Here is a 72089-nt window from a genome sequence, read left to right on the forward strand (position 1 = left end):
ATCTGATGTTGAAAATCAATTAGAAAATTTTAATTTCAATCATTAAAATCAAACTTATTTACAGGTAACAGAATGTAATTTAGAGAAATAATCGAATCTGTTTGTTTTACTGTTATATTTATCATAATCATGTGTGTGTTGTTTGTGAAGTGTAAACATGATATTCATTGTCCCAAAGTTTAAAGAATTTGTCTTTATAGAAACATTGTTTGCATGTAAAATGAAAATAAACAGCTTTTTGATCTCAGATATGTTTCACTGTGGGCCAGCATAGAAATGTTGTTTCTGTTTATTCTGCACATTCAGTTTGATTTATCATTATAGAGTGAAGTGGTTGAGACTCCACATTTAAGGAACTGCTCCCTGATCTTGGGCTCAGGAGTAACTACAATATATTAACATAAAAATCATTAAGACAGCAATATTCATGCATTTCTAAAAATATATTAGTTATTATTTGATGTGTGACATTGTAGCTGGAATATTGCTGATAAAATACTGTAGAAGAAATAGGTGCTTTACCTCTATTAAATATATTTTCTATCTCTTCTCTACAGAAATCCTCCAGTTTCTCTCTCAGATGAGACACAGATTTTCCTACATCATCAAAAGAGATGAGAGAGCTGACAGTGATGCTGAGTGAGTCTGAAGATCCAGGAGGAACAGAGAGAGACTGAAAACTCTACACAAACACAAAGACAAACAACACAAACATAAACTGATGACACTGAAACATTTCATAGAAAATATAATCTCGGTAAAACATGCTCTTCACTTCTTAAAGATCACTGTTGTGTTTTTCAGATCTCTGTTACCTGGAGGAAATGGATGTGATCATCTGTGTGTGAAAGCTGCTCCAGCTCAGCGTCTCTCCTCCTCAGATCATCAATCTCCTGCTCCAGTCGCTTCAAGAGTCCTTCAGCTTCACTCACTGCAGTCTTTTCCTGATCTCTGATCAGCTGTATCACCTCAGATCGTCTTCTCTCAATGGATGTGATCAGTTGAGTAAAGATCCTCTCAGTGTCGTCCACTGCTGTCTGTGCAGAGCGCTGTTAGGACACACAGAGAGAGGAGCATTAGAATCAGCAGCATTCATTCAGCTCTTACTGGTACATCACACAGTCTGTTACACACAGTGAACTTCAGTGAAAGTCATCCAGCACTGAACTCCTCACTGACTGATTGGATGAGAGTCTTAACTGAGTCTGAAACAGATCTGAAACAGCAGACAGCAGTTGTTCTTCTGATCAAAACTCACCTTATGAGTCTCAACAGCATCTCTCAGATCCTGAAGCTTCTTCTGACTCTCATGCATTATCTGCTGGTATTTCATCTGCATCTCCTTCAGTTCTTTCTGTTGAATGTGGAAAACAGACAAAATGTACAACAGAGTGATTTTTTACCAGTTAAACTAGTGTAAATCCAACCCTGGATGACGTCTTCACAATGTTGTTTACTTCTTAAATCAAATGAATATGATTTTTGTGTTACATTAGATATAAAGATCTTTAATTATGTAGCTATATCGAGTGATCATAATGAAACAATTATTTTAGAGCAGAACAAATCACATTAACACATCACTCAGTGTTTTCATCTCTCACCTGTTTCTCAGTCCTCGCTGCTACAGCTGATACAGTCTTATGTTCATTGTGTTCATCCACCATACACAGATAACATATACAGAGCTGATCAGTACGACAGTAAATCTCTAAAAGTTTCTCATGTTGAGGGCAGATCATCTGCTGAAGTCGTCCAGTGGCGTCTATCAGGTTGTGCTTCTTGCCTTTGAAGAATTTCTCATGTTGTTCAAGATGATTTTGACAGTAAGAGTTCAGACACACCAGACAGGACTTGACAGCTTTGTGTTTTCTCTCAGTACAGACGTCACACTTCACATCTCCAGGTTCAGTATAGCAGTGTTCAGGACGAGCAGCTTGTAGTTTTGTCTTCTTCAGTTTCTCCACCACTTCAGCCAGCATGGTGTTTTTACCTAAAACAGGTCTTGTATTGAAGGTCTGTCTGCATTGAGGGCAGCTGTAGTCTCTCTTCTGATCATCTTGATCCCAGCAGTCTGTAATACAGCTCATACAGTAACTGTGTCCACAGGGAATGGTCACAGGATCCTTCAGTAGATCCAGACAGATTGAACAGATGAACTGATCATGAGCCAAAGAAACATTACTTTCTGCCATTTCACTTTACACGCAGACAGAAATTGAGACGTACAACAGTCTGACAGTTTAGTTTCAGTTTTATTGAATTCAAGAATTTCCTGGTTGTGTTTATGAAACGTGTGCAAACAGGTGTGTCAATGATTTAATAAATAAGTCCACTAGATGTCAGCACAGAAACTCACAAAGACAGTCTGAATAGAACAAGTGAACACACAGGGGTGATAATGCTCTGCCTTGTTGTATGAATGGAGGGACATGATGACACAATTTTCATTTTGAGATGAACTAGCTCTTTAAAAGAGTCATATTATGATATTTTTTAGATGTAAAATAAGTCTTTGGTGTCCCCAGATGGCATATTTTAAGTTTTGCCTAAAATACCGTACAGATAATTTATTATAGCATATCAATCACTCTGATGAGTTTTTTCTTCTGGTCGTGCTGTATTTTTCCTTTACTGTTAAGTTTCAGAATGCTTTAAGAAACCCATGAGGTAAAAATAAATATAATCAAATAAAAAACAACTGTGATACAACAGGCAAAACACAACATTACAAACACTAACAAAGCAACACAGACAGTTTCATCAACAATATCAATCCTTTAGGCAGGATAAAAGCTGATGGAGTTTGTGTATGTGTGAGAGAGAAAGTGTTTAACATACAATACTTTACTTAAAGCTCAGTCCCTGTGATTTTACACAAAAACCTTTGCACAGTCAATATACAAAGTGGTTCATCATCTGACCCAGTGAGAAGATTTGTTTAGTAAATCACGTGTGTGGATGCTGGAATAGGTGAGCACTTGTATGTGTTCTGACAGAAGTTTAGAAGTTAAGATGTAACTCTGCAAGCAATTTTAGGTTTCAGACAGAGATGGCGATAGAGAGGCGAAGATTAACATTCTGTAAGGTGGAGTCATATATAAACTCAACAGTGTTTATTTACCTTGGGGATTATACTGTATTCATCTATTGCATTTAATAGTTTGGCTTTCTTCATGATTTTAGTATTACTTTCTCCAGAAAAAGATTTATCAAAATCAGAACAGCCTACATCTAAACCTAAGTTAAGAACATAACTCAAATGCAATTTTAGGTTTTAAACAGAGATGGTGACAGAGATGATACAGTAACAGATTGCAGCTTTTAATTTAAATTAATTCTGCTTCATACTTATTAACACTTTGTAAGATGGGGACAATATATACACCCAGCAGTGTTCATTTAACTCTTGGACTTTTGCTGTCTATATTTCAAAATTTGTTTCAGTGGCAACAAATACATTTCTAATTTTACGACCCATACTGCAAAAAATCTTTCCAGGCCAAAACATAAGTTTGTATGAAGTGTATAAAGTATAATTAAAATATTAAATTATAATTTTAACCTTTTCAAACATGAACACAAAGTTTTTTTAAACAATTTGAATATAAATGCTTTAAAATATATTTATTTATAAAACATATTTCAAAATATTTCAGCACATATATTTTTTGGCCATTTTTCCTATATTTTGAAATGCTCTATACCACTTGAGGTTCATTACTGATTTAATCAATTTGTCTTGATGTTACGCTTGCACAGAGCACTGAAAAAAAGATTCATTGAATCTAATCAAGTCTTTTTTAAGGTAAGTGGCTGCAATCAATCCATTCAAGCTACATTTAAACAAAAAAGATTAGTAAAGTAAAATAAAATATAAAACTTTTGTTTAAATGTAGCTTAAATAAATTTATTGCAACCACTTACCTTAAAAAAATTGATTAAATTCAATGAATAGTTTTTTTCAGTGCTCTGTGCAAGCGTAACATCAAGACACTCAAAAATTTGAGCGCGTTGATAGTAAACATTTACTACCAGTACAGTATGTATCTCCAAGGTACTTCTATAAACTTTTTAGGTGCAAAGGTGTACTTTTTAAAAGGGTATCGGCCCAGTGACAGCTAGAGACCGTTTTTTCTGACAGTAACATTGATGTTTAATATACAGTATTTCACCAGATGTAGCAGTCCTGCTATGAAACACTAGAAATTAATGTCAGATATTAATGTAAACCAACCAAAACAGGCACACATCACATTGATTTATTTGGCATACAGCAAATTACAGTGCATTCAAGCTATACAGTTTATCAGCATGTGTGTTTACTGGGACATTTCTAACTATAATATTACATTATAAAAATATATCTATTAAATATTATTTCTTAACTGGATTATGTTGGGCACTATTCAATAACTGCAGTGGTGATTTAATGGGGGGTTGTATAGTAGCTGCCTCCATTCTTTGACATGAAATAACACTTGCTATAATAAAAATGGGAAGACTGTGTTTGTGTGTGAGTCTTCAGGTTTACTGTTGGGAAGTGATTTTAGTGATTGTGTATGTTAGTGGGGATGTAAAGACCCTCACCATTGGAGCACTGCATTTCCAAACTTGTTTCTCCACAGCATCCCCACTCCTTGCTGTGGCCACACTGGCTGTGGAGGGTCGGTCCCAAACAGCAGATCAAACAGCAGTCCTCCAGCTTCCCACGACTCTGGAGCTCCACACTGACCAGCCTGCCAGACACCTCAGCCTCGAAACCCACCACAACCTCCTTCTCCCCCAGAGGATACACAAACACACCTGAGCAGGTATGAAGGACAGAAAGACATACTGGGGTCAGTGTATAACAATATGGACTGTGTGTAAAAGTGTTTGCAAACTGTGTCAAATGGCAAACCTTAACATGCTTCACAGCAAATGCTATATATCATGAAAAAGAACATATTTCATAGTCATAAAGTAGCCACAACTGGGAAACTGTTGGACTTTTATTTCTAGTCTGGCATGTTCTTTTGAATGAGGAGATCAGACACGTAACTCAAATCAAATTATTTTTAATAAGTATCTCAAATGAAGTATTACAGAGCTCTGGGTCAAAACTGTCCCTGTCCTTACACAACACCAATGCAGAAACAGGTCCCCCGAGGAGCGGTTGATCTGATCTGCCTCTCCCTCTGACCCAAAAATATATATGTGTAGTTGGGTGGGGGCCTGTTCGATGGAAAGTTTTACTTCTTTCTTAAAAGTTCACCAGACCCGTTCGACGGAAAGTTTTACTTCTGTCTTAGAAGTTCATGCTGCTATAAGCAACTATGACCTTTAGTTCACCCTGTCGCCCCGACATCCTGTTTCTCGTTTCCCCAGGTGGCTCTGCAAAGTAAAAGTTAAAAAAACACACATACATACATACATACCACACACAACTGCAAGCCTCCAAAATCTGCAGACATGACCTTTTAGAGTCAAATGCAATGGATTCATATATAAGCTTTGATCATGCACAACAAATAAGACCAATCATAAACATAACTAATTTCAATACTATGTGATAAACTGCTAAATATTAATACTCATAACTGCTTTATAATATTAGAAGCAATGCAATTATTAATAATAAAAGGATATACTGATGTGGGAAATGTTCTCATTTTCCTTCAAAACCCATGCAAATTATTTCTAGTATTCTCTTAATGCATATGCATTTTTGTTTATTTAGAGGTTGTGCAGTGAACAAAATCAACAGTTTTGCAGAGTCATGATTTGATCATGGTAAGGCTAAAATTCATTTATTTTATTTTGCAGTTACTTTCTAAATAATTTCATATAGGTTTACAAGCAGGGCCGGTTTTTGCTATGGGCAATGTAGGCGAACGCCCAGGGCGCAATCTATGTGAGGGCGCACGAGCGCCCTAAAAAAAAAATAAAAATAAAATCAAAACCGCTCATTTCTATGTCAAGTTAGTGCTGAGAAACACAGTTGTGTGCGTCTCAGAAAAGGCACGGGTGAGGGGGGCGGGGAATCAACTTGCGACTGCAAGTCCCTCGCTCGCCTTAAGGGGGGCGAGTGAGGGATTGACTGATCCCAGGCCAGAGGCCACACAACGCAAACTGCTGCGTCTGCTTCCAAATAAATTGTATTTTTCATTCCTAAAATTAACATAGACATATACCTACGAACATGTAATTAATTGGGTTATGTGAAAAAAATTCTGTAGAGTCATCTAACTTACGTGACTCACGTCACGTGACTCCGGTTGATTGACGGGTAAAACGGACGTTGTTGTTGGCAAAATGTAATGCAAAGTTAATGATGTCGAGTCTTCATCTTCATCATCATGGATCAAATTAAAAGACCAAAGTAGCCATCTCAGTTGCCCGGTTCAGGAAAAGAAGATGAGGAGAAACGGGCAAAAGATAAATGCCGATTTCTATGAGTGACAGAGTGACGTGACAGTAGGAAATAGGCTATTTATATTAGCCTCGCACTCTTGCTAATGTGTTGCTATTAGCCACAGAATACGATTGTATTTGGTTTTAGTTTTGCTGAACTAGCAACTATTAGAATTGAGGCATCATGCCATGCAACTATGTTTATGTTATTTAAAAAACATATTTATGTTAATAAAAAACAATGTTATTTGTAATATAACTATGGCAATACAAATGGTTAACAATCTGCCAAAAAACATTACTATAATAAAACCAGTGTTCATTTTCTTATGAGACAGAATTATAATCTCACTATAATGTTTTAAATTTAAAGACATGTTTATTTTTAAATGTCAAAAGTTTTTACGGAAAGCATTCTTCAAATAAAAACTCTTTAATCGAATTCAATTTTTCACTTTAAACTTCAGCCCCCTCTAGAGGCAAAATACAAAATGCTTAAATAATACATTTATGCTGACAAGAACACATAAATGTTCAGAAATATGTACATGTAAATTAAAATCTAGAAACTTGCAGAGGGAAACTCAATAATAATAAATTGACTAGAAATATACTTGACACTTCATGGTTGTTCATTCATCATTAATTTTAAACTTCTATGACAATCTCTGTATCATCTATATTGTTAGATCACACAGTTTCACTGATCCAGGACAAACGTAAAACCCAGGATAGAGAGGTTTAGTGAATGTGGTGTTGACTCTGTGGATGAGGGTCATTGTGTCAGAGACGCTGTAGAAGGACAGAGATCCTGCACTGTGATCCACATAAACTCCTATTCTAGAAGATCTGGACACTACAGGGAGTTTAGTTTGATTGTTATTGTGCCAGAATGAACAACTGGAGTTACTGCACCACAAACTCCAGGACTGATCAGTACGTCCAAACACACAGTCATTACCCCATCCCTTCCTCTTGATGCTCTTATATGACACTGATATACACACATCACCACTCAGCTCAACCTCCCAGTAACAGCGTCCACTCACACTCTCATTACACAACACCTGAAGATAATCATCAAATCTGTCTGGATGATCAGGATACGGCTGCTCTGTGTCAGTGTAAGTAATCACTCTGTTCCCCTCAGACAGACAGAGACGTTTATGTGCTGTGTTTAGATCCAGATTGAACTGATGATAATCTGATGGAGGAAAATCAAGAAAATTTAAATTTCAATCATTAAAGTGAAACTTATTTACAGGTAACAGAATGTATATAATTTAGAGAAATAATCTAATCTGTTTATCTCACTGTTATATTCATCATAATAATCATGTGTGTTGTTTGAAAAGTGTAAACATGATATTCATTGTCAAAGTCCCAAAAATTAGAATTTGTGTTTATAGAAACATTGTTTGCATGTAAAATGAAAATAAACAGCTTTTTGATCTCAGATATGTTTCACTGTGGGCAAGCATAGAAATGTTGTTTCTGTTTATTCTGCACATTCAGTTTGATTTATCATTATAGAGTGAAGTGGTTGAGACTCACATTTAAGAAACTGCTCCCTGGTCTTGGGCTCAGGAGTAACTACATTATACCAACAAAAAATCATAAAGACAGCAATATTTTGCATTTCTAAAGAATATAATATTGTTACTATATGATGTGTGACTTTGTAGCTGGATTATTGCTGATAAAATACTGTAGAAGAAATAGGTGCTTTACCTCTAATAAATATCGTTTCTATCTGTTCTCCAAAGAAATCTTCCAGTTTTTCTCTCAGATGAGACACAGATTTTCCTACATCATTAAAAGAGATGAGAGAGCTGACAGTGATGCTGAGTGAGTCTGAAGATCCAGGAGGAACAGAGAGAGACTGAAAACTCTACACAAACACAAAGACAAACAACACAAACATAAACTCATGACACTGAAACATTTCATAGAAAATATAATCTCAGTAAAACTTCCTAAAGATCACTGTTGTGTTTTTCAGATCTCTGTTACCTGGAGGAAATGGATGTGATCATCTGTGTGTGAAAGCTGCTCCAGCTCAGCGTCTCTCCTCCTCAGATCATCAATCTCCTGCTCCAGTCGCTTCAAGAGTCCTTCAGCTTCACTCACTGCAGTCTTTTCCTGATCTCTGATCAGCTGTGTCACCTCAGATCGTCTTCTCTCAATGGTTTGGATCAGTTGAGTAAAGATCCTCTCAGTGTCATCCACTGCTGTCTGTGCAGAGCGCTGTTAGGACACACAGAGAGAGGAGCATTAGAATCAGCAGCATTCATTCAGCTCTTACTAGTACATCACACAGTCTGTTACACACAGTGAACTTCAGTGAAAGTCATCCAGCACTGAACTCCTCACTGACTGATTGGATGAGAGTCTTAACTGAGTCTGAAACAGACCTGAAACAGCAGACAGCAGTTGTTCATCTGATCAAAACTCACCTTATGAGTCTCCACAACATCTCTCAGCTCCTGAAGCTTCTTCTGACTCTCCTGGATTCTCTGCTGGTATTTTCTCTGCGTCTCCTTCAGTTCTTTCTGTTGAATGTGGAAAACAGACAAAATGTACAACAGAGTGATTTTTTTTACCAGTTAAACTTTGCAAATCCAACATTGGGTGATGGGTCAAAAATGACGTCTTCTCAATGTTGTTTACTTTTTAAATCAAATGAATATGATTTTTGTGTAACATTAGATATAAAGATCTTTAATTATATCGAGTGATCATAATGAAACAATTATTTTAGAGCAGAACAAATCACATTAAACATCACTCAGTGTTTTCATCTCTCACCTGTTTCTCAGTCCTCTCTGCTGCAGCTGATACAGTCTTATGTTCATTGTGTTCATCCACCATACACAGATAACATATACAGAGCTGATCAGTTTTACAGTAAATCTCTAAAAGTTTCTCATGTTGAGGGCAGATCATCTGCTGAAGTCGTCCAGTGGCGTCTATCAGGTTGTGTCTCTTGCCTTTGAAGAATTTCTCATGTTGTTCAAGATGATTTTGACAGTAAGAGTTTAGACACACCAGACAAGACTTGACAGCTTTGTGTTTTCTCTCAGTACAGACGTCACACTCCACATCTCCAGCTTCAGCATAACAGTGATCAGGACGAGCAGCTTGTTGTTTAGTCTTCTTCAGTTTCTCCACCACTTCAGTCAGCATGGTGTTTTTATTTAAAACAGGTCTTGTAGTGAAGGTCTGTCTGCATTGAGGGCAGCTGTAGTTTCTCTTCTGATCATCTTGATCCCAGCAGTCTGTAATACAGCTCATACAGTAACTGTGTCCACAGGGAATGGTCACAGGATCCTTCAGTAGATCCAGACAGATTGAACAGATGAACTGATCCTGAGACAAAGAAACATTACTTTCTGCCATTTCACTTTACACGCAGACAGAAATTAAGACGTAAGACAGTCTGACATTTTAGTTTCAGTTTCATTGAATTCAAGAATTTCCTGGTTGTGTTTATGAAACGTGTGCAAACAGTTATGTCACTGATTTTATAAACAAGTCCACTAGATGTCAGCACAGAAACTCACAAAGACAGTCTGAATAGAACAAGTGAACACACAGGGGTGATAATGCTCTGCCTTGTTGTATGAATGGAGGGACATGATGACACAATTTTCATTTTGAGATGAACAAGCTCTTTAAAAGAGTCATATTATGATATTTTTTAGATGTAAAATAAGTCTTTGGTGTCCCCAGATGGCATATTTAAAGTTTTGCCTAAAATCCCGTACAGATAATTTATTATAGCATATCAATCACTCTGATGAGTTTTTTCTTCTGGTCGTGCTGTATTTTTCCTTTACTGTTAAGTTTCAGAATGCTTCAAGAAACCAATGAGTTAAAAATAAATATAATCAAATAAAAAACAACTGTGATACAACAGGCAAAACACAACATTACAAACACTAATAGATTAACATTCTGTAAGGTGGAGTCATATATAAACTCAACAGTGTTTATTTACCTTGAGGATTATACTGTATTCATCTATTGCATTTAATAGTTTGGCTTTCTTCGTGATTTTAGTATTACTTTCTCCAGAAAAGAGTTATCAAAATCAGAACAGCCTACATCTAAGTAAAGAACATAACTCAAATGCAATTTTAGGTTTTTAACAGAGATGGTGACAGAGATGATACAGTAAGCTTTTAATTTAAATTAATTCTGCTTCATACTTATTAACACTTTGTAAGATGGGGACAATATATACACCCAGCAGTGTTCATTTAACTCTTTGACTTTTGCTGTCTATATTTCAAAATTTGTTTCAGTGGCAACAAATACATTTCTAATTTTACAACCCATACTGCAAAAAATCTTTCCAGGCCAAAACATAAGTTTGTATGAAGTGTATAAAGTATAATTAAAATATTAAATTATAATTGTAACCTTTTCAAACATGAACACAAAGTTTTTTTAAACAATTTGAATATAAATGCTTTAAAATATATTTATTTATAAAACATATTTCAAAATATTTCAGCACGTATATTTTTGGCTATTTTTCGTATATTTTGAAATGCTCTATACCACTTGAGGTTCATTAATGAGATTCAGATGGAGACATGCTGTTTAAGTCTCTGTGCAAGAGTAACATCAAGACACTCAAAAATATTTAAACTGTATAAAAACTGTAACTGGGGCAAGATCCTTTGAAAAGATATGTACCATTTATACATTTACTAACCATACAGTATGTATCTCCAAGGTACTTATATAAACTTTTTAGGTGCAAAGGTGTACTTTTTAAAAGGGTATCGGCTCAGTGACAGCTAGAGACCATTTTTTCTGACAGTAACATTGATGTTTAATATACAGTATTTCTCCAGATGTAGCAGTCCTGCTATAAAACTCTGGAAATTAATGTCAGATATTAACGTAAACCAACCAAAACAGGCACACAGTCAAAACAGCTGTCTGAAATAATGAACGCTGCATGGTTCAAGGTGGGCAAGCACAAAGCATCATAAAGAGACATACAAGATTTATGAGGAAATACATTTCTGTGTGCTTGTGAACAGTGACAACATCCTGTGATAATACAAAACAAATGTAGGGGTCTGTATAGATAGTATTAACATACAGAAGCATTACATTACATTTATTTATTTGGCATAGACTTTTATCCAAAGCAAATTACAGTGCATTCAAGCTATACAGTTTATCAGCATGTGTGTTTACTTGGATTTCTAACTATAATATATATTATAAAAATATATCTATTAAATATTATTTCTTAACTGGATTATGTTGGGTACTATTCAATAACTGCCGTGGTGATTTAATGGGGGGTTGTACAGCTGCCTTCATTCTTTGACATGAAATAACACTTGCTATAATAAAATGGGAACACTGTGTTTGAGTGTGAGTCTTCAGGTTTGCTGTTGGGAAGTGATTTTAGTGATTGTGTATGTTAAAGGGGATGTAAAGACCCTCACCATTGGAGCACTGCATTTCCAAACTTGTTCCTCCACAGCATCCCCACTCCTTGCTGTGACCACATTGGCCATGGAGGGTCGGTCCCGGGCAGCAGATTAAACAGCAGTCCTCCAGCTTCCCACGACTCTGGAGCTCCACACTGACCAGCCTGCCGGACACCTCAGCCTCGAAACCCACCACGACCTCCTTCTCCCCCAGAGGATACACAAACACACCTGTGCAGGTATGGAGGATAGAAAGACATACTGGGGTCAGAGTATAACAATGGGGACTGTTTACATGGTCCAAGTGTTTGTAAACTGTGTAAACTCGCTTAACAGCAAATGTATATAATAAAAAAGAGCATATTTCAAAGTCATATAAAGTAGTCATAGTTTTCATGTGATAGAAAAATATATGTGTACTCAAGATGTCTAACCATCAACTGGTTCAGGATCAGTAATCACGTATGTTAGAAGAGCGGTGATGCCAAGAGAGCAGCCATTGGCACAGGAAGTAATGTGGGATGTCTTCAACAGTAGCGGTGCACATGTGATGCGATTTATCAAACCAGGCATTTTCCTTAGGAGAACATAAGTTTACACTTTTAATCAGTCTCAGAATGTCTCTTCTATAATTATATCGTTGTGTTTCCTTTCATGAGTGAGCACATATTTTGTATTTTCATATTTAAAAAATATATTTTAATAAATGTATTCACTGAAATTATATTTATAATTAAACATTTAAAGCAATCTCAATCTCTGTCAGTGCTTTATACAGTAAATGCATTTACTCCACATTTGTGTCGCATTAAACAATACAAAAGCACAGGCTATCAACTTTCTTAGTCAACATATCACAGTCAGTAGCTGCAGATTTCCCATCCGATTATTTGCTTCAGCAACCATGAAAGATTTTAAGAGATGGCAAAACCTCCAATTCCCTACTAATAGTTCCCACCTTGCGTGCTGCCCGGCAACAGGCGGCACTCTTCCTGTCAAAGTGAGAATGCACGTGTCAAACATTAACAGACTGGTCAACAGTACACCAGAAAAATCATACAAACACCACCAGCAAGCGTATAAAGTACGTGCCTGTTGTTTTTACAGATCATAACTGTCTGATAGAGAGAGAGAGAATGAAATTAGCATGTTTGTAAAAGACATATTGTCTATAAAAATCATTCTCTGATGTGATTTTAGACATAGACACTATGGGGTGGTTTCCTGGACAGGGATTAGACTAGTACTAGACTAAAAAAAATGTAAAAGCTGTCCTAACGAAAAACAACTTGCACTGACATATCTTAAAATACATCAGTGCCCTTTGCTTTGCCTTAAAATGCACACAAGTAATGTTTTTAGTAAGGCATGTTTGTTAAAACTAGTTTCATTTTCTAATTAAACTAAGGTCTAGTCCTGGTTTAAGCTAATCCCTGTCCGGGAAACCACACCTAAAAGTATTAAACATGGACGTTAAATCCTGTTTAATTGCGATTATAATTTCCTGCTATGCAGTGACAAATCAAATAATGAAAAATAAATATGTAATGCAGCATCAATATGAAACCGCAAACCATGATGTTTGTTCAGTGCAAAAGGTCCCTCAGGTGATCTGTGGTGTTGGTTTACCTGTCACCTGGACACTTAACTGAGATTTACTGTGATGTAATTAAATGGCAAGCATACACAAGGTACCACTTGTGCTAGTCAAGGTTTTAGGATAATTCTTATTTGCCCTGGTGAAAAAATAGTATGCTAAATATATTTAATTTTGATATACTTAAGTATACTTGCAGTCACACTAATGACCAGTATACTTAAAGTGTGCTATTGATTAGTTTATTTAAAGAGTGCTATTTTGGAACAACTAATTTTGTACTTAATATATTTTAGTTGTATATTAATTGTAACAAAGTACAACTTTAAGTGTATTTAGTGTACTTTTGTGTGCTAAAGTGGAACAACTTTAAGTGTATTTAGTACAATTTAAGTACATGACTGTTTTTGTGCTGAATTCATGCTTGATAAGTGGATTTAGAGTGTGTTTTATTTATGTTAGGAGTACATTACAAATGTATTATGAGTGTCTTGCAAACATACAATCAGTATACCTTAAATAGACGGTTTGCATACATTCTATATATTTTTGGCCAATCCAAAATTCTAAATACAGCCCTGGTGAAAAATGAATATGCCAAGTACATTACATTCTGTATACTTTTACATACCTGCAGCTAGATTAGTAATGAGTATACTTCAAGTGCGTTAATACTTAGTTAACTTAACGAGTGCTATTTTGGGAATAGATTACTTTAGCTGGTAACATAACCACCATAATTTTTTCCAAATAAATAAAAGCTGATTAAAACAGTCAAAAACAATTCATTTTAAATATATTTAAAATATAGTTTAATTCACAGCATTCAAAGTGTACAGAATTTGCCTAAAAATTGAACAATTACTCATTGAAGAATGTCAAGATGTTTAAGTTTACAACGTCTTTCTCTCCCAAATCAACTTTAGTCTGGCAGGTTTTGGTTCAGCCGTAGGAAATCTGAAAAAGATAGACAATAAGCTCAATTAAAAAGTGTTTAATATTAAAACATTACATTTATTTAAGACTTACTGTATTAAATCTATAGTTTACTGGCAGAGATTGTATAGCAGATATATTTTTACCTAAACTAGAGCTTGACTAAAATGTCATCATATATATTAAGGGGCGGTTTCCCAGACAGGAATTAGACTAGTCCTAGACTAAAATAAATGTAAGAGCTGTCCAAACTGAAAACAACTTGCTCTGACATATCTTAAAATACATCAGTGCCCTTTGTTTTACATTGTAATGCACATAAGTAATGTTTTTAGTAAGGCATGTTTGTTAAAACTATCCTAATTAAACTAAGGTCTAGTCCTGGATAAAGCTAATCCCTGTCCGGGAAACCACCCCTAAGAGTTTTCATTATAATGACTTGCCAATAGACCCCTTCACGGTTCACGTCACAGGCTGTTCCCACTGCGCATGTCGGGGTCAGAAAAGTCATTACAGCTGATTGAGTTGCGTATTATTCGGTATCGTCAAAAATGCCTACTTACGTCGTGGGTTGTGAAAATCGCACGACGTCTTCCGTTAAGTTTTCGCGATTCATGCAGAATCTCAAAAACAAAAAAATACAACATCTGCGTCTGCAAGCAATTAACGTGCAGACTGGGACAATGCAAAGATCAAAGAGGCTTGTGTTTGTAGTGCTCACTTCATTTGAGGTAAGTCATCATTTTTCAGCACTGTTAGATTAAATTATAAAGCTTAAATGCAATGAACAGTTCGACCCCGTGCTGCGCGCGCACCCGATAATCATTCAATGTTTACAAACCTTGAAGGGGTCTATATGGGCTGCAAATCCTCCTTACATAAAATACTTCAGCTCCTAAAGAAAGATTTTATTGTATTAAATTTAAATGTAAAACTTGTCAGAAAGAAAATGCAACAAGCAGACAATTGGGTGGTTTCCTGGAAAGGGACCAGCTCAAAACAGGACTAGGCCTTAGTTTAATTAAGAAATATAACTAGTTTCAAAAAACATGCCTTAATAAAAACCTTACCTGTGTGCATTTTGAGGCAAAACAAAGGACACTGGTGTATTTTAAGATATGTCAGTGCAAGTTGTTTTCAGTTTGGACAGCTCTTACATTTATTTTAGTCTAGGACTAGTCTAATCCCTGTCCGGGAAACCGCCTCAATATGTATTTAACGTTATCTAAACTGAAGCTTGATTTACTACTACGAATGAATTATTATATCTTAAGAGTTTAAAATGACTTACCATTAGCTGCAAAGTCCTCCCTACAAATGTCTTTGAAAAACTTTAGCTTCTGAGGAAAGAATGCAGCATCATTAATACTAAATACAGTTAAGTTAGGTAAAAGCCTTACAACCTCTAAACAGTCAATAAATGGTTAACTTTCACGCTACATTAAAAGAACAGATTTTCTGACGCTACCTTTTTTCATTAACATATACATACACACCAATACATATATTTAACAAAACAATCGGGTGTACTAATTCGATATAACAGTGCTATCTTTCAAACCTTTAACATTAGCGCTAAGCTAAGCTAAGCTACACAGCAGCTTATCACTAATAGCGAGTTAGACACCGCGTTATTGACAACATTTCGCATTCGAAATATGATAGTCTACTGATAAACTTCAGAATGGTCAAACGATAATCAAATATATTAATTTTAAGATATTTTAACGTACCTTGTGACTGAATCCGTCTGTCTTGAACGACTGGTAAAAATCAAAATACGTGCGTCGTGACGTCATCCCACACGTCAGATGCATTATTCAAATCTCAGACTTCACTTTTCTCTGAAATGCATTTACGAAAACTGTTTAAGTTAATTAATGTGTACAGCTAAAAGCGGTATGCAATTGACTCAAAAACTACAAAAAAACAAACACTCATATTCCCCTTACGAAAATGAATGTTTTTTTTTGTGGTAAAAGTTTAGTAACCATGTTTTTTTTTGGTGTATTGATTATTATTAGCAAAACCATGGTTATTTTGTGGTAAAACACAGTTCATTGGTTTATCCAATGCTTGACAATAGTGAAGTTAAAGTGTACCTTATAATGTTAATAGTATATTACAAATGTATACATCTACAATATAAAATGTAACAGAACATACTGCTCTCTCGTAATTTTAAGCCCACGTTATTTCTCCATAAAATAATATACATTTGTACACCCCATATACTTTCAAAATGTGCTTAAAATATACTGTTTCTAAAGAATACTAAATAATGTATTTTGGAAATATACTATCAGTGCATTATTATAATGATAACTTTAAGCATACAGATAAAGTATACCTAAAATACATTTTAAAATAAGTTTAAATTTAGTATACTTTAAAAATTGCACAAAACTTTAACTTTAAGTATATTTTTCTAAAGTATACTTTTAGAAAATATACTAAAGTATAATTATTTTGAAGTATGTTAAAAGTTTAATTGTAAAAAATACGCGCAAATATGTTGTAAGCATACTTTAAATATGTTTAAAGAAAGTACATTCCTTTGTAAATATATTTGTAATGTACTATTGCAAAGTTAAATATACTTGAAATTAGGGGTGTCACGATTCTCCAAATCCTCGATTCGATTACATTTTCGATTCTAAGGTCACGATTCGATCCGATTCTCGATTTTTACATATATTTATATAGGCATATAATTTAGACAAAAATTATATGCAATTATTTATTATTATTATAATACTTTAACATGCACATTGCACAACTCGCATGGGGCTTCACTTAACGCGAGAGCTTGTAGAGAGAGGATTCCTTTTTGCACACACATGGACTAGAGATGCGCGGTTGGCAGTTACATGGATCGGGCGGATGACGTGACGAAAAATAATATTTTAATTAAATTCGGGCGGGTGCCAGATCGACTGCTTGTTATTAGCTGTGTCCTTCTACGCATGCGACCTCTCTGTCTTTCATAGTGGCAGCCTCAGAAGTTTAAGAAGAGAACTGAAATGAGACGGTCTAGCCTTCTGAGGACCCAAAATTTGCGTCACCTGCTGCACACGCACCCAGTAGCGCCCACCGTGCCTGTCAGCAGAAAACAGCGGAGACATTTCTGACTTATTAAAATGGTGGACGGAAGATGAGTTTTGTTATGCGATTGCGGATGAAATAATAGTCCATCCGCACATCTCTAAAATGGACTTAATGCACATGGACTTAATGCGCGTGTCTTGGACTCATAGCATCTGAAATAAATCCAGCATCATAAGCAGCTGCGCTTCTCTCTGTCTCACATGCACGCGCTCTCGCATCTGTCCGAAGTCTGAACATAAACTAAAGTAGTAATCCTTATGTATGTGTTCAGTTTTATGCGTTTCATGCGAGCTGAGGCAAACTATCCTTTTGTTTAAAACCCGCTGCATATTTGCGCCTCCCTCACTATCGCGCACATGCAGAGAGCTGCGCTCTGTCCAAAGTCAGATCACTAGTAATCCTGTTTATGATATGCATTTCAAGGAGTTGTAGCAGTACATCCCTCGTGTTTAAAATATGATCGCGTTCCGCTGGACAGATGTTTTTAAAGGCATCTCTGAGAGTTTTTTTCCGCGCTTGGCAAGCCGACCGGACGTGAAATGGGGGCGTGGCAGCATCGACGATCCCATTTTTTAATTCGAAGTTCGAAGCTGTGACTTAATTTCGATCGATTTCGATTTAAAATCGAAATCGTGACACCCTTACTTGAAATACAATAAAGTATATTTGTTTTTCACCAGGGTGGGTTGAATGTTTTTGACTTTCAGCTGTCCTGTGTCTGAAGTCTTTATATTTATTTCAAGATTGTTGAAAAAAGATTTCGTATAGGCTACATTAAGGCTTATTAAGCACACAGTGCCACAAAAATAAAAAATGTAAACTTTGATTCACAAGAAGCATCCAAGTAAATAACAGGTGCATGCATTTAAACTAAAGGTAAAAGAGCACATAAAAGTGTGTATTTCAGAAAGTTTGGTAGTGACTGAAAAAAAATAAAAGCTAAAAAGTTAATTGTACTGATTCAGAATGCCCATATGTGCCTCAATTATAAATTAAAGACATAATAGAGCAACACCAACAATAAAATAATAAAACTACTATTGAGGAAAACATATGAGATTTGTATTTTATAACTGCATTTATTCACTGTATCATTCAGAATATTTCACGTAAATCATATAGGATAAAAACTTTAATAAAACGTTGTTTTTGCACTAAAACAAATAACATTTTCAAAAAAAAATTCTACATCGTAACTTAATCGTTTTAAGCATGAACATGTCGTAACATCTGGGACCGCGTGCTAACTAATAATCTGTCAAAACACCAACAGAAATGCTTCAATATGATTTAAAGCAGAAAAATGACTCACTTTATGAACAGTTTACGGGTTTTTTACTTACTTGATGTGCTGTGGTGTGATTTTTGCCCGGTTTGCTGTGATTGGGACCATAGACATCATATAAGTAGACGCCCTATCGATCGCTACTGTCTACTGGCGCGGCGAGATATGGGGCCGCCATCTTAGATCGGTCACCCGCTCCACTCAGTGTAATCTGTATGACTGGTGGAATGAGCTATGAGCGCATTTAATTAATCATATCTCAGTGAATACCGAACTGATTTTCACGCGTTTTTTTTTGTGGCAAAGGTCATTCATGGAGCTATGATACAAGACACATGGTTCGGCGTATTTTAACCCCTTATGTGCCGCAAATCCCGTTTGAGTGGAGGGTGACAATGTGATGTACATCTTTAAATGAATATTTCTCTGGGATTCTTTGGGCTAGAAACCTAATCTTGGTCTTGTTTTAAAGAAGACAATTTAGGGTTTTTCACAAATGAGTTAGAAAGTAAAAATATTAAATATAAATATTTTTATAGCCGTTTGCCTTTATTTTAATATATAAAATAATGCAGTAACATATTAATTTATAAATTAAATTACATAAAAGTTAATGTTTCACACAATAAATAATGTTAACATGAAGCAATATGTCTCAAGTAGTTGTGATCCAAATTTCAAGTTAAAATCACAAAAAAAGATGTTTTTGTCACAATTTTAATGTTTTTTTTTACCAACAACTGCCACTAGATTTGCCACATACTCTTGTTCTTTTGTATACTCACAAACTAATAAATTACTGTCACCGCATTATTATTCATGCAAAAAGGTTTTGAAATATTAAAACTACATTCTGAGAGCTTTCCTATGATATATAGCTTGTCATGATTTTTTAGGTTTTAGAGTAGGGTTTTAGTGTTATATGCAAAAACAAAATTGGCCTACCTGTGGGCCTGTAACATTTAGAAACTGACTGTCACTATGTCATAATTTCCCCAAATGGTAATGAAATATAAAAATTATACTCTTTGAGCTTTCCAACAATATATAGTTTGTCAAGATTAAGGTTTAGAATATTAGTGTTACAAACACTAATGTGGACAGCGCCACTTAATGTTCATAGTAGGAATGAATGAATATTCACTAAACAGTAAAAAAAATATTCTGATATAAGATATAAAGTGAGTCCGAAATCAAAATATGTGATGTAGGATATAAGATATTTTATAAATCACACACTATAAATATGACAAAGATGCAGAAACAGATAAATGCAGTAAAATAAGACTTTTTAATAACAATTTAAAATGATTTGTAACCTACGAAGGAAAACATCCTCTGTTCCTCCCGCACAACGTGCATGACTGTTGACATCTTAGCTTTTTAAAGCTCGGCGGATCACGCAGTTCACAGCACCTTATAATAATAATAATAATAGTAATACACATTTATATCGCCTTACAATACTCACAACAGAGAAACTCTTGTAATTATTACTTTACTTTACCCCACCTCTCCTTGCAGGGTGAACAACGGCTGGTGCAGTAAACATAGCCTAGCGAACGTTAGCTGGCTACGATTTCAGTACAGTAAAATCAATAATCCTGGCTCTTTCTCAATTTTTCTGATAATATTCTATTCACAAAATACAACCAATAGTACCGCAATGTTAAAAAGTACTTGTGAAAATAATCTTCCGGGCTCTATTTGCGATGGTCTGCCGATTAGAAAAGGAAAATGCTCCAGAGTGCTCTGGCATCTTATCTGCTGCCATATAACGAAACTAGGAGTACGACCGGTTTAAGATGGCGGCCGTATTTCTCAGTCCCCAGCGGCCAATAGGGCATCTAGTCTTCTATATGATATCTATGATTGGGACGGTGAGGTGTCACAGGATCCTCTCCTCTTTTCTCTCCATCATCCTCTGGGCGGAGGGAGGCGCGCTCAAGTCATACTTCACTACAGCGCGCATTCACTCACGCGAGCGCGCGCACAACTAAGACAACCCATGCAAGTGCATAATCTAAATATATATGCATTTTTGTTTATTTAGAGTTTGTGCAGTAAACAGTTTTGCATATTTGCAGGGTCCAGATTTGATCTGGGTGAGTCTAAAATACATTTTATTTTGCAGTTACTTTCTGATTTCTTATACGTTTACAACAATCATAAGGTGGTTTTAAGTTAAAGTTTTTGTAGAAGGTATCCTTTAAATAAAAACACTGAAACAATGAACGCCAAGGATTTAATCGTTTACTTTAAACTTTAGCCCCCTCTGGAGGCAAACGACAAAATGCTTAAAAAATACATTTATGCTGACAAGAACACATTTTCAGGAATATGTACATATAAAATCTAGAAACTTGCAGTGCAAAACTCAATAATAATAAAGTGATTAGAAATATTATGCTTGACAATTCATAGCTGTTGATTTATCATTGATTTCAAACTCCTATGACAATCTCTGTATCATCTATATTGTTAGATAGATAGATAGATAGATAGATAGATAGATAGATAGATAGATAGATAGATAGATAGATAGATAGATAGATAGATAGATAGATAGATAGATAGATAGATAGATAGATAGATCTTTATTGTCATTGTATTATACAACGAAATGTTAGATCATACAGTTTCACTGATCCATAAACATAAAACCCAGGATAGAGAGGTTTAGTGAATGTGGTGTTGACTCTGTGGATGAGGGTCATTGTGTCAGAGACGCTGTAGAAGGACAGAGATCCTGCACTGTGATCTACATAAACTCCTATTCTAGAAGATCTGGACACTACAGGGAGGTCAGTTTGATTGTTATTGTGCTTGAATGAACAACTGGAGTCATAGCAGAACAAACTCCAGGACTGATCATTACGTCCAAACACACACTCCTTACCCTCTCCCTTCCTGCTGATGCTCTTATATGTAACTGATACATCAACCGGACCACTCCACTCAACCTCCCAGTAACAGCGTCCACTCACACTCTCATTACACAACACCTGATGATAATCATCAAATCTGTCTGGATGATCAGGATACGGCTGGACTGTGTTAGTGTAAGTAATCACTCTGTTCCCCTCAGACAGATGGAGACGTTTATGTGCTGTGTTTTGATCAAGATAGAACTGATGATAATCTGATGGTGAAAATCAAGAAAATTTCAATCATTAAAATGAAACTTATTTACAGGTAACAGAATGTACATAATTTAGAGAAATAATCTGATCTGTTTATCTCACTGTTATATTCATCATAATCATGTGTGTGTTGTTTGTGAAGTGTAAACATGATATTCATTGTCAAAGTCCCAAAAATTAGAATTTGTTTTTATAGAAACATTGTTTGCATGTAAAATGAAAATAAACAGCTTTTTGATCTCAGATAAGTTTCACTGTGGGCAAGCATATAAATGTTGTTTGTGTTTATTCTTCACATTTAGTTTGATTTATTATTATAAAGGAAAGTGGTTGAGACTCACATTTTAGGAACTGCTCCCTGGTCTTGGGCTCAGGAGTAACTACATTATACCAACAAAAAATCATTAAGACAGCAATATTTTGCATTTCTAAAAAATATAATATTGTTACTATATGATGTGTGACTTTGTAGCTGGATTATTGCTGATAAAATACTGTAGAAGAAATAGGTGCTTTACCTCTATTAAATATCGTTTCTATCTGTTCTCCAAAGAAATCCTCCAGTTTCTCTCTCAGATGAGACACAGATTTTCCTACATCATCAAAAGAGATGAGAGAGCTGACAGTGATGCTGAGTGAGTCTGAAGATCCAGGAGGAACAGAGAGAGACTGAAAACTCTACACAAACACAAAGACAAACAACACAAACATAAACTGATGACACTGAAACATTTCATAGAAAATATAATCTCGGTAAAACATGCTCTTCACTTCTTAAAGATCACTGTTGTGTTTTTCAGATCTCTGTTACCTGGAGGAAATGAATGTGATCATCTGTGTGTGAAAGCTGCTCCAGCTCAGCGTCTCTCCTCCTCAGATCATCAATCTCCTGCTCCAGTCGCTTCAAGAGTCCTTCAGCTTCACTCACTGCAGTCTTTTCCTGATCTCTGATCAGCTGTGTCACCTCAGATCGTCTTCTCTCAATGGATGTGATCAGTTGAGTAAAGATCCTCTCAGTGTCGTCCACTGCTGTCTGTGCAGAGCGCTGTTAGGACACACCGAGAGAGGAGCATTAGAATCAGCAGCATTCATTCAGCTCTTACTAGTACATCACACAGTCTGTTACACACAGTGAACTTCAGTGAAAGTCATCCAGCACTGAACTCCTCACTGACTGATTGGATGAGAGTCTTAACTGAGTCTGAAACAGATCTGAAACAGCAGACAGCAGTTGTTCTTCTGATCAAAACTCACCTTATGAGTCTTAACAGCATCTCTCAGCTCCTGAAGCTTCTTCTGGCTCTCCTGGATTCTCTGCTGGTATTTTCTCTGTGTCGCATTCAGTTGTTTCTGTTGAATGTGGAAAATGATTAAAAATGTACATTAGAGTGATTTTTTACTAGTTAAACTCTGTGAATCCAACTTTGCGTGACGGGTCAAACATGACGTCTTCACAATATCCTTTTATTTAAAAAAATGATGTGTGTTATATTTAAATCACTCCCCTAGTTCCGGGTCTAAAATTTCTTATTTTGACTTATTATAAAATATTCCTTTAATTTTTAATGGTCTGTCATGGACCCCAGTAACACATATGAGATACTGTTTGAAAGCTTAGAGTCTCTACTTTCTGCAGATATGCATCACTTTGAGTTTACTTTAAGAAAGTTAATTACACTTAATTTGCACTATCACCCCCCCATATTTTTTATATGATTTAATATTCACATATTTCATATTTTTCAAGTATGACAAACATGGGCAAGTCCTATATCAAATGAAAGCTCTCATTCTCCGGAATAAGGCTACATCGTTATTTTTGTTCTATTATCAAAACATGTCCAACAATCATTGAATGAATAATAAGGTAAAAAAATGGTCTTTTGTAAACATATGTGAAACTTGAGTGTGAACTGCCTCAGATAGCACATATAGCCACAAATGCTACACCATCTTTTCTCTTAGGTCCATTCACAGCATTTTCTTTGGTTGTGTGCATGAATAATCACTTGCTATTTATTATATGTGCAAAACAAAAAAAATTATATTTATATGAAAATTTTATTTTCACACCCTTCAGTAAAATGAGTAAAATGAATCCCCAAAATAGCTTCAGGGTGAAAGAGGTTAATCTCTTACCTGTTTCTTAGTCCTCTCTTCTTCAGCTGATATAGTATGATGATTTTTGTGCTTCCCCACCATACACAGATAACATATACAGAGCTGATCAGTTTTACAGTAAATCTCTAAAAGTTTCTCATGTTGAGGGCAGATCATCTGCTGAAGTCGTCCAGTGGCGTTTATCACTTTGTGTCTCTTTCCTGACTGAAGTTCTTCATGACGTTCAAAATGATTTTGACAGTAAGAGTTCAGACACACCAGACAGGACTTAACAGCTTTGTGTTTTCTCTCAGTACAGACGTCACACTTCACATCTCCAGGTTCAGTATAGCAGTGATCAGGACGAGCAGCTTGTAGTTTTGTTTTCTTCAGTTTCTCCACCACTTCAGCCAGCATGGTGTTTTTACCTAAAACAGGTCTTGTATTGAAGGTCTGTCTGCATTGAGGGCAGCTGTAGTCTCTCTTCAGATCATCTTGATCCCAGAAGTCTGTAATACAGCTCATACAGTAACTGTGTCCACAGGGAATGGTCACAGGATCCTTCAGTAAATCCAGACAGATTGAACAGATGAACTGATCCTGAGACAAATGAACATTAGCTTCTGCCATTTCACTTTACACGCAGACAGAAATTGAGACGTACGACAGTCTGACAGTTTAGTTTCAGTTTCTCTGAATTCAAGAATTTCCTGGTTGTGTTTATGAAACGTGTGCAAACAGGTGTGTCAGTAGATGTCAGTACAGAAACTCACAAAGACAGTCTGAATAGAGAAAGTACACAAAGGTGTGAAAATGCTCTGCCTTGATGTATGAAAGGAGGGACATGATGACACAATTTTCATTTTGGGGTGAACTAGGAGTCATATTATATGCCGCCCTTAGTCACATTGCGAAGGCTGAGGTTCTTTTTCACAGATGTTTAATGCACTCATCGACACAGACATCAATACAGACATCAACGTCAACACCAAAATATACAAAATAACACCAGTTACACATTCAGATACATGGAAAACAAACATATCACATTAAACTCTTAAATAAAGACAAAATATATCCACATACCACTTTTGCTAACATTGCTCCATCTCTTCATGTGGATGACAAACAGGAAGTGACAAACAAGTTAGTGACATATAAAGGCATGATGGGAATAAAATAAATTAACCAACAAACTCTTAGAAAGAATAAATCTTGCTCAAATAAACAACAGTTCCGTATAAAAACACAATAAACATTTGAAAATAATCAAAATATAAAAATACAGATAATTATATACAAAAACATTACATTTTGTAAAATAAAAATTTGGTACAAAACGCCATCTAGTGGTAAATAAACAGGAAAGACAGAAAGCTTTGTCACAGCAAATACACTCCCACCATCACACAACGTGTGATTCTTAATCAAAGTTCTGAATGTTCAAGTAATCAGCATTAACTTATACACATTAAGGGTAAGTATTTTATACACATATATTGGCATACACATATAAACATTCTTATCAAACTTAACCCTTTAATTAGCTTCAAGAAGTAACACTGTTTTGTGTATAGGTCTTTCTACACTCCAAAAAAACAAACGGTGCTATATAGCATCAAAACAGCTGCTTTGGATCGCAACCACAGAAGAACCATTTCTAGTGCCATACAGCACCGGTGAAGCACCTGTGTAGCATAGGGGCCATATAGCACCACTATAGAACAACATATGGTTCTACAAAGCACTATATGGTTCTACACAGGTGCTTCACCGGTGCTTCACCGGTGCCACATGGCACCAAAAATGGCCCTTCCATGATCACGAGCAAAGAACCACTTTTGGTGCCATATAGCACCGCCTGTTCCTAGAGTGATAGACTGACTTACTTGTGCGTGCACCCTTACTATCTAGTGTTGCATCGCTAACAAGAAGTTTAAGTCTTCTCACCCTTCCATCAGTTCCTGGGAAGACTTCTACTACTTTTGCTAGCTTCCACTGATTTCGTGGGGCCAAGTCATCTTGGAGTAGAACAATGTCATTTATCTTGGCGTTTCTCCTCCTCTTATTCCACTCACATCTTTGCTGCAAACTTAAAGTGTTTGTTACAAATAATAGGCTACTAAATGCTTAAAATTAAGCTTCTTACATCATATTCTCTTCATGAAAATCACTAAAAATATATTTTACTTCTCACATATTTAAGTTAACTTACTAAATAAAGAAAGAAAAAGGGAATTGCTAGAATAATGTTAGACTCTGAGGTTAAACAAAATGACAAAAAAATAAACATTTAATTCACTTTTTGATGAGCACAAGAGCAATTACCTTATAAACAACAGTAGGGTGAAGAGCGAAGCCTAGGAGCGCGCATATCAGACGTGAACACGAAAGGAATAATGGGTTTAATTATGCTTTCACTTCATTTCCTGACAGTTTCACTTGTTAGTGAGGATAGTAATGACTGACAAGATGACCAGGGGCACTGCTAAGGATTTTGGGCCCCATGAAAAGAATCTTGACAGGGCCCCCAACACAGCTGAGACTTTTTTCATATTAATTTACATAAAATCATGCACTTTTATGGTATTTTGACTACCAATGGGGTGAGAACATTTTACTTGAATTAAGTGTTTAAGAAAAAAGAAATCTTATTTCACAATTTTTTTCTCACCCCATTGGCAGATCATTTTGCTCGTTTTAAGGACAATTTCACTTAAATTGTATATTAATTTGTCTTAAAACTAGACTCATTTACTTAGGTCATTTTGCTCATCAAGAAAAAGCATCTTAATTTAAGAATTTTTAAACACCTCTACTGAAAACAAGACAAAAATACTAAGTAAGAAAGTCATTTTTTGCAATGTTGAATGTTTAACTAAAACTGTGTATTGTTATTTTTTCCAGCGTTTTCTTGACCTAACATGAGGAGAAAATTGAGTTCCCTTTTCATGCACTTTTAACACTAGAACGACCACCAGTAGTCATTTTAACCGCAACATTTAAACTTATGCATTGCAAAAATGATTTTCAAGAAAAAAATTCTTAGTATTTTTTTTCTTGTTTTCAGTAAAAATATCTAAAAATTCTTAAATTAAGATGCTTTTTCTTGATGAGCAAAACGACTCAAGAAAATAAGTCTAGTTTTTAGACCAAAAATATTACATTTAAGGGATTTTGTGCATAAAACAAGCAAAGAAGTCTGCCAATGGGGTAAGCAAATTTTTCTTGAATTTAGTGTTTAAGAAAAATGTTTAAGATTTTTTTGCTTACTCCATTGGCAGATTTTTTTGCTTGTTTTATGCACAAAATCCCTTAAATGTAATATTTTTGGTTTAAAAACTAGACTTATTTTCTTGGGTCGTTTTGCTCATCACGAAAAAGCATCTCCATTCAAGAAATTCCAGATACCTCTACTGAAAACAAGACAAAAATACCATTTTTTTCCTTGAAAATCATCTTTTGCAGTTTGGGTACACTAGAACGAACAAGGCGTCATTTTGACCGTTTGAAATTTGCATAGTCAATAACTTTGTCTAAATAAATCACGTGCATAAATAAACGTGCTTACTTGTCAAAAAATGCTACCGTAGAGACCTGGGGCCTCGTGTACAAAGCGTGCGCGTTAGCACAGAAAAGTGCCGTAGGCTACGATCATTGTCACGGATGGGCGGTCCACTAACAATTTAGGCCTACTTACAAACCCACCTTTTCTTGTGAAAAATTGGGTAACATAATGTCGACCCTTTGCCTCTTTCACGTCTTATTTTTTTCCGTTTTTGACTTTCAGATTTTTGAGGCATTTTCACTTCCTTGTCAGTCAAGTTGATATTCTGCCGGCACTATAAGTGAAGTCAAGCTGTGTTGCCTGGATTATACAATTTGGGCGGACTGAACCATTTTATGACAACTGAGAGGGGGGAAAGGGGCCCACGGACGTTTGTGTTTCCTAAATAAATACATTTTTTGATACCAGGAAACAGCAAATAGAATAATTTAAAGTTAATAATTTTTACTATTAAATATTTTTTTAGCACCACAATTTTGGGGGCTTCTCTGGGCCCCCTCTTACTCGTGGGCCCCGAGAATCATCATTGTTTACCCCCCCCCCCCCCCCCCTTTACAGCACCCCTGAAGATGACGCAGAATTCACTATAATAATTACCTAACTAAATCTGAGAGAATGCAAACACATTACAATAATTTTCATCCGCCCGACGGGCAGGGCGCAGATACACTTTTGTAGCCTGACAGGAATTCGCCATAGCCACGGGACGTGGGGCTAGCGATTTTGCGATCCCTGACTTTTTTTTAAAGTGAATTTCGTTTTGTATAAATTGTATCTTAATATTAATCAATGTTTAATCAAACAATTGCCTCAATTTAATAAATAAGAAGCAAACCAAGAACGTTGGGTGTGGTGTGGATTGAAGTGAACCCACTATATATTTCCGCAGCCTACGTCTTTCTGCTTTTAATGCATTTCTTAAATTAATGTCTCAATTACACAGTAGGCTTATAGAAAGTTAGATAGGCTATTTGTACTTAAAAGCAATAGGCTTGTATAAAGTGTAGCAATAAACGTGGCGTGACTTATAGTGCTGAGTTAGAGAGCTGGTAGGCTATATCAAACAACATCACTGTGATCAGATGCTTTCTTTCTATTTTTTACCCCGCTGTCATATTTGTTGTGTCTTTATGTTATTGAGAGGAAAGCGCGCAGCAAATATTTATAACGTGTTGTTATTCAAAATACGTTTTCCACTTGTTTGCAAGAAAAGTTCTGAAAAAAAAAAGGGCTGAAAGCTGCTCTGGAATATTTTTCTCATTGGAACCATAATGTAACGCAACATTCAACTGCTTTATAATAGTTTTTAAATAGTTATCAGACTTACTTATAATTTTACTGTTTTTAACATAACATGCTATAGATAAAACACACCACATAAAGTAGTATCCATGTCTAACTATACAGAGTAGTATATTTTTTTAAATTTCTGATTGGGCGGGCCAGCTGTCAGTATGCCCGCCCATAGCTCCGGGCCTGCTTCTATGACAATCTCTGTATATTGTTAGATCACACAGTTTCACTGATCCATAAACATAAAACCCAGGATAGAGAGGTTTAGTGAATGTGGTGTTGACTCTGTGGATGAGGGTCATTGTGTCAGAGACGCTGTAGAAGGACAGAGATCCTGCACTGTGATCCACATACACTCCTATTCTAGAAGATCTGGACACTACAGGGAGTTTAGTTTTAATGTTATTGTACCAGAATGAACAACTGGAGCCACAGCAGTACAAACTCCAGGACTGATCATTACTTACAAACTCACACTCATGACCCCGTCCCTTCCTGCTGATGCTCTTATATGACACTGATATACCCACTTCACCACTCCACTCAACCTCCCAGTAACAGCGTCCACTCACACTCTCACTACACAACACCTGAGCATAATCATCAAATCTGTCTGGATGATCAGGATACGGCTGGACTGTGGCAGTGTTAGTAATCACTCTGTTCCCCTCAGACAGACGGAGATATTTATATGCTGTGTTTAGATCCAGATTGACCTGATGATAATCTGATGGAGGAAAATCAATTAGAAAATTTCAATCATTAAAATGAAAGTTATTTACAGTTAACAGAATGTAATTTAGAGAAATAATCTAATCTGTTTGTCTAACTGTTATATTCATCATAATCATGTGTGTGTTGTTTGTGAGGTGTAAACATGATATTCATTGTCGAAGTCCCAAAGTTTAGAAACACTGTTTGCATGTAAAAAAATAGCTTTTTGAACTCATAAGTTTCACTGTGGGCAAGCATAGAAATGTTGTTTCGGTTTATTCTGCACATTCAGTTTGATTTATCATTAGGCTATAGAGTGAAGTGGTTGAGACTCACATTTTAGGAACTGCTCCCTGGTCTTGGGCTCAGGAGTAACTACAGTATACAAAAAAATCATTAAAACAGCATTATTTTGGATTTCTAAAAAATATAATATTGTTATTATACGACGTGTGCCTTTGTAGCTGTATTATTGCTGATAAAATACTGTTGAAAATGAAAAAAACATGTGCTTTACTTCTGTTAAATATCTTTTCTATCTCTTCTCTACAGAAATCCTCCAGTTTCTCTCTCAGATGAGACACAGATTTTCCTACATCATCAAAAGAGATGAGAGAGCTGACAGTGATGCTGAGTGAGTCTGAAGATCCAGGAGGAACAGAGAGAGACTGAAAACTCTACACAAACACAAAGACAAACAACACAAACATAAACTCATGACACTAAAACATTTCATAGAAAATATAATCTCAGTAAAACATGCTCTTCACTTCCTAATAGAGTTGGGGTACTCGAACTTGGACTCGGACTCGAGGTCAATTTGAATGAACTCGGACTTGTCACGCACTCTGGTGAATTTGTACTCGGACTTGACACGGACTTGGACATTTTGGACTCGTAAAATATCCCGAGTACAGTTGAGTCCGCCTCATGTGTAACAATAAAACCAGCATAAACTTGAGATGAGAAATTAATTAATGTCTCACTTTCTCCCCCTCCTGTTATTTTACTGCAACGCACTGGCAGGCAGCAGCCAGTCACATCATACGTGCAGACAAACACACACATCACACACATCAATGCGTGGCTACCACGATGTCCTCAAAGTCAGCAATTATTTGTTTTGCGTATGAAAATCACAGAGAATTTATTTGCAAGACATCTGGTAAAAACCTCTATATCTCTTTCTTTTCTTTGAAATCATTTTTGATAGGAGACATAAAATAAAAATGTTCAATGGCAATGACAAGATGCAATAGAGGTATTTTTATTACATTTTTATATTGCCATTGGTTTAATGGGTTGAAAGGTTAAAGTATCAATAGAAAGTAACAATTTACAATACAAATTTTGTATCTTTTTTCAATTTAATTTCTTTCTGGACACGGGCGGACTCGACTTGGACTCGGCCTTTAAGAACTAGGACTTGAGTCCAACTCGGACCCTTTAGACTCGGACTTGGACTTGATGTGTAAGGACTTGGTCTTGACTCGTACTCGACAAGGTGGACTCGGACCCAACTCTACTTCCTAAAGATCACTGTTGTGTTTTTCAGATCTCTGTTACCTGGAGGAAATGGATGTGATCATCTGTGTGTGAAAGCTGCTCCAGCTCAGCGTCTCTCCTCCTCAGATCATCAATCTCCTGCTCCAGTCGCTTCAAGAGTCCTTCAGCTTCACTCACTGCAGTCTTTTCCTGATCTCTGATCAGCTGTGTCACCTCAGATCGTCTTCTCTCAATGGTTTGGATCAGTTGAGTAAAGATCATCTCAGTGTCGTTCACTGCTGTCTGTGCAGAGCGCTGTTAGGACACACAGAGAGAGGAGCATTAGAATCAGCAGCATTCATTCAGCTCTTACTGGTACATCACACAGTCTGTTACACACAGTCAACTTCAGTGAAAGTCATCCAGCACTGAACTCCTCACTGACTGATTGGATGAGAGTCTTAACTGAGTCTGAAACAGATCTGAAACAGCAGACAGCAGTTGTTCATCTGATCAAAACTCACCTTATGAGTCTCCACAACATCTCTCAGCTCCTGAAGCTTCTTCTGACTCTCCTGGATTCTCTGCTGGTATTTTATCTGCGTCTCCTTCAGTTGTTTCTGTTGAATGTGGAAAATGATTAAAAATGTACATTAGAATGTTTTTTTTTTGTTGAACTCTGCAAATCCAACCTTGGGTGACGGGTCAAACATGACATCTTCACAATATCCTTTACTTTAAAAAAAGAATATATGTCATATTAAAATCACTCTTAATCTCTTACCTGTTTCTTAGTCCTCTCTTCTTTAGCTGGTATAGTGTTGTGATTCTTGTGCTTCCCCACCATACACAGATAACATATACAGAGCTGATCAGTTTTACAGTAAATCTCTAAAAGTTTCTCATGTTGAGGGCAGATCATCTGCTGAAGTCGTCCAGTGGCATCTATCAGGTTGTGCTTCTTGCCTTTGAAGAATTTCTCATGTTGTTTAAGATGATTTTGACAGTAAGAGTTCAGACACACCAGACAGGACTTGACAGCTTTGTGTTTTCTCTCAGTACAGACACACATCTCCAGCTTCAGCATAACAGTGATCAGGACGAGCAGCTTGTAGTTTTGTTTTCTTCAGAATCTCCACCACTTCAGCCAGCATGGTGTTTTTACCTAAAACAGGTCTTGTAGTGAAGGTCTGTCTGCATTGAGGACAGCTGTAGTTTCTCTTCTGATCCCAGTAGTCTGTAATACAGCTCATACAGTAACTGTGTCCACAGGGAATAGCCACAGGATCCTTCAGTAGATCCAGACAGATTGGACAGATGAACTGATCCTGAGACAAATGAACATTAGCTTCTGCCATTTCACTTTACACGCAGACAAAAATTAAGACCTACAACAGTCTGACAGTTTAGTTTCAGTTTCTCTGGACTCAAGAATTTCCTGCTTTTGTTTATGAAATGTGTGCAAACAGTTGTGTCACTGATTTAATAAACAAGTCCACTAGATGTCAGTACAGAAACTCACAAAGACAGTCTGAATAGAGAAAGTGAACACACAGGTGTGAAAATGCTCTGCCTTGATGTATAGATGAAGGGACATGACACAATTTTCATTTTTGGTTGAACAAGCTCTTTGAATGGGAGATTTTTTAAAATGTAAAATAAGTCTTTGCGTATGTGATGTTTTAGCTAAAATGTCACAGGTGACGGTTTGTGAGGGCGGAACCAAAAGTGTGGAAGACGGGTTCCGCCTGTCGATGGTTCCGCCCGGACGCTTAACTTAGAACACCGGGATTTCCGGGGTTTCCCCGAAACCAAAATCAAGCCTGATTACGTTCAGGTGGGAATAATTGACACAGCGGTTGCTGATAGGCTGACGAGGAGAAGAGTCAGTGTTTAAAAAGACATTTGAAGACACCAAACAGGGTGCTTGTGGTATACTTTGTATACGCTGTGTTGCTGCTTTGCAGACGGATCACGCTGGTCGGATCGCTCTCCTGGGGAAGAGAGGAAGAGACAGTCAGCTGACGAAGGATATTGTGGAGTTTCATTTGAGAAAGAGTGGACACAGAGCCATCAAGAGTGCAGTTAATAGCAGTTGTTGACAACCAAGCGTGAGTAACAGCTGTGGTACTTATCTGTGCAATACTTGTACGAAGAGTTGTTTTGGTGTGTGCCTTTGTGTTTTTGAGGTCCCTGGCCCCACTGGAGAGGAAAGCGTGGGCGAGCCGCGGGTTGACCGGAAGCACGGACGAAGCACTTGGTAGGAAGCACCGTTCACCAGTAAAACAGTGGCCCTGTGGGAAAAAGGAAGCGCAGGTGAGCCAGAGAAGTGATAACCAACACGCCAGGCCTGTGAATAACACACATCTCACTCTCATTTGCGGTCCAGTTATCGCCCAACCATCCTCTCGAGGTCGTCGTAGCCAGGTGGCAAGGGCGATCTAAAAATCACGTGAAGTTGTATATGAGTGCTGTGGGTGAGTTTCACTGATTGATGGTGTTTACGCTTTACTTGCTGTGTGTATGCTGTGCTTGTAGCGTTCAAACTGCCTAGCCTCCGACGAGTCACGAGACGACGACATCCGTTGTGGCCTGGGTCCTAAGGAGAGCGAGAAAATTGAGCCCTGTGCCCGGGGTGTGTCAACGAGAGCTTCGTTTGTCCATAGAGCAGACAGTGGTGAAACCCAGTGAGTATTATCAAGAGTGTACCGTGCGGACTGTGGGTTGTAACGGTGTGTGTACTGACCTCTCCAACAGAAGCTCGTGGTGAGCGGAGCCCCGACGAAAGTTCGCCCCAACTCGTGACCCCGGTCGTGGAAGAAGGAGGGGGAGTTTGGGAAGCGTTCGGCTCCGTGTCATCGGACCCACTAGTCCCTACGACGCCCGGACAGCCGGAGTGGATGGGCGAAGGAATACGGTGCACCGACACTGTAGCGAAAATCCACTGTTTGCAGCAATCACCTACCTGTACAAGTGAAGCTCTGTGTGCATGAAGATCCCCAGTGCTGTGAGTAACGTAACCTGTGAAGTAAACCTGTTCTGTGCTTATAGCAATTACCTACCTGTACAAGTGAAGCTCTGTGTGCATGAAGATCCCCAGTGCTGTGAGTAACGTAACCTGTGAAGTAAACCTGTTCTGTGCTTATAGCAATCACCTACCTGTACAAGTGAAGCTCTGTGTGCATGAAGATCCCCAGTGCTGTGAGTAACGTAACCTGTGAAGTAAACCTGTTCTGTGCTTATAGAAATTACATACCTGTACAAGTGAAGCTCTGTGTGCATGAAGATCCCCAGTGCTGTGAGTAACGTAACCTGTGAAGTAAACCTGTTCTGTGCTTATAGCAATTACATACCTGTACAAGTGAAGCTCTGTGTGAGTGAAGATCCCCAGTGCTGTGAGTAACGTAACCTGTGAAGTAAACCTGTTCTGTGCTTATAGCAATTACCTACCTGTACCAGTGAAGCTCTGTGTGTATGAAGATCCCCAGTGCTGTGAGTAACGTAACCTGTGAAGTAAACCTGTTCTGTGCTTATAGCAAATACCTACCTGTACAAGTGAAGCTCTGTGTGTGGACGAAGATCCTCCAGTACTGTGAGTAACGTAACCTGTGGAGTGAACTTGACCTGTGTCTATAGCCATCGCTTACCGTTCCAACGAAGGTCCCGTGTTGAACGAACAGCGACCAATAGCAAAGTACCTTACCCCTGTCTGACTGTAATTTGATCCTGCCTCCAGGAGAAGCGGAGCGCGCCACGGATTATTGGGCCGGAGCCCTCAAAGGAGCCCCTGTCCCCAGTCTTTCCCCCAAGTGGCCCTGAAGGCGAAGAAGAGACACATTAGTTTTAAATTACCCTTTCCTTTTAAATATTTAATAAAGTTTGTTTTAATTGTAGTATACTCGTCTGTCTGGTCATTGGGGTGGTCTTGGGAAACTCCTCGAGGTGGAAGAGTTGAGAGGGGTGTGACCCTTAGCATAGTTGGGTCCGCCCCGGCTGTGACAAAAATATTCCACAGATAATTTATTATAGCATATCAATCACTCTGATTAGTTTTTTCTTCTGGTCGTGCTGAGCAATAAAGGGCCAACCAGCTCAGCCTTCTGCCTTTTTTGCTTTCTCGCTTGTTGTGATAGGTCGTTTTTCCTTGATTTTTTGCGCGGTCAAGTGCAGCTTACCTGAGCAGCAAATTTTTTCGTCCTCGCAAGCTGTGACAGCGCGCTATTTGGAGAGTCTTTTCTTCTTTGCGTCAATCGGTTAGTCGTGAGTGTATTACATTCGGCCTCTGTGAAACACTTTGTGCCTCTCGGTGCCATCCGGTGGCTTCTACTTTTTTCTACGGGCGTTTATATGATGGTTCCCCGACATATTTTACATCTGACGGATTATATTATTTTTGTGTCACGGCCGGGGGCGGACCCGAATATACTAAAGGTCACGCCCCTCTCAACTCTTCCACCTCGAGGAGTTTCCCAAGACCACCCCAATGACCAGACAGACGAGTAAACTACGTTTAAAATAAACTTTATTTAAATATTTAAAAAGGAAAAAGGGGACAGGGGAAAAGGCAAATTAAAACTAATGTGGCTTCTTCTCTCCTCCAGGGCCACTTGTGACAAGGATTGGGGACAGGGGCTCCTTTAGGGCTCTGGTCCTAGAATCCGTGGCGCGCTCCGCTTCTTCCTGGAGGCAGAATCAAACAAAGGGTTATCAAGATGTGCTTCGCTGCGGGTCACTACTGCTCTAATTCTCCATTGTCTCTCTCTCTCTCTCCTGTGCCTTAGGTACTTAGTTACTCACAGCACTGGGGGTCTTCGTTCCCACCGAGCGTGCACTGGAATACAGGTAGGGGTTGCTGCGAACACAGGTAGGTGTCACCACACAAAGGTAAGTTACTCACAGCACTGGGGGTCTTGGTTCTCACAGAGCGTTCCAGCACTGGGGATCTTCGTTCACAACCGAGCATTCGTTGGGACACAGGTAAGTGGTTGCTGCAAACACAGATAGAGGTCACCACACAGAGGATAAGTTACTCACAGCACTGGGGATCTTCGTTCACACAGAGCATTCGCTGGGACACAAGTAAGTGGTTGCTATAAGCACAAGTCAATATCACTATACAGGGTAAGTTACTCACAGCACTGGGGGTCTTCGTTCACACAGAGCATTCGCTGAGACACAGGTAAGTGGTTGCTATAAGCACAGGTCAATATCGCTACACAGGATAAGTTACTCACAACACTGGGGATCTTTGTTCACACAGAGCATTCGCTGGGACACAGGTGAGTGGTTGCTATAAGCACAGGTCAATATCACTACACAGGATAAGTTACTCACAACACTGGGGATCTTCGTTCACACAGAGCATTCGCTGGGACACAGGTGAGTGGTTGCTATAAGCACAGGTCAATATCACTACACAGGATAAGTTACTCACAGCACTGGGGGTCTTCGTTCACACAGAGCATTCGCTGGGACACAGGTAAGTGGTTGCTATAAGCACGGTTTGGTCTTCATCCGAACATTTCCTGTATAACCATATGAGAGACACAAGACACTTGGAGGTTACTCACTAAACGGGGCTTTACACTCACTCACAGACAGTGGACTTTCGCTACCGCGTTGGTGCACCGTATTCCTTCACTCGTCCACTCAAGCTTTTCGGGCGTCGTAGGGACTGATGGGTCCAGTGGCACGGAGCCGAACGCTTCCCGAACTCCCCCTCCTGCTTCCACGACCGGGGTCACGAGTTGGGGCGAACTTCCGTCCACACCACAAGCTTCTGTTGGATATGCCAATACACACAGCTATGACCCTCAATCCGTACAGTGCACTTTACACAATACTCACTCCTATCCACCACCGGGTTTCGCCAGAGTCCGCTCTATAGAGGAGTGAAGCCCTCGCTGACACACCCGGGGCCCAAGGGCTTAGTTTCTCTCTCTCTGTAGGACTCAGGCCACAACAGATGTTATCATCTCACGACTCGTCCGAGGCCGGGCAGTTTGGTCGCTACAAGCACGGCATACACACAGCAAGCATAGCGTAAACACCATTTATAAGTGAAACTCACCCACAGCACTCTTGTACACACTTCACGTGATTTTCAAATAGACTTAGCCACCTGGCTTCGACTCCCTCGAGAGGATAGTTGGGCGGTGGTTTGGCCACCGTTGAGAGTAGGTTTTATGTTATTCACAGCCCCGGTGTGTTGTTTGTCACTCCTCTGGCTCACCCACGCTTACTTTTCCCGCAGGGCCACTGATCTATTAGTAGACGGCGCTTCCTACCAAATGTCTCGTCCGTGTTTCCGGTCGACCCGCGGCTCCCCCACTCTTCCCTCTCCGGTGGGGCCAGGGACCTCAAACACAAGAAAGACACACACCAAGCAACTCCTCTTCTAAGTATTTCACAGAAAAGCACTACGGCTGTTACTCACTCTTCGTTGTCAATAGTTTCCTGTATCTGCAAACTCGATGGCTCTGTATCTGCTCACTCACAGGTGAAATCACCCAGTATTCCTTCGCCCAGCTGTCTTTCCTTTTCTTACTTCCCCAAGGGAACGATCAGGCCAGCACAATGCATCTGCAAAGCAGCAACGCAGCGCACACAAAGTACACAACAAGCACACCGTTTGATGTCTTCAAAGGTCTTTATATCCTCTGCCTCTTCTCCTCATCAGCCTATCAACAACCGCTGTGTAAATAACCCTCACCTGGGCGAAATCAGGCTTGATTTCATATTCGGGGAAACCCCGGAAATTCCGGTGTTCAGAGTAAAACGTCCGGGCGGAACCATCGTCGGGCGGAACCCGTCTTCCACACTTTTGGTTCCGCCCTCACAAACCGTCACTTGTGACATCTGAGCCTATCAGTGTTAGCTCCCAGTGGCTATTGTTTTTCCTACGGATTTTTAACTGACAGTTCCCCGTCATTTTTTATCTCAAATGGATTTGTGTGACCTCTCGTTTCTGTCCGGGGGCTAAGAGTTTTTTCTACGGATGGTTATACCGACGTTTCCCATAATTTTTTGGTTTTGTTTTGTAAATTGTTCGGGCCTCTCTGTGCTATCCGGCGGCCGGTGTTACGATCGTTACGATTTCCCGTTAACCCCTTACAGCTCTTGGTATTACCCGGTGATTTTTCTGTTAGTTCTCATTCGTTTTTATACAGAGTTGTAAGTGTTGCCTCTCGGTGCTATCCGGTGGCTCGCTTAGCATCATTGTGGAACTTTCATCGAGCTTTTACTTCTCAAGACCTCGTTTTTTCTGAAGTCAGGGGTCTTTTTTGCCATGGTTATGTTAGCGGTTCCCCGCTAACATTTGTCACTCTCTTGAAATTATTTATCCTTCATATTTCTTTTTGGGGGAAATTATGGCACATGGCTCTATTGCCACGGGTATTCCCTTAACATGTAAGCTGTGCCCTAACACACTCCTGCCTGACGACAGCCACGACGTATGTCCGTCTTGTTTGGGATTGCAGCATTTGAAGGAGGCTATCACGAACCCGTGTTTGCACTGTAGTCTCCTGCCCATGCCAGAGGATGCCTCTCTTTCTAAAACGGTTGCTGTACAGCCTGTGATACCTGCATCACCTGCAACCATTTCACAGGAGGATGAGGAGGATTCCATTAAGTCTATGGTTCTTGAGCATCTAGGCTCATCTTCCCTTAACACATCTGATGCACTTTTTCAGGATATGGCGGTGGTAGGTGCTACTGCACAATCTCCCATCCTGAAGAACACAGCCTCTTCAATAGCCGGGGGCTCTAGTGGGGAGTCAGCTCATTCAGGGCAGACTATGTCCTCCACAGATAACACCGTGGCTGTGCTTGAGATGGCAATGGCATGCCTAGGGCTGGATGAATCGCCAACTCAGCCAGCACAGTCCACCGTCTTTTTCAGACAGCCTGCTGCAGCTGGATCTAGCTTCGCTATGCCACCTTGCAAGGACTTCATTGCAGAGTTTTCCAACTCCCTTACGAGTTCTAATGTTTTTATTCAACCTACTTCCTCGTTGCAAAAAAGGATGGTAGTTTTCGTCCAGTTCTGGACTTGAGACATCTAAACAAGTTCCTGAAACATCTTTCCTTTCGAATGTTACGGGCAGCCGACATTCTTCGGTCTGTCAGGAAGGGATATTGGTTCACAAGCATCAACTTGAAGGATGCTTATTTTCACGTGCCGATTGCTCCTCAGCACAGGAAATTCCTTCGGTTCAGTTTCAAAAACCAAACTTACCAAATCAAGGTCGTTCCTTTTGGCCCATCTCTGGCCCCCTGAGTGTTCACGAGATGCATGTCTGCAGCTCTACATCCCATGTGGTCCAGGGGGATGCAGATCCTGCCTTACTTGGACAACTGGCTGCTGTGTGCAGGCACAAGCCAGCAGACTGTGCAAGACACCAGCCTACTTCTGATGCATGTTCAAAGGCTAGGCCTTGTCATCAACAAGGCGAAGAGTCGTCTAAGTTCAGTGCAGAGAATCACTTACATCGGAATGATGCTGGATTCCTACGCAATGTCGGCCACCCTCTCACAGGCCAGGGTGGACAATATTTTACAGCTGCTTGCTCGTTTCCGGCCGAGAGCGATATTGAGATACAAGACTGTTTTACAGCTCATGAGGATGCTGACTGCTGCTACTCCAGTTATCCCACTCGGCTTACTTTACCTCAGACCTCTCAACGGTGGAACAACAGTCTTCGATTGAGCCCTGCCAGACATCTTCATCGTCTGATTGTTGTCTCACACAGTTGTATGCTAGCATTGACAGAGTGGAATCGTCTGGGTTTTCTGATGTCAGGTGTTCCTCTAGGAATCATTCCTTCCCGTCGAGAGGTGGTCACAACTGATGCTTCTCTGCTCGGTTGGGGAGCATCGTGAAACCACTGGGGTGTTTGTGGAAGCTGGTCCCCAGCCCAGTCCAGGGATCATATAAATCTTCTGGAACTATGGGCAGTCTTTCTGGCTCTGCAGCATTTCTTCAGTTCTGGCAGGCCGACATGTCCTCATCAGGTCAGACAACACCTCAATAGTGTTTCACTTAAACCATCGGGGTGGGACGAGGTCCCTCGAGTCCCTGAATCTTACTCATAGGATACTCACCTGGGCGCTCCCTTGAATAGCTTCATTGAGGGCTGCTCATCTTCCAGGGTTGCAAAACCAGGTAGCGGATGCTCTCTCCAGGGACCTTCTACATCTGGGGGAATGAAGGCTTCACCCGGATGTGGTGCGGATGATATGGCACCATTTCGGGGAGGCAGAGGTGGATCTTTTTGCAACAGAGGCGAACACTCACTGTCGCTGGTGGTTCGCGAGAGTAGAGACGTCCAGTCCATTGGGACAGGATGCTCTATCCCAAGCCGTCTGCTTTATGCCTTTACTCCGCTTCCGCTTCTGTGGGAAACACTACACCGGATAGCGCTGGGCAACCACACTGTGTTGTTTGTGGCACCCCATTGGCCAGCCAGGCCTTGGTTCCCTTTGCTCCTTTCCACGCTGGTGGGCAGACCATGGCGGCTTCCACTTCAGAGGGATCTGTTGTCTCAGATGGACGGAGCTGTTTGGCACCACAATCCAGCCCGTCTAGCTTTGGGTTTGGCCTCTGGGTCGGACTGTCCTTTAGCTAATCTGGAACCTGCTGTCGTCCAGACTATTACTAGTGGTAGAGCAGCATCTACACATCAGCTCTATGCCGCACGTTGGAAGCTCTTCTCCTCATGGTGCGAGAAGCGAGGGTTGTATCCAGTATATTGTGATGTTCCAAATGTTTTTTGTAGTTTTTTACAACACATTCTGGATTCAGGCAAATCAGCCTCCACGTTGAAGGTGTATGTTGCGGCCATCTCTGTGCATCATAGACAAGTTAATGGTTGTTCGTTTGGTTCCCATACCCTTGTGTGCAGTTTTCTGAAAAGGGCTAGGAGGCTGAGGCCCGCTCGTAATCCCTGTTTTCCCGGATGGGACTTGTAAGCAAGGGCCCAGTGGTCAAAAATAATAATCTCAAACGAGCTTGGACAGCAGTTCAGTGGATCCCAAAAGGTGGTTTATTATGATGAAAAAGACAAATTATTTACATAATCTCATACTGACATGCAAACAAACAGAACAAAACAAATTGCAATGAGCTGCAAAGAAAGGCTACACCAAATAATTTGGTCCAACTTGCAACAGGGTCTCACCTTTGGCCTTAACAAAATCAAGACTGACCTGATAAGCTCTATAGCACCCTATTTATAAGGGCTAACTCCTCCCTCGGCCTGTACCAAATGAACAAGCAGGGATCAAACATACAAAACATTATACACAAAATAAAAGAACACTAACAATCACAAATAACATTGTGTAAACCCATGGGTACTTAACCATACACACACAAAACAAAATAAAAAGAAATGTAAAGACAAGAAAAGAAAAAGAAATAATTGTTTAGCTGCTATACCCCCTCCCCCAGACAAAACTACAAATGGTACAGTCTAGTGATGAGCGAGTCACTCGAAACTCGGATCATTTAACCAGATCCCTAAAATGACTCGAGAACCATGAGTCCTTAGTGACCATTAACCCGAGTCAGTTGAGTCCTCTCAGATTTTGCTTTAAAAATGAGAAATTGGATCAAACACAAAGCTCTTCAAATGTTTACAACAGAATTACAACACATAACTCTACATAAGCTGCCATATGTTCTATAACTTGAAACAACGAGTTAATTTACATCACCAAATGTCGACTGGGGGTACCGAGTGAGCCAAAAGCTCACTCGTAATTTTCTGCAGCTCCGAGTACAAAGGGATTCGTGCGCGCGACAATGAGTTGGTCGGCGGCTCGGGGATTCACACAGAGAGTGACTCAACTCATAGAGCTTGAATCCTGGACTAGGAGAAACGAGCCTTGCTCGTATTAATAACCCACCGACTCATGTAGGCTAATCTGTTGCAATATTTGACTGACTGGCACAATGTTTTGGGTAGAAGCTGTAAATGTTTAAAAAATTTAAATACGAGGACTGCTGCAGCAGTGCTGTTGGAAAGATCCGCCACCGACGGACGTACACGGCTCCTCTTGTTGACTGAGTCACTCAGAGTGACGTGAGTGGTTCACTCACAGGACCCGTGCATGAGCGGGCGAGCGGCTCTGTCTGGGACTCACTCACAAGATCATGTTCTTGCGCGGATGAGTGACTGTGTGGCTGCATTAACCGAAGCCTATCGTGGATCTTGTAAGTCAATCTGAAACAGGACACGTTCCTCTCACGTCCCAATTCAACAAAGCCTCACATCTTTTAAACGTGGTGTTGATATATTTGTCGTTATGAAATTAAACTAAACACACACACACCGAACTTTTACAATTATGTTATTGATAATGTTACCACGGACATGCATGTTTTTTACAAGTTCCTCAGGTCACATGAGCCCTTTTTTGCGAGCAGAGGAGTCGTAGACTCGTAGCTGCATGCGTGATCTGAGTTGCTTGGTTGCATTAGTATTAGCGATTGGAACTGGGAGATTTTGACCAAGTGATTCAAGTGACTCAAGTGACTCGCACAAGCCGGATCATATTAGTGAGTGACTCAGAATAACCCGAATCCTTAAAAAGATCCGGGTTGACCATCACTAGTTCAGTCCAATTAGGGGTATGCTACCAATACCTTAAATCAGATGGACTGTTTGATAGTGCAGCATGAGACTGGAAGGCCTACAGCCACAACAACGTTTTGGTGGAAATACTTACAAGAATAAAAGGTAATTCTGACTGCAAATAAACTGAGTTGTGAAGTTATTTTGTCTAATAACAAAATATATAGTTGAATTGAACAACATAAAACAAACAGACCAATATATATATATATTATAAGACTCATTTCAAATAGGAAAAACAATTACACAACTTCATTCTGATTTAAAAGGTGGAAAATGCCGGCATAATCAGATAGTGATGTGTGCATGTGTGTCAAGTCCATGTAATTCATTTTCTGTCACCAAGCTTAGCTTGTGATAGGACTTACAGCTTGTTCTGGATTTTATCTGTCTTCCACCGTGTGAACCTCTGCAGACGGTTGACCTGAGCTATCTTTGAAGACAGCCTTTTTGCTAGCAATGGCCTCTGCTAAGCGTGCGGGTGAGTTACAGGGTTTGTCCATTAGTGACTTATGCATGCGTTGGTGGCCAGAGGATTCTGGTGTTGTTCTCTGGCCAAATCCTTCTTTTCTACTCAAAGTCCTGCTTCTGCAGTTCATTAACCAGTTTTTTACTTTGGCGTCTTTTCTGCCCACGCCGCAGTCAGACGGGTCATCTGGTCATCTTTTATGTCCTGTGCAGGCCCTGAAACGTTATGTGGCCGCTACTGTTCACCTTAGGCAAACAGATCGGCTCTTTGTTTGTTATGCCGGTGTGCGGAAAGGGTCCGCCATACCGAAACAACGGTTGTCAAAATGGATTGTGGAGGTTATTACTATGGTGTACAAGCATGCTCAAAGACCTTTGCCAGGCAGTGTTGCTTGTCATTCCACTAGGGTGGTGTCTACCTCTTGGGCTGCCTTCAGGGGTGTATCTATGGCGGATATCTGCACAGCTGCTAATTGGACTTCTCCATATACAGTGGGGCAAAAAAGTATTTAGTCAGCCACCAATTGTGCAAGTTCTCTCACTTAAAAAGATGAGAGGGGCCTGTAATTTTCATCATAGGTACACTTCCACTATGAGAGACAAAATGAGAAAAAAAATCCAGAAAATCACATTGTTTGATTTTTTAAGAATTTATTTGCAATTTATGATGGAAAATAAGTATTTGGTCAATAACAAAAAAGCAAAATTTCTGGCTCTCACAGACCTGGAACTTCTTCTTTAGAGGATCCTCTGTCCTCCACTTGTTACCTGTATTAATGGCACCTGTTTGAACTTGTTAGCAGTATAAAAGACACCTGTCTACAACCTAAAACAGTCAGACTCCAAACTCAACTATGGCCAAGACCAAAGAGCTGTCAAAGGACACCAGAAACAAAATTGTAGACCTGCACCAGACTGGGAAGACTGAATCTGCAATAGGTAAGCAGCTTGGTGTGAAGAAATCCACTGTCAGAGCAATTATTAGAAAAGGGAAGACATACAAGAACACTGATAATCTCCCTCGATCTGGGGCTCCACGAAAGATCTCATCCCGTAGGGTAAAAATGATGACCAGAATGGTGAGCAAAAATCCCAGAACCACATGGGGGGACCTAGTGAATGACCTGCAGAAAGCCGGGACCAAAGTAACAAAGGCTACCATCAGTAACACACTACGCATCCAGGGACTCAATTCCTGCAGTGCCAGATGTGTCCACCTGCTTAAGCCAGTACATGTCCGAACCCGTCTGAAGTGTGCTAGAGAGCATTTGGATGATCCAGAAGAGGATTGGGAGAATGTCATGTGGTCAGATGAAACCAAAACATAACTTTTTGGTAGAAACTCAACTTCTTGTGTTTGGAGGAGAAAGATGCTGAGTTGCATCCAAAGAACACCATACCTACTGTGAACCATGGGGGTGGAAACATCATGCTTTGGGGCTGTTTTTCTGCAAAGGGACCAGGACGACTGATCCACGTAAGGAAAGAATGAATGGGGCCATGTATCGTGAGATTTTGACTAAAAAATGTGTGAGAAAGGCGTCCGTGAGGCAGAAGGCTGAGCTGGTTGGCCCTTTATTGCTCAGGGCTCAGCCTACGTCACCATGTGACTTGCAATGAGTCACCATGTGACTTTGTCTGTGTTTGATGGTCAAAAATGAGATCAAATCAGCAGTATTTGTTGTCATGAAACTATTACTTGTTTTCTTATTCATATTTAGTGTCTTTTGTGTTGTTATTGTTTTGGCGGGAGGTAAAAGTTAATAAAACTATGTTTATATAACGTTACTATTGCTTTCCCATTTAATTTTAATGCGATACAAGTACTCGCTTATTATTAGATGTTCTTGTCAGTAGGCTACTATGATAAATATATCAGTGCGATATGTCATGTGTCTTAGTCACGTCACGATAAAATAAATTATTAATTGTCCACATTTAAAAGCTGCAGTGCTTACCTGCAGTTCCACAGTGTTTTCGCATTCTGAGGAGAGAGATGGCTCCAGAGAAAATTATTGTTTTCATTCCTTTTTCCAAGTGTTAATCGTCCACACGATGTGATATCATTCCACTTAAGATTAACGTTACATTCAAGAGCGCTGATCTTTGACGGGATAAGTGCACTTCCGATTGGGATTCACAGACTGATTCACGAGCTAGTGAACTAAAAACAGCGTGTGCGCTGTGTGTTTGTGCGCGTGCAGTTTTTCCAGTCAGAGGTGAGCCTATTTAAAGAGCCCCCATTCACTAATACTAAAATGACCAGTAGGTGGCGGAATGATACAAATGGTGAAGCGGTTATTGTTACGTTATCAGGACAACATCGCTTGGCTGCAAAGATCTCTGGTCAATCAGATTTGAGAACCAGAAAGAACTGTTGTATAAAATTAATTAGCTGTGGGGTATTTTGAGCTAAACCTTCACATATGCAATCTGGGGACACCAAATACTTTTTAATCTTTAAAAATTCTCATAATATGACAACTTTAAGTTAAAAACACATCTGATGAAAATTAAACATAGTTTAACTAAAGCAACTTGTTAAAAACTAGTAAGACAAATGATTGTCTCTAGAGTAACCAAAGTTTAACAATGGGATTTCTAGGTCTGAAATAAGAAACAATGGTATTTGTAGTCAAACTATGATGAGTAAAATGGTTATCAATCTGCCAAAAAACATATGAACTATAATGAAACCATGATTAATTTATCTATGGTACAGACATATAACCTCACTGTACAGTACATATATCACTATGATGTTTTAAACTCAGAAACACATGAACGGCATGTGTGAACACAGGTGGCATTTTGTTATTTCCTTGATATTATTTATACGTTTATTTTTTTAGATGTAAAAAGTTTTAGAAGAAGTCATCATTTATAGGTAAAGCTGTAGATTTTTTCCGAGAACTGCCGCTCCACTTAAAAAAAAAAAAATGCACATGCGCAACACTCTACCTCCTCCCGAGAGAAGACGCCTATTAAACATGTGCACGAGAGAGCATGATCGAGCCTAGTTCTTCTCTTTGCTCTGTTTACAAGTTGCATGGCTCATACATTGAGATGTTTATGTCACAGGTGGGAGCGGACCGCCCCTGTCGCGGGTCACGCTCCTCCTTCTGTTCCCACCCCGAGGAGGACCCAAAACACCCCAATGACCAGACAGATGAGGGAAATAAAATGTAACAATTTTTATTAAATATTAAAAACCGACATAGGGGGAATTAAATAGTTAAAAGGAAGGTCTCAGTCCTCTGGCCTTCATCTCTTGGGCCCTCACCGGGGCATTCAGGTGAGTACGCAGGGCCTTTACCTTGGGACAGCAAGTCGGTATACGGGGCCTTTAACTGTAGGCAGCCAGGTAGGTACAGGGGACTTTAACTTTAGACAGGTGGGTAAGTATGCAGGACCTTTAACTGTGGGCAGGCAGGGGGGTACACGGGCCTTTAACTCTAGACAGGTGGGTAAGTATGCAGGACCTTTAACTGTGGGCAGCCAGGGGGGTACACGGGGCCTTTAACTTTGGACAGGTGGGTAAGTATGCAGGACCTTTAACTTCAACAGCAGGTACGTATACGGGGCGTTTAACTTCAACAGCACGCAGTGCACCCTACTGAAAAATCCAGCTAAGACCAGCATAAGCTGGTGAGCTGGTTTTAGCTGGTCCCAGCTTGGTTTAAGCTGGTTTTGCTGGTGTAGGAAGCTGGTTTTGCTGGTGTAGCAAGCTGGTCTAGGTGTGTTTTGGTCACATTTTAAGCTGGTCTAGCTGGACTTAGCTGGTCATGCTGGAATACCAGCTGGCCCACCAGCATGACCAGCTTTGTCAGGCTGGGAGGACCAGCATAAACCACCTTAAACCAGCTAAAACCAGCTAGGGCCAGCTACCAGCTTATGCTGGTTTTGGCTGGATTTTTCAGTAGGGCATACACTAGACTTTAGCTTTAGCAGGCAAAGAAGCTTTACAGGTGAGTCTTTAGTAAGTTTAACTTACAGCCGCCGGTGAATACACTGGGTTTTAGCCTTAGCAGGCAAGGAGGCTTTACAGGTGAGTTTTTGGCAAGCTTAACTTACAGCGGGCATACAACACCTTTCTACACAGGCATGGGAGTATGAAACCAGTCTCTGGATCGTGTGCAGATGTGGGTGATTCTCACAAAAACTTGGTTTGAAAAATGTCAAGCATGAAAATGTAAAAATTGCTTAAATTTACTTTTTTTCCCACCAGACATTAGAAACAAAGTCTGGAGTATATGGGAACATTAATTTAAAAAAGTTTACTTATCATTTAACACTTTTTGTAACATAATTTCAAAAGTAAGTCCTAAAAAATCTCATTACCGCAACTGTCAGAAAACATCAACACTGTTAGAAAAGCTAATATAATTTCACATTTTTAAACATGGATTATTAATAGTCATGCACAGTAAATTGAAATTCTGAAATAATATTTATTTTAAATTTAACGGTTTTTTTATTTTGTTTTAATTAGCTCATATACCGCAACACCTTCCACAATTTGCAACCATTTTTTAAAAATATTTGTAAGAAACCTGACACATTTTCAAAATGACATGACAAACCTGAAAGAACATAATTTGGAGATTCTGCACATGCATTTAAATTAAAAGTATTATGCTTCTATTAATGAAATTAACATTTAATAAGTATCTGTTGCGGTAATGATACATAGGTTTCGGAAATGAGGTTAATTATTTCGGTAATGAGAATACATATACTAGCCTGAGATTTTGTTAAAAACAAATTATAAAGTAGAAAAAACTGATAATATTTACAGCATCATGCGTTCAAGTTCAAAACTGTTTTATTGTGTAGTCTTTGAAAAACATATTAAAGAAAAAACATGAGAACAGGAAGGCCTATATTAATATCCCCTTGTGTCATATTTAAGTCCCCATTTTGCATTTAACATACTGAAATAAGATGGTCTTGATGACATATGCTGCCTACAAATGCGAGCTCTGAAGGCTGCAACCATCGGATTGAGAAATGGCCAGCTAATGTCAGCTGGATATCACAAAACATTTGTGTAAATAAGATGAAAAATATTTCCTTGCTGGATATGATTTGGTCTTCTGACCTTTTATCATTCTGTATCTGTTTCCATTAATGCGCGCGAGAGAGACGCTGTGTCCGAAAGCTTAGACAGCTGACTTGTTGACTCGCTGCCTTATGAGACAATGACAATGAGAAATGCTTTAGGACAGACTTCATAGGCAGCAAAATTGTATTTAAGTTAAAATGTAAGCAGCCCTCTCTATGTTCCGGGATGTCGCAAATCTGCTTGTGGTGCGGAGGTCTGATGGACCCACCCAATTCACACGAGCTCTGTGTGCTCTGCTTGGGGTTCTCCACCCAAAGGTGGCAATTGTTGGCTCAGGGTGTCCCTTATTGTGAGGATCTCCCGACGAAGGTGCTCAGGACCCGGCTCAACATCGCCCTTGGAAGTTTCTTACTGCAGTGTCCCACTGCCGGCAAAGAGCCGGAGGTGGTCGTCCTCCCCTCTCTCACCACTTCAGTTTGTCGCCGAGAGCCTGTGCCCTGAACCGGGAGCTGCCATGTCTGTTTCCTTTGGGTTTCCAGCGGAGGAAGATGAGATGTCTCTGACAGCGTTGGAAGGACACTGGGACCAGGCTCCACGTGGTGCATCAGCCACACAGCCCTCCTTCTACAAGGAACTGGTGCGCATTCTCTTTAAAGCCATGCAGGACTCGAGATTGAGTGGAGCACCCCACAAGATTCCCAGAGAAGCAAGCTTGACTTTTGTTTTCTTCACTCGGGCCGCCCCGCTGCTGCTCGGAGGAAAGTCACCAAACCGTGGGCTACCCCTCCCCCCATTTTTTTCTTAGGTAGGCTACCTGTGTATTCCCCCCATCAAGGACGCTGTGGCTGCTCACCTCTGCCCCTTGTCCTTGTCCTTGGATGGTGTGGCACAGCTTTGAGGGTAGTGAAGCCTCATGACAGCACACCTGTCCGAAAAGGCATACCCACGGCGGGAGAGGCTCTGTCTGCATTGAACACTATGGCGATAAGGGCCACGAAGACCACTCATGGTGCTCATGCACAGTCACGCCTGTTTCTCTATCCGGCCTGTGTGGGGACACGGTGGGCACAATCACGGAGCATTTCTCGGAAGCGGTGAAAAGCTCTAAGGCTATGAGCCACTTACTACCTCACCACCCTGTGTCTCATGGACCAGAACCGGTGGTGCATCGCAAGAGTCCCTGGCACAAATCCTCCAGTATATGATGCAAGAAACCGGGTCCTGGGGGACTGCCGTCCGTACGAGAGTGCTGTGAAGGAGAGAACGCTGAGCGGCGGAAAAGAATGAGAGTCTTGTTGGATGTCCCCCTGGCTGTTGCGGGCGACGCAGGGACTTTATGTTGAAATGTTTGTGTTAAATGTAATAAAGATTGTTATTTTGTCAAAAACAGAGCATTTTTCTCTTCAGTTGGTTTTGTGTTGCTCGCCCCAGGGCCCGTCCTCACATAAGTGTCTACAACACGCCCCCCCCCCCACCACTCTCGAACACAACCCACATGCTGCGAAGACAGCAGAGGCGGAAAGGGTTAATGCACAGTCCTAATGAATTGTGCGGCAACCCCCTTTCTGTCACAGCGCCGGGCGCTTATAGGCCATCCTCTCTGGTGTCTGTGACTCACGTACTGCGCAGAAAGAAGGTAGTCTCCCTTTGTCCCTCGCCCCCAGGCAGCAATCTGATGCTCCAGACACCGCACGTTGTGCGGTCGCAGGGAGCTGAGATGCTGGCACACATGGGATCCAACTTTGTGGATCTTGTGAAGCAACTGAAAGTGGAAAGAAAGCATAACATTAAATTAGCATGTCTCACAACATTGGAAGAAAAAAATGTATGTACACATCATAATATATTATCGACTTGTTGCGTTGTGTGTGTGTCATGTACATTTCCTAACACTGTAGTGTGTTTTTTGCTAAATACACCTGCTAGTAATATCTCCAAACCTAACCTCTCTCTCTCCTTCCTTCTGTGCTCCTCGAGCCATTCTGGGTTGTTGTAAAGTTTCTCCCTGAACTTTGTCAACCTGGCCTTTGCTTAAGCTTTTTTCTCACTTGCTGATTGTCTACAATTAAGCATCATAAAGCAAAATATCAACAGCTATTACATTTTACATTTGTATTAAATTCATAAGAGATATATAAAAGTAATAAACAATATGCTTAAATTCTCATTTCCGAAACAGAAGTTCTCTTTACCGCAACTGCTATTAAATAATTGCGGTATATGAGAATGGTGTTGCGGAGGATGAGGTACCCCAGTATGTTTTGCTAAAAATAGAGAAGCCATGAAGGCTTTGCTCATTTTTTATTCAGTGCATATAATTAGACTTTAATAAAGAACATTTTCATAAAAAAATTGTAAATCAAAACATTTTCGAAATGTAGAAAACTACCTGTTTCGGTAATGATAATCAAAACGTCGTGTAAGCATTCTGACAAGAGAATATTTCAAATTTAACTGGAAAGATATAAAGAGATGATCTTACCTGGTAGCCATCTTGAAGTAACTGGTCCATGTGCTTGGTCACTCAAAATCAAACTTTATTAAAATACTGTATGTGTGCTTAAACTGTTCTCAAAAAGTGTTGCGGAGGATGAAAACATCAGGCATGGACACAACATTTTCCTAATTTTTCTTCATTATTATTATACATGAATATTCAGTAAATTATTTTTCTGTCATCTAAAGTAGTCTAGCAAAACATCCATTTATTTTTTTTCTAAATATTTTTGTGTTAATTTGTTTAAATTACAACATAACGCATGTTCAAACATAGCCGGACGCATTGCGGTAATGAGAATTTAAGCAGAAAATTAGATAAAATTGACAAATTGTAAATTCTTATGTTAAAATCACACATTGTGCAAGGTAGAACACAGTATTGTGTTAATTCTGATGCTTTTTAATGTTACTATATTACACATTTTAAAGCTAAAATCATTAGTGCCGTGGTGTTTCAATGGTTTCGTGAGAATCATCCATATAGAAAACGGCCGTCCAATCCCACCACTCATCTCCTCGTATACAGGGCTCCTTACTCAGCCTAGGAGGTGATCACTGGCAAACATTTAAAACAGCACAGCATGGCCCTTCTCCACGTGAACTTACTTCAAATAAAAGCACCCACCGCAATCTTCACACTCACGTGAACTAAGGCCAGTATCACAGCTTTGGCCCAGGCTCGGAGACCTGGATGAGCAGGCGACAAGGGCAGCAGAATATCACAGAAGGGGTTCTGGTACGTCACCCTGTTACATTAAATTCACAGTACCTCACAGCCGATGTACTATTCCTCTGCCTCCGCTTCTTCCCTTCAGATTTCCTTGTTACATCTGTTCGACATCTCTTGTTCCTTCACAACACATGTTACAATCATAACAACGCTGCAACGTATATGATCTTCCACTTATCTTCTGAATGGAGTCCGCTTAATGCCCATAGTTTCCTCGCCCAGTCTGCAATCCACATCAACCTTCTCCTTGTGCACACGAGAACAGCTTCGCCCACACAAACTCCACACGGGATAACTCCTGGAACAAACTTTGCAGACGCGTCTCCTCGGCCACTACAGACTTTCCGCTTCGCTGCCCGTGAACGCCGGAACAGACGTGGCTTTTCCACACCTTCCTTGAAGGCTATTTCTATTCTGCCAATGGCTTCCTTCTTTAGACGCTTGGCGTTGCTCTTGACTTCAGTGCTTCGGGCTTTCCCTCACCCGCCCCCTTTCAACCCCCCCCCCCCCCCGCGGCTCCCAGAGCGAACTGCAACTCCACTCCTCTCCTGCTTTCCCAACGCCCGTTATATAGTCCTCCTCTTCTCATAAAAGCCAATCGCCGATCGCCCCATTTGTTTCGCACACCTGTTTGATATTATACTTCATTTTGCTTGCCCGGAGTCAGCCGGAACCGGCATGGTGTTTGTGGAAATTGATCCGGGCGGAACCATTTCCGCCAGTTTTCGTTCTGCTTGCATTTGTCACTCACTGAAAAAACGAACTTTTTGGTGTAGTAATATATATTAGATTAACTCTCATAATTTCTACATAATAATATTAACATTTACTGAGAACTAGATTTTCCTAAGTAAAATGATGATAAATACACAATTAATTCATGTAAAAAATGACCTGAGTGGAAATAGTAAGTTGTATTAGATATTTTCTTGTATTATTTAACTGTTTTATAGTCACTGCACATAGTCCTAAAATAATTAAGTAAATTTTAATCAAAAACTTTAGCAGATTCAAGTAAAAAATCTTAGTTCATTTAACTTAAAAAATATTAAATTCATTAAAATTTACTTAAATTTATTTGCACTGAATACCCACAATCCTTTGTGCCTGAATATTTTTATTTTTTAAGCTTAATCACAGAATAAGAACTGATAAGAACTTTAACTACTTAAATATTTGTTAGTAAAATGTCATAAAGGTTTAAGCTCTAATATTAATGATGTTGTTTTGTTGTAAATTATTATTTTGTGAAGTCACCGTTCAGGTGATCAGTGTTTCTTTACATGAACCCTGTTCAGAACATTATATTGTAATTCTCTCCACAGTGCTGACAATGCATGTCAAAAATGCAGTTTGTGTGCGTTTCTGTTGAGAATCAAGTTTATTCAATGACTGACTTGTTGTCAGTCATGAATTTTGTGTCATAATGCCACATTAAAAATAACTAGGTCCATAGAAATATTTGAAAGAAAATAACAAATACGATTTATTTCATATTTTTAGGACAGCAATGTGTTAGGAAAAGGGTAGTCTGACACGGAATCTGATGCAAGTAAAAATGTTTATTAAAGAGACAGGCAGACACTGGTAGCAGCAACTCTATATAAATCTCCCGATGGCCAGCCAGGTATTAAGGCGATAATCCAATGTTTATAAAAGAGCAACCCTATGTAAAATCTCCCGATGGCCAGCCAGGTATGAAGGCGATAGTGCACAGTCACAAAGATTCCTCGGTTTTATTCTGAAGGCGAGAAACACTGAGCACCAGCTTGGAGAGGAAAAAGATAATCCACAGTCACAAACAGTCCTCGGTTCTATTCTGAAGGCGAGAAACACCGAGCACCCGCTTGGAGAGGGAAAGGAAAATCCACAATCACACGATAGCCGGCAGATGTATAGGAGATGAACACTGGATGATGACTGGAGAGAGAGACAAAAGGGTTAATCCACTAATGATGAAACGGGAACTTTAATCTAGGAGCTCACACAAACACACACACACACACACACACACACACACACACACACACACACACACACACACACACCAGGGGCGTGTCTAGAGGGGGGGCATGGGGTGGCACCGGCCCCCCTTGGAATATGATTGGCCCCCCCTGGTGCCCCCCCTCCAATCTCATTGGGCCAGCTAGATTTACTGTCAACCTGAAAATTCCCACTGCACCATTGGACCAGAGAGCTGTCAATCACTGTTTGATTTGAGACTCGCGCGAACGCGAAGACGAAGCGAGCACAGTAGTTGCGCATCTTTAAAACAGGAGGAAAGAGATACCATGACACCCACCACACCATTGGACCAGTTGTCAGACACCCACCACACCATTGGACCAGTTGTCAATCACTGTTTGATTTGAGACTCGCGCGAACGCGAAGACGAAGCGAGCACAGTAGTTGCGCGTTTTTAAAACAGGAGGAAAGAGACACCACGACACCCACCGCACAATTGGACCAGCTGTCAATCACTGTTTGATTTGAGACTCGTGCAAACGAGAAGAAGGAGGGCGCCCCGCCACAGACTCAACACTGGCACAAATCAAATAGATTTTCCATGATTACCATTTACATTTTATTTTACTATTTAAAACGGCTTCATGTGCTTTTGCAAGCGCTCAGCAGCGCCTCTCTCTCTCTTGTGCGTGCACGCTTTCTCATTGCTGCGTGCGGAACCTCGACAGTGCCTCTCTGACACTGAGTGAAGGAGTTAAAAGTTGGCGGTGTTTTTCACATGGGTTCCTCCGTTGTCTTTCCACGTTAAAGTTAACAGTCAACAGATGTATGTTACTGACGGTTGATCGAGTATTATGACTTAACGAAAGGTTAGTGTTTTCCCACACACACACCAGTTCTCTGTGCACGAGCTCTCTCTCTCCCTCCCTATGGTGCGGTATGCGCGCGCACGCTTAACAGTATTCTCTGATATTTTTGAATTTGCACTGAATTGTCTGCGCTATACGCGATCTACAATAAAAATATCACTCGCATTTAAAATTAAAAGCGCTCATAAACACAATTAGACGAGAAAAGCAACCCTGCATGAGACACACAGGTAATCCGAAATCACCTCCCTATGGCGTAATATTTGTGCCTCAATCCTGAGCGAGCAATTGTAAGTTTTGAGCACAGAGAACTATATTTTGCAAGCACATTACATTATATTTTGAACAGAAATTAACAATCGCAAAAAAAAAATTTGTTTGAGCAAATAAAAAACGATTCCGTGTTTAATAAATATATTTGCTTGTTTGCTATTATCCATATATTTACGTGCAGTAATAACCCGTGCTCTCTCACAAACCTCTCTCTCTCTCTCTCTCTCAACCTCTTCTGTGCGCGCTCAACTCGATGCACACGCTCGCTCAACTTACAACAGCGTTACGAGTGTGCCACAAAATCAACCAATCAGAAAATTAAAGGTAAATTTTGATTGCCTGTTGGTCTCCAACCAAATCGCTAGTATAACCAATGGCCAGTTGCATAAACCCTTTAAGACTAGTCTTAAAAGTTAGTCATGAATTTTTTTCTTCAAGACTGATCATAACTGTTTTAAGTATGTTCCATAGAAAGGTAGATTGGTCTAATTTAAATCCAAATAATAAGACTGATTAGCCCTAAATAATTGCTAGTTAGTCAGAATCATTCTTAAGACGCAGTCTTAAAAGTCACGGCTATGTTTATGTGGTTTATGCAACTGGCCACAAAGCCTGTCCGGTAGAACTATCTACAGCATCCCGAAAGCTTACTGAAACAAATCTAAAAAAATAACTGACTACAGCACTAATGGATTAAAACACATTTTGGTAAGTTTTTTATTATTAACTTAAAAGTGCCTTGATAGTTTTGTGTATTATAATGCTGTTGTGTTGTTTAACTTACAATATTATATTGTGACTAAAGTTAGCTTAACTTATCCTTTTCAAAGCACAGCTGCAGACAATGTCATCAGAACAGCAACCCCTAAATGTCTCACCAAAGCCACATTTGAGTAGTTTGTAATATTTTGGTTATAGTTACTGTGTTTATTACCTTTATTTTGTTTGTCTGCATTTTTAGCGTGCAAACTACATTTCGTTGCTTACGTTAACTAATTTTTTTTTTTTTAAATGAATTACTATTTTAATTCTGCTAATAATGCAAAATGTTACTTAATGTAATTATTAACATATCTGTTCTTGCTCCTGTAATGGAATACATGTACTTTGTATGTTGATTGCAACTCTCATACATCCTCCCTAAGCCTCAAGAAGACCAATTTCAATTTAACATCTGAAATTTCTGGCAGCAATGTGCATTCAAGGTAACGTTATAAGTTTAAATAACGTTTAAATCATTATGAAGAACAAAGTTAAGCCTTTATTAGGTATGTTGCTAACTCCGCTGTCGCGGCTGACGTTTTGGTTCCACTCAGCGAAACTCAAGATTTTCTCAGGCGGCGCGCGCTGCTGTTGAAAATAATGCTTCTGTTGGTTTGTTGATGGCGAAATTTCTGAGTTTTTATTGTTAACACCACCGGAAGAAGCATAGGTACCTTCTCGTTTTCAGTCACAACCTTTCATGTTTAACCACTGGCCGTGCGAGCTCGCCAAAGTCGGTTGTTTGAAAAATAGTCGTTGTTTTTGCTGAAGTTGAGTAAAGACATTCTTGAAATTGTAAAGACATTTAGTTTAATTGCTAAACTACAAGTGAACGAAATTTTAAGAAATTTGACCGACTACCAAAGGTGGTTTTACCTCTACCAAAATCTGCTTGAATGGTAAAGAATGGGACGCAGCCGTATAGCCATGTAGATGATATCTGTATATATAGACTGAATAAAGAGTGTTATTTGGTGTAATTAGTGGTTTGTTTTTTTATATATCTGACTTTTCAGAAGTGGAATATGTAGAGGATATATCAAACAGCTTATCCTGAAAGATTCAGGTCAATATCTTAACGATTTAAAAAGTTATAGCTAAAAACTTCATAATTTTCATGATTCGGTCACACATTTTCTTGAATTTTAATGGAAAACATGGGACCAAATAAAGTGATGATTTTCGAGTTTCAAATGGCCAGTATTTTGTTATTCTTTAACCCATATACATGATATTGGTCTCATTTAAAAGCTTTTTTCAAGCTCTTTCTATCTGAACAACTCGTTTTAGCATTTAACCATTTTGAAAATTTTAGCAACATACCTACCTTTATTGTTCGCTTAGTTTGCTAAATAAAGTTATCCTGGGAGTTAGCCTACTGCTTTTTCATATAAATTAGTTAACGTAAGCAACGAAATGTAGTTTGCACGCTAAGAATGCAGACAAACAAAATAAAGGTAATAATCACAGTAATTAACCAAAATATTACAAACTACTTACATGTGGCTGTGGTGGGACATTTAAGGGTTGCTGTTCTGATGGCATTGTCTGCAGCTGTGCTTTGAAAAGGATAAGTCAAGCTAACTTTAGTCACAATATAATATTGTAAGTTAAACAACACAACAGCATTATAATACACAAAACTATCAAGGCACTTTTAAGTTAATAATAAAAAAAACTTACCAAAATGTGTTTTAATCCATTAGTGCTGTAGTCAGTTATTTTTTTTTTATTTGTTTCAGTAAGCTTCCGGGATGCTGTAGATAGGTTATACTAGCGATTTGGTTGGAGACCAACAGGCAATCAAAATGTACCTTTAGTTTTCTGATTGGTTGATTTTGTGGCACACTTGTTACGCTGTTGTAAGTTGAGCGAGCGTGTGCATCGAGTTGAGCGCGCACAGAAGAGGTTGAGAGAGAGAGAGAGAGAGAGAGAGAGAGAGAGAGAGAGAGAGAGAGAGAGAGAGAGAGAGAGAGAGAGAGAGAGAGAGAGAGAGAGAGAGAGAGAGAGGTTTGTGAGAGAGCACGGATTATTTCTGCACGTAAATATATGGATAATAGCAAACAAGCATATACATTTGTTGAGCACGGAGTCGTTTTTTATTTGCTCAAACGAATTTTTTTTTGCGATTTGTTAATTTCTGTTCAAAATGTAATGTAATGTGCTTGCAGAGTGTAGTTCTCTGTGCTCAGAACTTGGAATTGTTCGCTCGGGATTGAGGCACAAATATTACACCATACCGTATCAGCTCTTCAATGTAAATTGTATCAGACAATGTCGCATTTAAATTAGGATTTTAGCAGTATAAAGTAACAGCTGGTTGGATTAAACACGAGGTGTTATTGGGTCGTGTTTAGTCACTAGCTTAAACTCTTTTTTGTTGTCTGACAACATATCAGATAATATGTAAAAAATAGCAATCAGTTTTGTTAAAATACAATATGGGCTAATAAACAATGAAAGTAAGATCAGACAGAGTAGAAAAACAAATTTTTAAGTAGGCTAATATTTTCCCAAAATCCTGATATGTCAGAATGTTAACTAATACCAGCTACACGCAATGTAGATAGCCTACTTAAAGGAACAGTTCACTTAATTTAAATGGTCATATACCTAAACTTGTTTCAAACCTGTATGAGTTTCTTTCTTCTGCTGAACACAAAAAAGAAAAGAGTTAAGAATGTCGGTAACCAAAATCAGTTGATGGATCCCATTGACCTCATATGTAGGAACAAAATAACATGCAGTCAATGGGGTTCATCAACTTTCCGGCCACTAAGATTCCTCAAAATATTTTATTTTGTGTTCAGCCGAAGAAAAACTCATACAGGTTTGAAATAACTTTAGGATGAGTAAATTATGACAATTTATTTAAAGTTAACTATTCTGGAACAGAACTGTTGTTTAATGAAAAAGAAAAATGAATACCATCTAGAACATGTGGCATTGCACAAGATTTTGGGAACCATGCTTAATATTTTCTAAACCAGTATTTATTTTCATTTGAATTTTTTGATTGGCCCCCCCTGACTGGTTCTTGGTCCCCCCTGTGCCCCCCCATTTATAAAATCCTGGAATCGCCCCTGACACACACACACACACACACACATTCTGGTTTCCATGTTTTGTGGGGACATTCCATAGACGTAATGCATTTTATACCATACAAACTGTATATTCTATTCCCCTAAACTACCCCATTCCCTAACCCCAACCATCACAGAAACCCTTCTACTACTTCACATTTTCAAGAAACATCATTTTGTTTGATTTATAAGCTTGTTTCCTCATGGGGACATCAAAGTCTCCCCACGAGGTCACAAAAACACTGGTATTCCTATCTTTGTGGGGACAATTGGTCCCAACAACGTGATAATTACCAGGTACACACACACACACACACACACACACACACACACACACACACACACACACACACACACACACACACACACACACACACACACACACACACACACACAGAGAGAGAATCAAATAAGCAGAGGAAATAAGTGACAGCTGGAAATAATCAGCAGACGAAAGGGAGAGAGTAGGTGCACACAAGAGGGAAGAATACGCCCACAAAGGTGAAAACACACACAGAGCCATTGACAACCCTTGGTCGTAACACAATGCTTCAATTTTCAAAAAAACCCAATAGACTTTACATAAACGATTAAAATAAATCTAACTCCTAAAAAATAATGAAGTAACATTTACTTAATTATTTAACATATGTTTTATCATGCATTATTAAGTAAATTTTATTTTAGTAGGTAAGTTTTACTTAAAGGGAAATTCCGCCCTAAAACGGAATTTAGGGTGTTTTTTCGTTGTTAACGAGTCAAACTTTCATTTAAAAGCATATTTATGACTGAAGAGCAACATTTAAGATATTTAAGATGTTCGTTTTCTGGTAAACTGGCCTTTGAATGTGAGTGAACAGGGCACGTCGCATGAGTGCACAAAATCTCCACCTCCACAACACCAAGAAGGCTCGACACAACGTGATACTTTACTCGAAGTATCACGTGGGTCTCTACACATGAACGCGAGCATTGAGAACATTGTTTGTGTACACAGATTTTAGTAAAAGCGAAAAGTTTGGAACAACTTACCGTGCTGTTAAACTGCGTCCCGCCGCCATCTTGCCAGTCATGAGCAAACGATCCCAGACCGCGACATCAGGAGGAAGGAGAGTAAAGATGGATAGCTCCAAAAGCATAGATCCATATAAATGCACGGATAATTTGTTGTTTTGTCTCAAGTGAAAAACAATATTGACCCTGTAGTTGAAAAAGTAGCGTCCTATGGAGTCCATTCAATCGCATTCTGAAATCGATTGCTCATGACTGGCAATATGGCGGCGGGACGCAGTTTAACAGCACGGTAAGTTGTTCCAAACTTTTCGCTTTTACTAAAATCTGTGTACACAAACAATGTTCTCAATGCTCGCGTTCATGTGTAGAGACCCACGTGATACTTCGAGTAAAGTATCACGTTGTGTCGAGCCTTCTTAGTGTTGTAAAAATAGAGATTTTGTGCACTCATGTGACGTGCCCTATTCACTCACATTCAAAGGCCAGTCCACCAGAAAACGAACATCTTAAGTATCTTAAATGTTGCTCTTCAGTCATAAATGTGCTTTTGAATGAAGGTTTGACTCGTTGACGGCGAAAAAACACCCTGAATTCCGTTTTAGGGCGGAATTTCCCTTTAAAAAAGCAGTACATTTTACTTAAAAAAAGTTAGTGCAAATTGTTACAAGGATTTTTTTTAAGTAAATTTTACAAGTTGTTTTTTTCAGTGTACAATGTCTGCGTGGTTCGTGACTTGTGCCAGGGCTAGCATCGCTAATCATAGCTTACATCAACTTTTACTAGCAGTGATTTTATATGGATTTCTCCAAGTAGCATGCCAAACTTTACCTGTCGAGTAGAAACTTCACGACTGAGGTAACAGTGGGAAGCCCAACCTGTGTGAAATATTCTCCCAAAAACACTCTGGTCTTGTTTCTTTCTTCAGAGGCCTTTCTCTTCTTATCATACAATACGTAAACACTTTTTCTCCTGCGACCCTCAGACATTTTGAAAAAATACGGCGAGAATGCGAACTTCAATAAATGGCTGAAACCGTAGCCCACCACACATATACACTTGAAAGTGCGCATCCGCAGAAAGCGAACCTAGAGATGAGCACTTACGGCGGTCTTACGTAAACATATCACCAGAATGATTGACAACTGGGATGACCAATAGTCTTGATGATCCACCTGGAAAAAGAAAATCTTCCGTTATACCTTTAAATAAAAACACTGAAACAACGAATGCCAAGGATTTGTTAGATCAGGTCTCCAAACCACAGACAAAATAAAAACGATCCAGCCCCGGACACCAGATCACGTCAGAAAATGCAAGTTTACTTGTTTAACAGGCTTCTGTCAGTTAAGAGGTTGATCAATTGTTGCTAGAGATGAGCACAAGCAGAGGACATGAGACGAAGGTTTAGATGATAACATAGAACAGAGTTTTATTGATGGAGAGCTTCAGTTGCATATGTCTCAATGTTTAAACCTCGTTCAACCCTCATCCAACCAGCATGAATTCAACATGCTCTGTTATACCAAAACTTAATAGCAACATCCCACAAACCTTGAGCTTTCATAAAAATTCTCTTTATCTATCTCTCATGAAACTTCACAAATGTGAGACAACTATAAGACTGAACAACAATGAAATCAATAAGACATATGAAATATAGAAATATAATGAATAAATGATTAGTATAATAAAATATAGAAATATAATGATGAATGAATGAATGAATAAATGAATAGACAATAATAATAAAAATTATGATAATAACATTGATAATGATAAAATAATATTGAATAATCAAATAAACAATTATATAGATAACTAATGATAATAAAATTAGTATGATGATTATGTAAATAAATGATTAGGAATAAAAAACAATAAAAACATTCTGCACGTGAGGATCTAAGGTAGGATACTTCAGATGTAATCTTTTACTTTAAAGTTTAACCCCCTTTTGGAGGCAAAAGACAAAATGCTTAAATAATACATTTATGCTGAGAAGAACACATTCATGTTCAGGAATATGTACTTGTAAAATCTAGAAACTTACAGTGGCAAACACAATCATAATAAAGTGATTAGAAATATTTTTAATTGACACTTCATAGTTAATTCATCAATAATTTTAAACTTCTATGATAATTTCTGTATAATCTATATATCACACAGTTTCACTGATCCATAAACTCTAAACCCAGGATAGAGAGGTTTAGTGAATGTGGTGTTGACTCTGTGGATGAGGGTCATTGTGTCAGAGACGCTGTAGAAGGACAGAGATCCTGCACTGTGATCCACATAAACTCCTATTCTAGATGATCTGGACACTACTGGGAGTTCAGTCTCAATGTTATTGTGCCAAAATAAACAAATGGACTCAGAGCAAAACAAACTCCAGGACTGATCATTAAATCCAAACACACACTCATAACCTCCCTTCCTGCTGATGCTCTTATATGACACTGATATGCGCACATTTCCACTACACTCGACCTCCCAGTAACAGCGTCCACTCATACTCTCTCTACACAACACCTGAGGATAATTATCAAATCTTTCTGAATGATAAAGATACGGCTGCTCTGTGTTAGTGAAAGTAATCACTCTGTTCCCCTCAGACAGACGAAGATATTTATATGCCGTGTTTCGATTCAGATTGACCTGATGATAATCTGTTGAAAGAAAATCAATTAGAAAATGTTAATTTCAATCAATAAAATCAAACTTATTTACAGGTAACAGAATGTATAACATTTTTCAAAATAACCTCATCTGTTTGTCTTACTGTTATATTCATCATAACCATGTGTGTGTTGTTTGTGAAGTGTAAACATGATATTCATTGTCGAAGTCTTTCGGATGAGACGTTCCGTCTTTTGGATGAGATGTTAAACCGAGGTCCTGACTCTCTGTGGTCATTAAAAATCCCAGGATTTCATTCGAAAAAGAGTAGGGGTGTGCCCCGGCATCCTGGCCAAACTTGCCCATTGGCCTACTAATCATTCCTCATACTAATTGGCTATATCACTCTGTCTCCTCTCCACTAATAATCTGGTGTGTGGTGGGAGTTCTGGCTCAATATGGCTGCCGTCGCATCATCCAGGTGGATGCTGCACATTGGTGGTGGTTAAGGAGAATCCCCCTTTCATTTGTAAAGCGGTTTGAGTGCTGCAGAAAAGCACTATATAAATGTAATGAATTATTAATTATAAAGTCCCAAAGTTTAGAATTTGTGTTTATAGAAACATTGTTTACACGTAAAATAAAGTTTATTTAACTAAGTTCGGGAGGAGCATGGTCATGTGATCCAACCAATCAGTGCAAAGAGGTGCCTATAAAGGGCAGTCCCTCACCTCTGTCCCGTGACTGATTTTTTGCAGCATTTGGCCCCGCCCATATGTCGTCACGTCCGGTTTCGAGCGTTGTCCGATGACAAGCTTCTGGCCCCCGCCACTACTTCCCCAGCAAGGAGTAATTTCTTTCTAAGTTACCTGAGACTTTGGAGATATTATACGCCGAATCCTACTCTCACCCCCACCGGCGAGACATCTGCCATTTTTCGCTTCGGTTCCTATTCGGCCCAATCGAGCCGAATCATCAAACAGGGACTGATAAAAGCTTAAACTGATCACTATTAAACTACAACTTTCGCGCAGGTTTAATGACTAAATCTCTCCTTTCAGTCTACTAACCATTTCCCATTGAGCCTCTAGTCCTTATCGAGCAAGCAAGGCCACCGGGCCCAAATTTCGCGTCATGCAGCTTCCACCCTACTCTGCCGAGCACATGGTTTTTCTTGCCTCTCACCACCGGTGGCAGGCGCTCGGCAGGTCCGGATCGCATTCTAGAGCGCCAGTTTTAACCAGTTCCCTCGCCCGCTCTCTATCCTGCGATGTTAGCTTCCTAGCGTGAGGCTGCCTCCGCTAGCGACCCAAGCCCTGACGCTATTATCTCTCATATTCCACTGTCTTCACTTTAACCTGTTCTAATATCACCAAATGTAGCGTGAGATTGCCTCCGCAGACCCCCCAGCCCCATTTTTCTCCTGTATTTTTTAATTTCGATCCTTATTCATTCAGTACCTCTCCATGCAAAAGTTTTGAAACGCACTTATTAACACATAGGAAGGACTGAAACATTTTTGAACAGTCATCAGTTTGAATCGATATATGCTACGCACTAATCTATATTTTCCCTACAACTCGGACTTCTCGATGTAGACAGTGTTGATATTTCTTTCCACGTTACTCTTAAAAAGTATTGAACTTTCATCCTTCGTTTTGATGAGTTTTGTATTGATTTAGCCACTATACAGAAATAATTTGCTCTGCTTTTCCCCCTAGTTGCAAACTTAATAAGCAACCGCGCACGGTTTCATCACAGCGGCAGACTTTTGCGCTTTAACCACCTGCCATATATTTAATATCTTTTATATATCATATATTTAAATCATAAATCTGTCAGTCAGTTCTGTAATTATTTTTGAGTCGTGCGATCTCACATTTGCCATTATTTAAGTTATCTAGAAGCGGCGACGTCTCCAGCTGCTGGAGATACGCTGCTAGGCGGATCTAACTCGCTTATTACACACTATTTTAGAACACGTTATGTTTTCTTGTCACAAAAACCAATACAAACATACTTTAATGTTTTTCCACTTAAGATGTTCAAGGTACTGCCGACACCGCGCCTCCATCGTGCCTGGCTTTAAAGTGTCGGCTCGTCTGTCCTTATACAGGGCGGTGTTTGTTCCCTGAGTAGTGCACTAGCTAGCTCAATCTCTTGCTACCGACTTTAAAAACTGTTCCTTGTTTGTGTCATACTGTAATGGTTTTGTTATGTGTTCTGGTTGTATTCTGTGTATTTTTGTATTTTGGACTTTTATTTTGACATCCTGTTCTAGTCTGGCTTTTATTTTGATATACATCCTGCCATGTTTCACTTCACACTTCCTGTTTGTTCTTGTATATAAGTCACATCCTGTTCACCTGCTCCTGGCTGATTATTACATCCCAATACCTGTCTGTAATCTGTTATCTGTTTATCTGTTACCTGGATCTGCCTGTGTTTTTGACTTCTGCCTGTATTTTGGATTTTATGCCTGTTTGCTGCCTGCCCTGATATATTTTGCCTGTCTTTGGATTTACGATTTGGATTTACCTTTGGATTTGTTTGCTGGCCCTTTTTGGGATTTTACAATTAAACACCTTTTGCATATGGATTCTCATCTCACTCGCTTTCATTAAAGCAACCCGTTACAGAATAATCAGCCATAACCCGGAATCCAGCGAAGGTTTGTAATCTCCCACCAGCACCATGAAACCTGTTTTTGCACTACTTGCACTCCGTCAGAACCACCGGCCCATTGAGGATTATGTAAGTGACTTTTTGGATTTGAGTAATCAAGTACATTTTGATGAGGACACTCTGAAACCCATTTTTTACAATGCGTTGGATGAATGGTTGCGTCTATGTATGCCTCATGATATGTCTGCCTGGTCCCTGGAGAGTTATATTGACTTTGCATTGCTGTTGTGTGGTTCTCCGTTCACTGTGGGTAGTGATGGTCGTTTTCGAAGCACTGCTTCGTGAGGCTTCGAAACATTTACGAATCATTTGTTTCGAATCACTGGTTCGGAACTTGTTTCAAACTGGCCAAAGTCACGTGATTTTAGCAAATGAGGCTTCATTACGTCATAACTGTTTCGAAACGTTTAGAAAATCTGATGGTTCACCACTAGGGGGAGTTGATCACATGACCAGTGTCTAATATGTTTAGGTGAACTCGGGTCAGTTTTATTATGAAATTTTATAAAACATTTATCCTTCTGACTAATAACACTGCCATGTTGTCTACTTTTTGTTTATAGATAGATTTAATGACAAAAATTTGCATAATTAAAAGGGTAGATAGTTTTATTCATTTGTTTGCCCTAAATCAGTGTTTCTCAAACTTTTTCAGCCCAAGGACCACTTTATCTTCCAATTTTTTTCTGAGGACCACCTAACAGAATCCCACTCTAACACTCACAATATGAAGGATAAGCTAAGTTCAAGTTTAATATGCAACTGTTTCAAGTCAAAAACTATTTTTTTTTAAACAAATGCAATGTTCAGAAATTATTATATGAATTTTATTTCATTTGAAAAAGTAAATGTGAAATGAGTTGCAGCTTAATATGAACAACAAACTGCACATGTGAAAAAAAATGCAATTAAACATACTGTAACAGCCTACTTAATGTCATTCCAAAGAGCCATTAGTTTTAAACTGAGGTGGTGGCTATATGAAGTCTATGGTTGTAACTATGGTAACAATAAAATACTGGAAAAAATGTTTCCCCTTAATGTCCAAAATCACTGAAATTACAGGGATTTTACACATGAAACAAAAACTTGTACATTACAAAACTAATAGATATGTGGATTTTACCTGCTTTCAGTTGACGCTTGATCTTTTCTTTTGTACATTTTTACGTTATTAAAACAGAATGGCAAGAACTGATATCACAGTTTCACAAGTGCATTAAAAGTCTACTACATAAGTGACGATTGTATAAACACTTGCCTAGTTTAGGTCATCTTTTGGCGGACCACTGGGGGGGGGGGTCTGGCGGACCACTAGTGGTCCCCGGACCACACTTTGAGAATTACTGCCCTAAATAAAACTAAAAACACATAATACACTTTTAACTATGTCTTAATTAAGTTAAATACTTTTTTTAAACATATTTTAATAAAAGTCTTGCTATTATTTTGTAAAAAAAAGTGTAAATTGTTTCAACACATCTGCTTTTACACTATTTTGACCAGCTGGGGTCGCCAGCGTGTGTGGGTTTCGAACTGCTTCGAAAAACTGAATCAATTTTCGAAGCAATTGGTTCAATTGATTCGAAGCTTCGAAAAGCTTCGTTTCTCCCATCACTAACTGTGGGTGCGGTGGATAATGAACCAGGGAATATTCACCACACACCTAGCCATGTTCTGCCCGTTCTGGCCAAACCTGTTAAAGTCATGCCTGATCACAAAATGGCCGCCACCATGCTTGCTCCTAAAATGGCCGCCATCCTGCCTGTCCCTAAAATGGCCGCCACCCTGCCTGTTCCCAAAATGGCCGCCATCCTGCCTGTCTCTACACCTGCACCTGTCTTCAAGAAAACCACCACCATCCTGCCTGTCCCAAAAACGCCCGCCATCCTGCCTGTTTCTGCACCTGTTCTCGAGAGAGCTACAATCATTCCTGCACCTGTATTTCAGAGAGCTATCATCACCACCACACCTTCACTCATGAGGGCTATTATCCACCCAGCACCTGACGTCAAGATGGCCACCCTGCTTGAACCGACGACCACAGAGGTATGTCTCACGAACTCTGTTATCTCTGAATTTGCCATAGCCCTGTGGTGCATCTGGTCTGCCTTCTGCTTTGTTGTTCCCGAGATTCCTCAAGGCCCTGAATCAGATTCGCCCGACTCATCTGATCTGCCCGACTCATCTGATCTGCCCGACTCATCTGATCTGCCCGACTCATCTGTTTCGTCTGTCCTGCCTGATTCACCAGTTCCATCTAGCTCATCTGATTTGTCTGGTTCACCATCTGAGATATCGCCACCTTGGACAGTGGAAGCTTTCCCCGGTTTTTTTTTTGGGGGGGTAGTACCCGGACACAGGAAGGAGGCAGAGGACACCAAGGCGGAGGGCGAAGTGTGCTCGTACCCTTCCTCGACTTGTGTTCCAGGTCTATTCCTGCTCCATTATATAGCTCCATGTCTGCCCCATGACCCAGGTCCAAGCCTGCCCCATGACCCAGGTCCAAGCCTGCCCCATGACCCAGGTCCAAGCCTGCCCCATGACCCAGGTCCAAGCCTGCCCCATGACCCAGGTCCAAGCCTGCCCCATGACCCAGGTCCAAGCCTGCCCCATGACCCAGGTCCAAGCCTGCCCCATGACCCAGGTCCAAGCCTGCCCCATGACCCAGGTCCAAGCCTGCCCCATGACCCAGGTCCAAGCCTGCCCCATGACCCAGGTCCAAGCCTGCCCCATGACCCAGGTCCAAGCCTGCCCCATGACCCAGGTCCAAGCCTGCCCCATGTTCCTGGACCATCCTGGCCATATGACCCAGGACCTCTCCTGAACTGCCCTGCCTTCGCCAAGAGGTCCTGGCCCGCCTGCCCACCCTCTATTGGACTGTATGTTTTGTTTGTTGGGCTCCGGGAGTCACCCTTTAGAGGGGGGTTCTGTAATGGTTTTGTTATGTGTTCTGGTTGTATTCTGTGTATTTTTGTATTTTGGACTTTTATTTTGACATCCTGTTCTGTTCTGGCTTTTATTTTGATATACATCCTGCCATGTTTCACTTCACACTTCCTGTTTGTTCTTATATATAAGTCACATCCTGTTCACCTGCTCCTGGCTGATTATTACATCGCCAATACCTGTCTGTAATCTGTTTATCTGTTACCTGGATCTGCCTGTGTTTTTGACTTCTGCCTGTATTTTGGATTTTATGCCTGTTTGCCGCCTGCCCTGATATATTTTGCCTGTCTTTGGATTTACAATTTGGATTTACCTTTGGATTTGTTTGCTGGCCCTTTTTGGGATTTAACAATTAAACACCTTTTGCATATGGATTCTCATCTCACTCGCTTTCATTAAAGCAACCCGTTACACATACCCTGATGGATACACATCCTTACCAGGGTTTTTCAGCACCCGCAGCACTGCGCTCCACTTATTTCCTTCACGTTAGAGGGTTATTTATTTATTTAAAAAAACTAACGCAGAATATCCGTCGCCCGCAAGTCGATTCATTCTTTCTAGTCAATGATGGAGTTATGTTGCTGATTTTACCATTTAAATGATGTCTGACATTAATCATTAATTCTGTCCCAGGATCCCTGCCCACTCGAAATATTTTATTATCTCAATCTGTTTTGTGGGGACATTCCATAGACATAATCCATTGTATACCATACAAACTGTATATTCATATTATATTCACTGTGTAAATCAAACTGATGGATCCTTTTCATTTTATAGAATTCAGCCATCTGAAGTATTTCAGGCCATCTCTGAATTAAAAAATTGTAGTGTTGGACCTGATGGGTTGGAAGCCAAATTAAACTTAAACTTGGATCCAGTATATTAATACATCCACTTTCTGAGTTGTACAATATGTCTCTAGATATGAGTTCCATTCCAATTGTTTGGAAAACAGCAAGAGTAAGTCCAATATTTAAGGGAGGTGATAACACAGACTTAAATAATTATCATCCAATCTCTATTATTTGTACAGTTACTAAAATATTTGAAAAGATTATTTATCAACAATTATACAAATATCTTAATCAATTAAATATATTATCTCCTTATCAATCAGGTTTTCGTTCTGGGTACTCTACTACAACTGCTTTACTCAAATTTACTAATGTATTTTCTTCATGTGATAAGAACCAATGTACAGGTGCTATATTTCTTGACCTCTCCAAGGCTTTTGACTTGGTAGATCACTACTTGCATTTGGAAAAGCTTAAATCCATAGGTCTTAATAGAAATGCTCTCTTATGGTTTAATGTTTATCTCAATAACAGACGTCAGTTTGTTCAATTAAAAAATGTACAGTCTGATGAATGTATTATGGAAAAAGGTGTTCCACAGGGTTCAATGCTTGGCCCCCTTCTTTTTTCTATTTTGTTAATGATCTCATCATCATCATTCACTTAAATCTGCTGACCTTAACCTGTTCTTTGATAATGGTACTCCAGTGACAAAAGAGACCTCTGTCAAATATCTGGGAATTTGGCTTGATTCAGAATTAAATTTCAAACAACATATTGATTACATAATAAAACGAACATACTCTTGTTTAATGCCTCTTTACAGGTCATCAGATTGTTTTACATCTAAGGTACGAAAAAAGATAATTACCCAATTAATCTTACCAATTATTGATTACGCTGATATAATTTATCAAAGCACGTACAATGTATATCTTAAACCACTAGATGTTCTTTTTAATAATCTGTGTAGGTTCATTTTAAAGTGCCCATATAGAACTCATCATTGTCAATTATATAATCAGCTTAACTGGTTGTTGCCTGATAAAAGACGACAGTATCACTGGTTTCAATTCATTTTTAAATGCATCTATTTGAACTTACCACCATATTTGAAAAGTGTTTTTGTACAATATACTCCAACTTATTTTCTTCGACACTCTCAATGTTTGACATTTACTGTCCCTGTTATGTGTAAAGTAGTTGGTCGGAGGTCCTTCTGTTTTAAAGCTCCTTCAGACTGGAATAATCTGCCTCCATCTGTGAGATCTAATACTACTTTAGGCTCCTTTAGAACATCTTTATTAGTCTATTTGAAAAATGATTGCAAATGCTTTTAATTGTAATGGCTCCTTGAAATATCTTGTTCTTGATTTGCAGTTTTTGTAATTTCCTATGGTTCCTGAAACAACTGTCTTTGTAAATACTTAATGCAGACTTTGAAATGGCTCTGGGAGGGGATGGGGATTTGTGAGCAGAATTGTCCTGGAATGTTTTGTTTGTATTGTACTGAATGTATTGTTTGAACTGTATGTTTTTGGTCCCCCTTGAAAACGAGATGCTGCATCTCAAGGGGTTTTCCACGAATAAAATTGAAATATTCTGTTCCCCTTACCTACCCCATTCCCTAACCCCAACCATCACAGAAAACTTTCTGCTACTTCACATTTTCAAGAAACATCATTCTGTTTGATTTATAAGCTTGTTTCCTCATGGGGACCTCAAATATCCCCACAAGGTCACAAAAATACTGGTATTCCTATCTTTGTACAACGTGAAATTACCAGGTACACACACACACACACACACACAAACACACACAAATCTCTACAATGATAAATGATCCTGCGTGCGCGCTCTTGAAGTTCTGAGTATTTGTTTGAGCTGCATATTTTCAACTTGCGCGAAGACGCGTTTAAAGGGAAAAGCGCGCGTTTTCGGCAATTGCGCAGCGGGTACAATGGCAAGAGTAGAGCGAGACCTTCAGCCTATGTGCAGGGCAGGGGCGATTCCAGGATTTTATAAATGGGGGGCACAGGGGGGACCAAGAACCAGTCAGGGGGGTTTGCTGTGTGCGTATTTTATTTTGTTTTGTATGTGTATTGTTGTAACTTTGTTCTGTATTTATGCTGCCATTTTGGCCAGGTCTCTCTTGAAAAAGAGGTTTTACATCTCAACAAGATTCATCTGGTAAAATAAAGGGTAAATAAAAAAATAAAAATATAAATCTCCCGATGGCCAGCCAGGTATTAAGGCGATAATCCAATGTTTATAAAAGAGCAACCCTATGTAAAATCTCCCGATGGCCAGCCAGGTATGAAGGCGATAGTCCACAGTCACAAAGATTCCTTGGTTCTATTCTGAAGGCGAGAAACACTGAGCACCAGCTTGGAGAGGAAAAAGATAATCCACAGTCACAAACAGTCCTGGGTTCTATTCTGAAGGCGAGAAACACCGAGCACCCGCTTGGAGAGGGAAAGGGAAAGGAAAACACACACACACACACACACACACACACACACACACACACACACACACACACACACACACACACACACACACACACACACACACACACACACACACACACACACACACACACACACACACACACTCTGGTATCCATGTTTTGTGGGGACATTCCATAGACGTAATGCATTTTATACCATACAAACTGTATATTCTATTCCCCTACCCATTCCCTAACCCCAACCATCACAGAAACCCTTCTACTACTTCACATTTTCAAGAAACATCATTTTGTTTGATTTATAAGCTTGTTTCCTCATGGGGACATCAAAGTGTTAAATAAGCAGAGGAAATAAGTGACAGCTGGAAATAATCAGCAGACGAAAGGGAGAGAGTAGGTGCACACAAGAGGGAAGAATACGCCCACAAAGGTGAGAACACACACAGAGCCATTGACAACCCCGGGAGGTAACACAATGCTTCAATTTTCAAAAAAACCCAATAGACTTTACATAAATGATTAAAATAAATCTAACTCCTAAAAAATAATGAAGTAACATTTACTTAATTATTTAAAACTTGATAACCTGCGCGAAGACGTGGATGTACTGAAGAGCTATTTATTTACATAATTTAAATTACTGTTAGTTTAAATGTACTTACATTAAACAACTATACATCATTAAAAAGTGTTTTGATTTAAGATTTAGTTTTTGACCTTTATTTTAATCTGAGAATCCTAGTAACAGTAATTTCTTCATTTTTGTCAGGCGTTATGAAAATGAAAAACGGTACATACCTTTAATTTGAAATATAACCCTCAGCCGCACTCATTGATAAAAATACTCCTCCGTGATCGTCATGAAAGCACTCGATAAAACAACATCTATCGGGGCTTTTAATTCAAAGTATGCATATTTGGAGAAATATTACTTAAATTTTATATGTTTACTTCAAATTTCTGCAGTGGGGGTAATATTTCACCCATTTTTATTCCAAAAATGGCGATATGAGCAAGTTTGAGTCTGCATTCATTCACACTCAGTTTGTTTCATTCATACGTGAAGCCGGAGGGCGCTAAAGTCTGAAACTCTTTCATAAACTTTCATAGAA

The 72089-nt window shown here is 39.3% G+C and overlaps 4 protein-coding genes, 1 long non-coding RNA gene and 1 pseudogene across 9 annotated transcripts in view; all 6 read right to left on the reverse strand.

Moving 5' to 3' along the window:
- Positions 1-2225, reverse strand: part of LOC141349201 (E3 ubiquitin/ISG15 ligase TRIM25-like) — a 4213-nt gene extending 1988 nt beyond the window's left edge. Inside the window, exons 1-6 of the mRNA XM_073856367.1 lie at positions 1605-2225; positions 1259-1354; positions 816-1049; positions 523-682; positions 347-385; positions 1-2 (exon numbers count right to left, since the gene is read on the reverse strand). The exon at positions 1-2 is cut by the window's left edge and continues 1988 nt beyond it. Coding sequence (XP_073712468.1) covers positions 1-2; positions 347-385; positions 523-682; positions 816-1049; positions 1259-1354; positions 1605-2195 — 1122 coding nt within the window. The 5' untranslated portion in view covers positions 2196-2225. The remainder of the gene's footprint in view (positions 3-346; positions 386-522; positions 683-815; positions 1050-1258; positions 1355-1604) is intronic.
- Positions 1-18880, reverse strand: part of vwa5b2 (von Willebrand factor A domain containing 5B2) — a 67506-nt gene extending 48626 nt beyond the window's left edge. For 2 of the 4 annotated variants that reach the window (XM_073856321.1, XM_073856318.1), the window contains exons 1-2: positions 13307-13428; positions 12814-13064 (exon numbers count right to left, since the gene is read on the reverse strand). In XM_073856321.1, the coding sequence (XP_073712422.1) occupies positions 12814-12878 (65 nt within the window). In that variant the 5' untranslated portion in view covers positions 12879-13064; positions 13307-13428. Of the gene's footprint in view, positions 1-12813; positions 13065-13306; positions 13429-18839 lie in introns of those variants that run through there. The other 2 variants (XM_073856323.1, XM_073856333.1) reach the window with 2 other exon arrangements.
- LOC129443062 (E3 ubiquitin-protein ligase TRIM16-like) lies at positions 5047-12080 on the reverse strand. Of its 2 annotated transcripts, none has more exons than XM_073856347.1 (5): positions 11871-12080; positions 8853-8948; positions 8410-8643; positions 8128-8287; positions 5047-7600 (listed from the first exon to the last, which is right to left on the reverse strand). In XM_073856347.1, the coding sequence occupies exons 1-5, from the start codon at positions 11940-11942 to the stop codon at positions 7074-7076; spliced, it is 1089 nt and encodes a 362-aa protein (XP_073712448.1). In that variant the 5' UTR covers positions 11943-12080; the 3' UTR covers positions 5047-7073. The 2 variants fall into 2 exon arrangements, with proteins under 2 accessions (XP_073712448.1, XP_073712442.1); XM_073856341.1 differs by lacking the exon at positions 11871-12080 and adding an exon at positions 9205-10570.
- LOC141366129 (uncharacterized) lies at positions 14299-16656 on the reverse strand. Its single transcript, XR_012371194.1, has 3 exons — positions 16122-16656; positions 15680-15728; positions 14299-14409 (listed from the first exon to the last, which is right to left on the reverse strand). It is a non-coding gene; the product is annotated as an uncharacterized lncRNA (long non-coding RNA).
- Positions 18881-21115: 2235 nt separating the features above from the next.
- On the reverse strand, positions 21116-24678 carry LOC141350612 (tripartite motif-containing protein 16-like). Its single transcript, XM_073856353.1, has 6 exons — positions 24064-24678; positions 23179-23274; positions 22736-22969; positions 22443-22602; positions 22266-22304; positions 21116-21923 (listed from the first exon to the last, which is right to left on the reverse strand). Exons 1-6 carry the CDS (start codon positions 24652-24654, stop codon positions 21385-21387), a joined length of 1659 nt encoding a protein of 552 aa, XP_073712454.1. The 5' UTR covers positions 24655-24678; the 3' UTR covers positions 21116-21384.
- A 2768-nt stretch (positions 24679-27446) lies between these two features.
- Positions 27447-32723, reverse strand: LOC141350613 (tripartite motif-containing protein 16-like; annotated as a pseudogene).
- Between the last annotated feature and the right edge of the window lie 39366 nt (positions 32724-72089).

This window comes from Misgurnus anguillicaudatus, chromosome 2, assembly GCF_027580225.2.
Source record: "Misgurnus anguillicaudatus chromosome 2, ASM2758022v2, whole genome shotgun sequence".
NCBI classification, from domain to species: domain Eukaryota; kingdom Metazoa; phylum Chordata; class Actinopteri; order Cypriniformes; family Cobitidae; genus Misgurnus; species Misgurnus anguillicaudatus.

Bases quoted from the DNA above. Each gene is read 5' to 3' on its own strand.
- LOC129443062 (XM_073856341.1), bottom strand. From the start codon at position 9,795: ATGGCAGAAAGTAATGTTTCTTTGTCTCAGGATCAGTTCATCTGTTCA. The intron at 8,949-9,204 runs GTGAGAGATGAA...CACATTCAACAG, and splicing joins CAGAGAGGACTGAGAAACAG to AAAGAACTGAAGGAGACGCA. The intron at 8,644-8,852 runs GTGAGTTTTGAT...GTGTCCTAACAG, and splicing joins ATGTTGTGGAGACTCATAAG to CGCTCTGCACAGACAGCAGT.
- LOC141350612 (XM_073856353.1), bottom strand. From the start codon at position 24,654: ATGGCAGAAGCTAATGTTCATTTGTCTCAGGATCAGTTCATCTGTTCA. The intron at 23,275-24,063 runs GTAAGAGATTAA...CACATTCAACAG, and splicing joins AAGAGAGGACTAAGAAACAG to AAACAACTGAATGCGACACA. The intron at 22,603-22,735 runs GTAACAGAGATC...GTGTTTGTGTAG, and splicing joins ATCACATTCATTTCCTCCAG to AGTTTTCAGTCTCTCTCTGT.